This window comes from Lygodium microphyllum, chromosome 11 (assembly GCF_053477565.2).
Source record: "Lygodium microphyllum isolate KBCC chromosome 11, Lygodium_microphyllum_v1.1.10, whole genome shotgun sequence".
Taxonomy (NCBI): domain Eukaryota; kingdom Viridiplantae; phylum Streptophyta; class Polypodiopsida; order Schizaeales; family Lygodiaceae; genus Lygodium; species Lygodium microphyllum.
The window spans coordinates 104,598,206-104,670,294 of record NC_141145.1 but is presented as its reverse complement, the minus strand read 5'-3'; positions in this window follow the sequence as shown (position 1 = coordinate 104,670,294).

The window sequence follows — 72,089 nt, the reverse complement described above, 5'->3', positions numbered from 1 at the left end:
AGCGGTGGCTGAGTTGGAAGCGGAAAAGGAGGTAGTGACAGCCTTCCAGCTCAAAAAGACAAGGCAAATGGCTATGCAACAAAAGGAAATCTTTGACCTGAAATGGGAACTAAAAGCCAAAGAAGAAAAGGAGCAAAGCTGGTGGCAATAGCTCGTTGATGAAAATAAAGAGCTAGAGAAAATGTAGAGAGAGTATAAGCTTCTAATCATGCAACATGAGGATCTGGCAGCAAAAATAGGTTAGATCGAAGAGGGCATGAAAGAGTTTTCCATAGGGGAAGAAGGAAGGAAGCGAGAAGAGGAATAACACCATAGAGAAATGGAAACCATGATCGAAAGGCTGAGCCTTAAAAGAGAGGAGTAGGAGAGAATGAGTAGGGAATTGGAAGTCCAGAGCAGAGGCTCATGGCCCTGGTGCAAATACAAGGAGATGGCAACTAGTAGACGCGCTTGCACAAAGAAAAACCACTCTGAGGGAGAAGAGAAGGAAAATGGTGGAAGAAGCTAGACAAAGATTGAGGGCTAACCCTATGGCACAGCCATCTGTACCCCTCCCACCATGCCCAAATAACCTGCCAGCCAGTTTCCATGTGGAGCTCATAATCTGGGAGAGATAAGAAAAAGAGAAGCAACCCTTCAACTTCAGCTTCCTCATCCCCAATGCCTACACAGAGTCCCTCCCCCTAAAATAGTGGACCAGTGATCAATGTTAGAAGTCGGCTAAACCAACAATGGTTGAAGCAAAGAGTGAAGAATCCCACCCTGCAGGGCACCGAGGATGCAGAATACTAGAAAAATAAAGCTTCTAAAGTGCATCGGTCCTTGCCCGAATATGAGTGCTAGCCACTGTGGCGAAGATACATCTGCGACGACAATGTGTTCACATGGATGGCTTTTTGTAATACCCTCCCTTCTGAGAGAAACAACCCCACCTACATGGTGTACCATCATAGAGTAGGAGTAGACTTTGATGCAAACACACATGGCCATTATGACTTCCCCATCATATATAACTCTTGTACTGCCGCCTTAGCCGAAGCCCTCACCTTCACCTCCGACAGCCTAGATGCCACCATGACCTGCTTTATTGCTGACTTCTCCTCCTTTCCAGATCCCGCCTTCATTACCACTTGCAACTATCTTAGACTATTAAAAATCCTCTTAGGCAGGACCCCACCCTGGCAAAATGTAACCTCCTCCCACTCTTTTTTTACCCTAATGACAGTGATAGCTGCGCGACGACCTGCCTGATGATGCGAGCCAGCCTCCTACCTTAATTTTGTCTCTTCGTTCTTGAAGATATGATTGATAGCCAGTTCATCCGCTATAGCCATCCATTCCTCTCCACCACCCCTCTCTAGGTCTGATTCAACCTTAAAAATATCATGCAGAGTTGGAAAATTTTAAGTCACTCCATTAAATCCCCTTTATCACCACCTTCTAAGGACAAAGACTAACAATTACCTATTGTTGGAACCCTATACCTCAGCAAGGCCCAAAAAAAGAAGAAGCAAGGAGCCTGCGATATGTCCACATGCAAGTCACGGCACATAATTCACAATGACTACACCTAGGGGTTCTCAACTTAGGCATGTCTAGTGACCTCGATCAGCCTATAACATTCCTAACCCCCTAGCCCTTTTTGCCTCCCCACTTCATGCTTAGGACACCCCAAGGGCAGGACACACCTAAAGCAATAACACTCAGCTATGGTTAGACATGTCACCCTAAGCTACACAGACCGTACCTCCCTATACACGAACAAGGTCCTCAAGTGTGGGACATCACCCAGGCTTACCTAGGATTAGACCCAACTCCTTGTTCCACCACCATGAGCACCGAGCACCACACAACGAGATAGAAACTCCCCTTAGGTCGAGCACTTTCTCCTTCCAGGTACAACAAGATACTGCAAACCACCAACTTTGAAGGCCCCCATCATCCACTTGACACACCTCTAATTCTCCATCCAAATCATTATCCAAGCTTCCCAATCAAACGAGTCCCCTAGCCTTGGCCGAGAATCCACCCTTCCACAACAGAGACCTCGAAGTGCCATGGGATTGGCACCAGTCTTGGAGGGGGTAATGTTAACCTCTAACCTCAGTTCAAGTTGGCAGAAAAATGAAGCAAAAAGCGGAAAAATAATAGAAAAAGATTAAAGGCGCAAAGGCGACCCCTAAAAGCTAAGCTGAGGCAAAAGCGCAATTTTAAATAGAAGCTACCTCAAAAAACTCTAAAAACTCTTGTAAAAGAGCACCAAGCTCCCTCTTGTGCCATTTGTAAAGGAATAGACGAGTGTAGGCTTAAGGCATGAGGCAAGAAAAGGAAAATAGGAAAAAGGAACTTGCCACAAAGGCTGGTCATGTAAAAAGAGATGGGCACCCATGGAATTTTAGGGCTTGTATATAAAGTTCAAAAAGTGAATGGAAGCTCATTCTTTTTGGTGTGTGGCTAACAAGAGACCTCTCTTCTTCCCTTCTCTTCTTCTTACTTGTGTGTAAGCTCTTGAGAGAGGGAGTGTGAGAGTGTGAGGGAGTGAGTGTGTGGGAGTGAGGGATCAAGAGGGTGAAGCTCTTCACCATCTCCTCTTCTCTTCTTCTCTTCTTCTCTTCTCTTCTCTTTTCTTGTGTGTGCACGACTATGGTGGATGGAGTTTGATGGAGGAGGCTTGAGGATGCTTGAGCTAGCATATATGATCATGGAGCTACCAGTGTGTGTGAAGGAGGAGGCAACTCATTTTGGCATCGAGGTAAGCTCACTACATTCATAGGTTTGAAGGCGTGTTGGCTATGTAAGAGGTATCTATTAGAAGCTCACTTGGAATGCTTGAAACAATAAGTGGTCCGTGGGTCTTGGCGGTTGAGGAGACTCCCCACACCAAGGACTCACTGTAGATGACACATCGTGTGCATGCCACTCATAGATATACTAACTGCAGGGATATTTTCAACATTACTTATGCTAGATGATCCATCAATAGTAGCCACTGCAACTAGATTCCCATACCAAGAGGCCATCTCGTCAAAGATAACATCTCTTTTATCAATGTCTCATGAGTAGATGTCACATAGCATTTATAAACCTTCCTATCCTATGCATAATCCAAAAACACGCTCTTGACAGCTTTGGGATCCAATTTCTTCCTCTTTTCATTAGGAATATGCACGTATATAATGTAGCCAAAGACCTTTAAGTGCCTAATGTCAGGCTTATGACCATACAACCTCTCATAAGGTTTTACATCATGAATCCCTACTGTGATAGTTTTGTGCAATTAATTTTCTATTATAATTAGGTTATTTTAGCCCATTAACATCTCAAAACCATCCACCAACATGTGGCATAACCTATAGATACATCGGTCAACACATAGACCATGTAGTTGCTGAAACTCTGTATCATGCAACCTTACTATAGTCAATCAAACATGTAGTCTAAAATCTGCAGACTGTCAATGACCAGCAACTCTTTCAAGGCCAAATCTAAGATGTATACATATCATACATGCTCCAAAAACTCTCAGACATCTGCTAGTACATTTAGGAGTCCATACATGATCATGCGGGGACAATTTAGTGCATATACATCAAGTACAAGTGTTAAATACCTTGCTTCCAGGTTGCAATCAGCCAATACTCTATCAAATCAGATTTATCCAACTCCAAAATGTCCTCAAAGTACTTCATACATATGTATCAAGTGTAGGGGTCAATACATGACCATACAGACAACCATAGACACTCTGTCTCCAACAAACAATGGTCAATACATGACCATATAGACAACCATAGACACTCTGTCTTCAACAAACAATATTGTCATAGAATGCATTCCTTGTTTGTAACTAGCCAAGATAACATCAATGCATTTGTTTTCAACTTCAAACTTTAGCTTTATGAGCATTCAATGCTCATCTCAGTCCTCAACAGACATATGCCATTTCATACATTTGACAAAAGCTAATCAATAATATATAATGGTTCAAGACCAATGGGTGCTTGCTATCCACAATTTTATGTGACAATTTTTAGCATGTCATATACTTTCAGATTTGAGTATTTTATTCAAGAAATTGCAACTCAAATCATAATCCACAATAAACACCATATTGGGGAATATGGAAATTTCCCATAAGTTTGGGACATGTGGTCAAATCTTTGAATTTATCATAACTTCAGCACTATAACTCCAAATCGAGCGCTCTATAGCTCAATAGATTCCATTTTTCAAGCGCTTTTAAATGATAGGTCACACCATATGGTTTTGAGAAACTTATGGACATGTTATTCGAGTGCCACCTTTTTAGTATTCAAAAAATGTGAATTGAGAGATTCCCAAACTCACTAATATTATGTTAATACATATGTCTTCCAGGATGTGTCTACACTTCAATAGAGCCAAGAATGCATGTCAGATAGCTTCAATGCTTCAAGCAACATCAAATGTATGATGTATGTTCACTGTTCACAATAGTTCATTCTCTGTTCCAGACATGTGTACCTATGCATAACCTTCAAACTGAGCTTCCATCAATGCATTGCCATGTCAGGACCTTCATGTGTCAAGATTGTGGGAGAGAAGGAAGGAGTCTCACTTGTAGCTTTCTTGCTTGCACAATGGGGAAATACACATATAGGTAGAGGCTGAAAACAGTTTTCCTCTTCTTAGTTGTGTAAGCCAAAAGAACTCTAGTACAAAGAAATAGAAGAACCCTATATATGGGTCTCAAACCAAACTCAACTAACTAAGGTGGCATACTAACTGAGCCACGAACTAGAGTAGATAAGGATAGTTGTCATCTAGCTATTATTCATGGGTGGTGTACTAACAGCATCTGCAACTAACAAGTCGGTGACATAAATGCACAATGGTCACCCTGTCATACCACTAGTGGAGCTCGATATCTCAACACTCCCCCTCGAGCTCAATCCCAATTCCTGTACACCAAGTAGGTCTCTGAACTTGCGCAGCTTCTCTACACCCAATGCCTTCGTAAATATATCAGCTACCTGATCCTCTGTGCTGACATAAACTAGATCAATAAGACCTAGTAAAACCCTCTCGCGCACATAGTGATAATGCACCTCAATGTGCTTTGTTCTAGCATGATAGAATGGGTTATTTGCCAAGTGTATACTACTCATGTTGTCACAATAAATGACAACTGGCCCATCTGTAGGTTGATGCATATCATAAAGTAGCTTATGCAACCAAGCTACCTCACATGCAGCCATTGCTGCGCCCATGTAATCAGCCTCTGTGCTCGACAAGGCAACTATAGGATATTTCTTGCTGCTCCAAGTGACTGCAGCACTTCCAAAAGAGAACACATATCCACTGGTAGATCGTCTATCAGAAATACTACCAGCCCAATCAGCATCAGTGTATCCATGCAACTGTAATTGAATCCTAGTCTCATAAAATAGTCCATACTGCAATGTGGACTTCACATACCTGAGTATGCGTCTAGCCGCATCCAAATGCGGTTTCCTTGGAGCCTGCATAAACAGACTTACCAATCCTATGCGCCTGTACATAGTAGGGTCTTCCAGAAGCTCACCTGCATCTGCGCTCAGCTTCACATTCTGCTCCAAAGGAATTGAAATAGGCTTACAGCCTATCATTCCATATTTGAACAGCATGTCCAATCCATACTGCCTCTGCAAGATCCATATCCCACTTGGTGATCTAATCACCTCAATGCCCAAGAAATAACGCAGCTCTCCCAAATCCTTCATCTCAAACTTCTGCTTCAATAGCATTTTCACATGAAGGATATCTTCATCACTATCACCTGTGATAATCAAATCATCAACATAAATGACAAGCACCATAATACCTTTCTCTGTTTTTCTCACATAAAGTGAGAAATCTGCCTTGGAAATCTGAAAGCCAATAGTGACAAGATATTGTCCTATCTTGTCAGACCATGCTCTAGGTGCTTGCTTCAAGCCATACAAGGCTTTCTTCAACCTGCAAACAAACTCAGGATGAACAGCATGCACATAACCTGGTGGCTGCTCCATATATACCTCTTCTTGCAAATCACAATGCAAGAAGGCATTCTTTACATCCATCTGATGTAAAGACCATTCCTTTGATGCAGCCGTAGCAATGACTGCTCTTACGGTTGCCATCCTTGCAACTGGACTGAATGTTTCTTCATAATCAATGCCATATGTTTGTGCATACCCCTTGACTACTAATCTTGCCTTGTATCTGTTCACAGAACCATCGGCATTGTGCTTCACCTTATAAACCCACTTACAACCAATTGCATTCTTATCTTTAGGCAAAGGTACCAATTCCCATGTAGCATTTGCTTCCAAAGCATCCATTTCTTGATCTATGGCTTTCTCCCATTTTTCTTTTCCCATGGCTTGCTCAAAAGAAGTGGGTTCTGGCTCCTGTATCACTTTGACTATATAGGCATAGAGAATGGCTGTAAATCCATCATATTTCAGCCTATCCACAGGATACCTAGCTCTGGTAGACCTGCGCAAAGTAGGCTCACTTCCAGATGCTCTCAAAACATCCCTGGTCTTCCTTACTCCAGGTGTAACACAACAGAAGGAATACCCAACTCATCATCAATGCTCTGTTCTGAGCCACTGGATTCACCATCCACATAAGAGTGACCTGCATTCACATCAAACATGGGCTGATCTACCTTCTCTTTTCCTTTTCGTGATACCTGCATACCACTATCTGCATTTCTTTGAGAAGATTCTCCTGATCTCAATCAGCCTGTCCATGGCAAAGAATCTGAACCACTGCTAGAGGACACTCCATGTCCACTAATATCTTGTGACTACTACTGTGAATTCTGTGCAGCATTACCATTTTGTGCATCTACATCATCAATCACATTTATTGGTTTATACCAGCTACTCATCTCATCAAAAATAACATCTCTGCTCACTGTAAACTTACGAGTAGAAGGGTTATAGCATCTATACCCTTTTTGCTGCTGCAGAGAGTAACCAATAAAGATGCACTTCTCAGCTTTTGGATCCAACTTGGATCTCAACTCATCTGGCACATGAACATAGGCAATGCAACCAAAAAATTTCAAATGAGAAATATCTGGTTTTCTACCAGTATACCTCTCCTCTGGAGTCATCCCATGTATTGATGCAGTGGGAGTCCTGTTCATTATGTAGACTGTTGTAGCAACTGCTTCAGCCCAATAAAAATCTGGCAAGTTTTTTTCGTTGAGCATGGCACGAGATACCTCTCCAATATGCCTATTTTTCATTTCTGCAATTTCATTTTGTTGTGGGGTATGACTACATGAATATTGTTGCTTTATGCCATGCTCCTGCAAGAACCTTGCAAACTCATTTGAGAGGTACTCTCCCCCTCCATCTGACCTTAGGCATTTTATTTGCAGGCCTATTTCTTTTTCAACCATAGCTCTAAGAGTTTTGAAATGCCCAAAAACTTCACTTTTCTTTTTCATAAAATACACCCAAACTTTTTTGCTATAGTCATCAATAAAAGTGACGAAATAATGACAGCCTCCAAGAGATGCAGCTTTAGTAGTCCACACATTAGAGTGGATTAATTCCAATGGCTTCTTACTCTCTTGAACATGTCTAGGAAATGGTTTCCTTGCCTGTTTTCCAAACTGACAGGCTTCACATACCTTATGCATTTCTGCAACCTTGAATTTAGGCAAACCTGCAACAATATTTTGGGCTTGCATTGATTTAAGTCACTGTACATTAACATGACCAATGCGTTTATGCCAGATATCAATATCTGCAACTACACCGGTCCCATGTGCAAACATTGTTGCACTCAATTCAAGCATGTCTGCATCCAACGTAAACATTCTGCCCTTCTTCTTTCCTTTTGCTATCAAGCGACCTTTATTTTTCATATCCTCAACAAAGCATCAATAAGGATTAAATCTGACCTGCAAGCCCTGCTCAACCATTTCACCAACAAAAACCAGATTCTTGGTGATATTCGGGACATGAAATACATCTGACAGGTATTTCTTTTTCCCATCCTGCATAGACAAAGAAATTTTTCCAATCTGCACAATAGGATGTGTAGTAGCATCACCAATCTCCACAAATCCTGGTTTTTCCATTTTCCTTGCATCCTGCATCCATTCTGCATGACCTGTCATGTGGTTTGATGCACCTGAGTCAACATACCACACTTCGTTGCTTTCTTCTGCACTTGTCACAGAATTGTTCATGTGCTACACCATAAACAAATGCTCATTTCTGTCATCACCCTGTCTACTAGAAGATGCATAATTCCCTTGTTGCAATTTTCCATTCATGATGTCATTCTGCTTTTTATAGCAGTCTTTAGCCATATGACCCATTTTACCACAGTAGTAGCATTCAACATTGGTGTTTGCATTTTGCCCTCTTTGCCATCCACCACGACCTCTTTGGCTCCCCCTGCCTCTAGAGTTACCACGTCCTCCTCCATAGGACTCGTTTTCTTGAGTTTGCTGCATATTCTGATTTCTACCATGGCCTCCAAATCCGCCTCCTCTACCTCTGCCTCTACCTCTTCCAGCATTTGAGTAGAAGACAGTTTCTTTTGAAGTTCCTCCTGAAGAAGATGCACCACCATTTCTCTGCTCCTCAGAAATTAGAAGAGCAATCAACTCCTCAAAATCAGGAAATCTTTCACGGACGGAAATGGATGTTCGGAACTGTGCATAATCCTTTCCTAGACCATTCAAGGTCACAAAAACTAAGTCATCATCTTCCACTGGCGACCCAATGGAAGCAAGTGCATCTGCAATCTTCTTCACCTTCATGTGGTAGTCATTGATACTCATACTTTCTCTTTGCACATTGTGCAACTCTTGCTTGAGCTGCTACATTTTCTTGGCTTGCATATTTGTGCTATACATTTTTGACAAAGTATCCCATGCCTCCTTTAGCGTACTTGCATCCTGAATATGCACAATCATAGAGTCTGAAATACTGATAGATAGCCAGTACATAACTTTTGTCGCTCTCTCATGCCATCCTTTAAATTCCTGTATTTGCTGTTGATTGGGAACATCATGAAGAACTGGTTCTTCTTCATTTCCTGCAACGAATTCCCAATATCCTTTTTCCATAAGGAAATTCGTCATTCTAAACTTCCATGCTTGGAAGTTGTTCTTCTCAAGCTTTTCAGTGACAATCTGTGAAAGAGAATTAGACTCCATTATAGAACACTGCAAAGAATTCTGTCATTGCAAAAAACACAGCTTCAGCCTCACAAGGGCAAATCTGCAAAACTGACGAAAGTGGTATTTGACCACACAATCACTTCCTAGTGACGATTTTTCATCAATAGGCAACAAGGATGATTCTGTACCTCCCAATGTCTCTACACACAGGCTTTCAATGCAATTTCTACGGTAACTTTTCACCGACCTGTAGAACAGTGGTCGCACATCAAAAAACAGGGCCTTTTCTTGAGTGCTTGCGGAAAACTTCCGCCTCCAAAACAAGCCCTGAAATGGCCTCAAATCAAAAAAACAGGGCAACCGAGGGCTAATGCCCTTGCCCATAGCATATACTGCCCTCTTGCTACATTGTGAAGGGCGTCTCAATCTGAGACAATGCACTCTTGCACTTTCCAGCTGTGCTACCTGCAGAGACTTGCTCCCAAAACAGAAAAATGAAAGCAACACTGGTCCTCTTACCAGAACACAGCGAACTTGGTTTGCTTTCTTGATCTCCTTACCACGAACAAGGCTCTGATACCATGTCAAGATTGTGGGAGAGAAGGAAGGAGTCTCACTTGTAGTTTTCTTGCTTGCACAATGGGGAAATACACATACAGGTGGAGGCTGAAAACAGTTTTCCTCTTCTTAGTTGTGTAAGCCAAAAGAACTCTAGTACAAAGAAATAGAAGAACCCTACATATGGGTCTCAAACCAAACTCAACTAACTAAGGTGGCATACTAACTGAGCTACGAACTAGAGTAGATAAGGATAGCTATCATCTAGCTATTATTCATGGGCAGTGTACCAACCGCATCTGCAACTAACAAGTCGGTGACATAAATGCACAACGGTCACCTTGTCATACCATGAGTGGAGCTCGATATCTCAACATCATGTACCTTCCAAAGTGTGTATGCAAGCTGTAGATCACTTAAGTAGTGATTATTTTATTGATTAGTAACCATGGGGAACTATTTGGATAGTAGGCGCAATCACCTAGTAGCCTGGAGGTTTATTCTAGCAAATCTTCAATACACTGATGATCAATGCTCCTTCTAATGTGGTCAATGAAGCCTCCGAATGCTTCAAACAGGGCCCAGACAACCTCTCCTTCAAGCAAGATGAAATACCTTTAGCACATACCTTGTAAAACAACAATGGTAGGCAGCTTGCTATTCACAAGAACCCTTGGCCTTTAGTCTTCAAGTCTTCTTCCAAAATGCTATCCACCACAGAGCCCATTTATGGCTTTGATGCCATGTTAAGAGAGAGAGATACAGAGAAGTGTTGGAGCAACAAACAGGAGCCGTACACACTCATCTCTTTTTCTTCATTATTCCATTACTCAATTTTAAGTCATATACAAGGTATTAACTAACCATGACTAACTCTAGTTAAGTCACACCAACAAACCCGAATTATTAACTGTTCCACACTTGTTGATACAACTGGACACAACTAAGATTCTATTTGTCACACACACGAGCTTGAAGTCTCAACAAAATGTTTTTGAGCATTGCTCTTAATCCAAGGAAAAGTTTCTTTGAAGTATTTATGGATTGTTGTTGGACAATGTGGTTAGCTCAGTTGGTATTTTGATCAATCTTGAAAAGATAAAGGTTATCATTGCTATGAATCTACCACGTACTCCTAAAGAAGTGCATAGTTTTTTGTTGTCAATCAATTATTATCGATGATTTATTACTACACTAGCTGAGAGGACATTGCCATTGACGAATCTATTGTCCTTTATCTGTTTGTTTGCTTGGATTAATCTATATCAAGTATCCCTCAAGGATATGAAGCAAGAATTGGAAAAAGTGCAAGTCCTAAAAGCACCTAAAAGGGGTGAGATATTTTATATATTTTTAGTGGCTATGAATTTGGGAGGAGAAGTAGTACCATGTGATTTGTGTTTACTAATCACAAATTGGGGGTGTCTGAGATTACTTATATTTACATGGAGAAACTATACCTTGGGATGATCTTTGCAATGAAAAATTTTAGATACTACATCCTATATGAAAATGTAGTATTTTATACAAAGGCAGAGAGATTGAGGCTATTGTTGAATAAGTTGCAGCCACCTAACCGCCTACTAGTGAAATGGCTCATCACTTTGTAGGAGTTTGACTATGAAATTAGGAGTAAGCTGCCAAAGTTGTAGGGCATTATTGAATGTATTGTGGATTTCAAGGAGCCAAAGGAAGTATTGGTTGAAGGTAGTGACCTCGAGGGTCTATTCATAATCCATATGTTCTCCATTCCATCCTCATATGTTCCTATAATGCACTAGTCTGGAGCAGCCTTGTTGAAGGCTAAAAAGAGAAAAATTAGGCAGCAAGCCTTGAAATTTGCCTTGATTTCAGAAACACTATATCGGCAAGAAGTTGATGATGTTTATCACCAATGTGCCATGCTTGATGAGATTCCATTTATCTTGGAAGAGTTCCATGACTCCAGTTGTGGAGGGCACTTTGATAGATAGTTGATTGCACAAAAAACTTTGAGAGCTGGATATTGGTGGCCATCCATTTGCCAAGATGCATTTGCATATATCAAGAGATATGATACATGTTAGAGGCATGAAAATAGGGAAAATAGAAAGCATCCACTGACTATTTCACAAAGTGGTCCAACTACACAAAAGTGTTATATCATTATGGTGATAGACTATTTCGTGAAGTGGTTTGAAGCATGTGCTACGATGAAGGATAATGCCAAGGAAACAACTAGTTTTATTTTGGAATAGATTGTTTGCTATTTTGGTCCACCTAAGGAGCTTGTGTTTGACCACGGGACACATTTTTTAAATAAAGTGAATGAGGCTTTGATGAAAACTCTAAAGATTAAATTTAATAAGACTATGTGCCTTTACAACCCCCAAGGTAATAGGCAAGTGGAGAGTACTAATAAGTAGCTTGTGGGGATTTTATCCAAGACTATGTCCAAAGGTAAGTATGATTGGGATAAGAAGTTGTATGTGGCTGTTTGGGATTATAATACAACATTTAAAAGAGCTACATGCCATATCTCTTTTAAATTAGTATATAGGAAAGAGTGTAATTTACCTTTGGAGATGGAGCTGGCTATAATAAGATTTGTTCTAAACAATTCTTTGGGTAAAGAGGAAGCATTGCAAGAAAGGTTATCTTCCCTTGTACATCTTGACAAGATTTGGTTGCAAGCCTTATTACATTAGGAAGTAGGGAAGAAGCAGGTGAAAATGCTTCATGACATTTGTGCTAAGAAGTATAAATTTTCCAAGGGTCAATTAGTTCTATATTACGATACACATTGTGAACTCTTCCTAGGTAAGCTAGTACCCAAATGGAATGGTCCTTATAAGATTATTCATATAGGAAAGAATGACTCTACACCCATTTTATGGATTTTCAAGGGTAGAGTTCAAAAATAAAGTAAATTCAATAGACTAAAGCCCTAGTATATATAGGGACTCACATTGGACTTAGTGCCTTTATAGGTCCTTCAGAATTCAGCTTAAACTTGTAGATGGTACCAAGACTATTAGATGGGGAAAATCATTCCTTATCTTGAGCATCCATATTTAGAGTAGTGTTACCACCAAGGCAAAGTGATCTGTGAAGTAAAGGTTATCACATTACTAAGTGGCAAGATGGATCGTTTACATTGGATATTTGGATCTTTTGCCACCACTATCATAGAGTTCTTACTAGTGTCCCTATTGAGTTTAATGATGAATAAGGAGGAATTGTACTTATCTTACACCCCCTCTCTTGATTAGACTTTGATTATCATAAGTATGAATAGGTTGATCGTTATGGTAGGTTATATCAATGAAGTCTTGGTTTATACATTATATTTTGATGGAGCTTCTTGAGGACCTAGTAAGCATGTGAGTATTGGGGTTGTCATAAAATATCCATGTCGTTGAGTGGTTTTAAAAATGCAAGTATATTTAGGCATTGCTTTTATGAATAACATGGAAAAATACAAGGCCATGCTCTTACAGGATTGAATCTACCTAGATGTGGTGGTATTCATCAATTATTAGTGAAAGGCGACTCGCGATTAGTAATCAACCAATTGAATGGGACCTAAAGTGTGAGAGATCCCATTCTAAGGATGCACCATCATGCAACCTTGGATGCCATTGAGATCTTTAAGGCAGTGACTTGCCAGCTGATTCCCTCGACAATGGAATTGTTTTGCAAACTCCCTGTCTAATTATACCTTTGTTTTGAAGATATCTTTCTTAACTTTAGATTTGAAGGGTTTTTACAATTGCCTCTTGATATTAGTCCAAGGGTAGTATGGGGACCCTTTGCTGACATGTACTATTTTGGCCACCGATAATTAGTATGGGTTATGAACCAAGTAGTGATTGATCATCTTCCTATTCTATCATGGATACATCGGATCATTCAATGGCATATTTGCAGGACACCCCTTGCCATTTATGCATGGGGATTAGCCTCAAGGGTCACTCATAAATATATGTATATATAACGCGAGTTCAAAATAAGGGGTTTTTAAAACACCATTTTTATGCATTTTTTACATACAAAAGGGTGTCATATAAAGGGGTTACTTGCAGATTGAATAGAAAAGGGTTGTGTTTTATTCAAGAAAAACTCACAGATTAGGATATTTATAAACAGGCCATGAACGCACATTATATAGAGGATATATATATATATATATATAGTGAACTCCCCGAGGCATTAGCCAATAATCTGATGCATTTAATGTAGAGTCTAAATGGCCATCCCCTTGGTGTATTTTTGTGCTTCAGTAGGATTTATATGGGGGTGAAGGATTTGTTTTTAGGAAATAGGTTGTTGAATGGTGTGCTTTATGGTCATATTTTGTTAGCCAAGAGGGCCATTTATTTTGTTAGGCCAAGAGGGCCATTTGTTTGTTTCATGTGGGTGTGGTTAATGGGCTTTTATTTTAGTGCTACACTAAATAGATTTGACCAAGCACCTAGAGAGAGCCTCTTGCTATGTAGAAGCTTCTTGTAGCTAAGTCCAAGTGATGTCCTTCCTTTAGGAGATCTTTCCCTCTATGTTGTGTGTGCATATGTACTTAAGGAATTTTTCTTTTGTTGGGGACTAATATTCAAGGTATAAATTCATAGGGTTAGGTTTGGTGTGTCTCGGGGGAGATTTGAGTAGTTATTTGCCTCCTGTAAAGACATTGTCAAACACTCTAAGGGCTGCTTTCAAGGGTAGTTATAGTGAACCTATTCTGTTAGCCTACTAGACAATTGTTTCTAGGAATCGTTGTTACTTGTGAGACAGCTAGGAAAGCCTCCCAAATAAAAGAGAAGAATCAATGAATATGTCTAAAATATATAAAATACATAGGTGTGTGAAAACGGGTTTTGATCCCAAAAATAAAGAAAAAAATTTCCAAGAGTAAATGTTCATTACCTTGCAAAGGCCTAGTAGGTTCTTGGGGATGAGTCAGACTGCCTTGTCTTCCTAAGAGTGATATTTAGCTGAAAAATAAGAATGGTTGGAGCAAAAATGAAAGTGAGCGAAAGAAGAAAATGATTTACTGTCACCTTGCAAGGGCTTTGTAGGTTCTTATATATCAAGACAAGACCTAAGCCCAATGCCTTGTTCTCCTTAGGTCACAGCTCTCTCCTTTTTATACCCCTGAGCATAAAGTACTAAGAAGAATGAATGTGGTAAAATGAGAAAATATATGATTTTAAGTAGACCAAACTATAGGATTCCTCGCCTAGTAAGAGTTTCTAGTCCAGTTGTCCTGGGTCAGGTAGAGAGGTGAGATTACCACATAAGATGACTTCTTTGATAGTTCTTTTTAGCTAGTTTATGTTGGAGCAGTCAGTTAGCGACTAATTGTGGATCTCGACCCCAGACTATACTGGGTCTATCCCTCATATACTTCATGCCTGGATTTTGTTTGGGGATAGGATGAGAGATGTGTTTATGCTCTCTTGTATATTCTTATTTGTAGCATCTTGATGCTCTTTATGATTTTTGGTTGTGCAAATCAGTTCATGGGTTCCATGGGTTGAGTCACCCTATCTTGTGGTCACCAAGGAGAGCATATTTTTAAGCCAAAATTCAAGTGCAAAGGTAGCCCGAGACTCTGATGGCCTAAAAACGGGCCGGCACTGGCTCATGCACTAGCCGGACCTCTATCTCACGCGCTCAACAACCCCACGGCCTCGCAGCCAGGAGCGTCTATCAAAGGCTCTGCCTTCCTAAACATTGCATTTGTAATACGTTGTAGTCCAACTGATCCTAACCCAACATTACTCCTCAGAGGGAGTCCCTTCCACATAGCCAAAAGGCTTGAATCACATACACATGGGGTTCCTCCTACGGCTGAATGCCGTCAACCCTCTGCGACTCTCCTACACCTTGGGGATTGGCCCCTCGATGCGTCGCTCAACATATAGACATTTCGCACAAAGTCCACTCAAGGTACCATTTAATCGTATACAGGAATGTACCATTGTCCTTACTTCTCTTTCCCCTAGACCCCACAACTAGCCTATGGCTTAGGGTGTCCTGTCTCTCACTCAACGTGGGTCAAGATCCTAATGAAAACAATTGCTGTGCATCCAGGATTTCTCATACCTTTAAATATTTCCATGATTTATGCATATTGTGGATGCTAAGTGCTCAAACAATTATGAAATCAATATTGTGCACATGTGGAAAACATCCTTTCAATGATTTTCAACTACCGTTCTTATGCGGCGTTGCACGAACCTAGCACCAAGGGAACCCTCGTGCTACTAGGCTCTTATTTGATAATTATTTTCCATCCTAAATGCTATGCATAGAAATCAGCAACTTTTCCATCATCTCACATGGCATTTAGATATATTTCAACTACCCTACCCTCCCCCGTTTAAATATTGTATCGTTGCGTAGATTTATAAGGCATTTTGCCATCATTTTATGTGGAAAAAACGGAAAGAGACACACTAGAACAAGAAGGTGGGGTTGAACTGAGGCAAATCCTCATGCTTCAGTCCCCACAAACATTCACAAACATTGTTCTTAATTTTCACTAATTTTCTGCATCCAAAATGCATTTTTCCCCTATTTTTAGTGATTTTTCTCTATTTTCCTTGTATTTTCTCTTATTTCTGCATTATTTAATTACTAAAAATTCAAGATAGGTTATGGGCTGTGGCCCTTAGTTCCTTCTTGCAGCAAAAATGAAAGTTTAGTTGGTGTTCCTATTCACTTTCCCATTTTTATGCCCAAAACCATCATTTTCCCTTGATTTTCCATATTTTACGTGTTTTAGTGTATTATTTTGAACCACAAGATGCATATTTTTCTGATTTTCTGATTATAACCAGCAAGTACTCATGGAAAACAGCAACATAAACAATTTTTAGCCCACATGAACAACATTCTATCAATCAAAAGCCATGAAATCTCAATTTTCCTTTGAAAAATTTGAATTACCGCTTATTTGCGTGTTTCGGGTTTCATGTCCATGGCTGCAAATCTGAAGATCAGTAGCACTTCATGCTCAGCACAATCACAAATCACCATTTCCAGCCCGTGGAGCAATCCGATCCATGCCGGACAAGCCTCCATCATTCTTTCTTCTTTCTTCTTCTTCCCACATGAACTTGCCTTTAGAAGAGAGAGAGGGAGGAGAGAGAAAGACTGAAATCAGAGATCTTCAAAGAGAGCATCATTGCGTGAGCGAAGGGCGGCGAAATGATTGGCATCCAGGAGGGAGTGAGGGGCAGTGATCAGTTGGCATGGTTGTTCACAGGCAGGAGGGAGCATCATCATCCTCATGGCGAAAAAATCGGCACTGTATGGCGTTGATGTCCTCCTCTCTCTCTCCACGATTCTCTCCCAAACATTTCATGTGACTTTTAATCTTGGGCTCCCAAGAGTCACTTACTCATTTGGGCCAAATTTTGTCCACCCCTTCGCATCTTGACCGTTTCCTTGGCCATTTCCCCGTCCGGACTCGGAATTGAGCTCTGAAAAATCCTGGGCGTCCGGCTTGGCATCCCGCATTGGCCAGTAACTCTTGCCAACCCGCACGACTGTTTGAAAAATTATGAAAAATCAACAAGTGTCGCTCAGGCACCTTTAAAGTACTTTGACGCTTAAAATCGTCCTAGATCGAGCCGCCGCCTTTGACGGTGAATATTTTTCCCTTGGTATTCATAATTTTTAGCTATTTTTAAGCACTTCCCGGCACCAAAATTCCGCTCTCAGACTCATAAAAAATAGGGATTTTGGTAAAAATGGAATGATCACAGATCAAGGAGCTAGAGTTTTCATACATGCATTTCGACACTAGGAATCCAACGCAAGTACCTGTTTGTCAATCAGAGTCCATTTGACCCCCCATTTAATGACCACAAGGTTTGGCTTTATGAAGCAACTACTAGATCTGGAAGCCAAAAATCACATGACAGAGGCCAAGATGATAGATTTTGATACCAAAAAGTTGATGATCAAGTTGAATCGCGATTCTGAGGCCATGTGCCCCTCCATCCAGGCCCAAATCTGGTGCGAGCAAGTGTGAACCTCTGTCCTCCATCCATGCCAAAATCACTTGAGGGCAAGTGTGAACATGCAATTTATGTGAACTAGATAATTTAAAAGTTAAATCTTAACCATGATTAAAAGAGAGATAAAAACTCAAAAATCACATGAGAGAGGGGAGGGCACACTTTTTTTGTGCCCCTTTCTTCTCATTAAAAAAATATTTCTAGTGGCTATTGCAATCTTTTTCCATCTCTGGGCCATGGAATGCTGATTTTCTTTGCTCTTTAATGCTTAAGATTGCATGAGATATGATGCAGTGAATGAAAAGATCCCATTTTATTCTTTCTCTCTCCTATTTCTCTCTCCTCTTTGTTCTTTGTTCATATGGTTGCATATGAGAGAGAGGAAGGGTTGATTTTATGAATTAGGGATGGATGATGGTTCAAAAGTGTAATGGCATGTAGGTCAAGTAATTTGGATACATTAGCATGGCCAACTGAAAAATACCAGTGGCTCCACTTTCTTGAAATAAAAGGCATATGTATGCAAAATTTAGAGTAAGCGACTTTTATTTAATTTTTATGATGAACCTTTTGTGTGTATGATGGAAAAATGATTGTAATATGTTGAAATATATTTTTTGATGTCTACAATTCAAAAAATGCATTCATTTTTCTTTATGCATATTAAACATAATAAAATCACAAAATTTAAAACACAAAATTCAATGAAAAATGGTATTGTTTTTTGGTTTTGGGGATCAAATAATGTTCACATGACATGAAAAGGACTATGCTAATGGATCACACTTCACATAAGTCATAAAAATTAAAAAAGTCAATAATTTATGTTGAAATAAAGGAAAAATTTCATGAAAATAATCAAATAAAGAAAAAATTTAAGAAGAATAGTTTGCATTAGAACTTACAAAAATTAATATTTATGATTATGTAATGAAGATAAATCATGAGAGTTTGTCTGAGTTTACCCTCCATTTATGTATTAAAGTGCATGTTTAGGGCTTATTTTTATGAAAAATTGTCACGAAAATTCCCTGTATTTGTGCAAGCAAGTAAACCATAAATGGTAGGAGATGTGGGATTGAAATGGAAATATATTTGATTATGTTGCTAATTTCTTTGCATATCTTAGAATATAGGCTGTGTTTTATATAAGTTTTAAGGGGTTTAGTAGCAGGGGTTAGCCCGGTGTTGTTCCTTAGTAATGTAACATGACATTAGTAGAAAGAAATCATGAAAAGATTGTTTGTGCACTTCACATTGGCTAGTTTTTAGTTAAGTTATTTGAGCATAAAGTGTCATACACTTTGCATGTGCAATCCAACTATGGCATCAAAAGATAAATTCTTAGATGCATTACAATTGTATGTCTAGATGATGGCCAATGTTGAGAGTGTAAGATTCCCTTTGCTGTAGGACAATGTGATATCTTGGGAAACTAATTAATTGAGGAATATATATAGTCTCTTGGATATTCATTATGTTTATATTATGAGAGGACTTTGTTACACTTGTGTTTTATGTTGGAGACGATGTATTTTGGAGCCAATCTCCAAGGTGTAGGAGAGCTATAGAAGCCACAACACTTTGATGGGGGAGGAGCTCTTTGTGTATGTGAATCAAGGTATTCATTACCTATATGTTTAGATACTCCCTTTGTTGAAGTTGGGAAGGGGGCAAAACTGTTGGACTGTAAATAGGGACTATAAACAGATACAAACATGTAATTTTGTAAAGAATGAAATTAGGGGCATATAAAAGGGAAAAGGACACATGTACAAGGTATCCAAAATTTTATGCAAGAATACAACTTTTTCCTTCTTCTCTCTCTAGCTCCTCCTCTCCTTTCATGGCTTCTAGCCATCTCTCTTCTTCTTCCTTGTCTTTCTCTCTCCATTTCTAGTATTTCCCTCTCCTCATCTAGGCTTTCTCTCTTCTCTATACTCTTCCTCTCTCTTTTCTATAATCTTCTCTCTCATCTCAGGTCCCTTCATGACAAGTGGTATCGGGGCATTGGTCTTTGATCCATTTTTCTCCTCTTTTTCTTCTCATCCATTCCTAATTTTCATCATAAAAACCAATTTCAGGCAAGTATTATAGGTACAAGACATCAACATTGACTAGCAGTGATTTACAGGACATCAATAGTTGGAAGTAGATAAATTTGGAGATCTTTGAATATCAAAGGGATAGATATGGTGGTGGACGGACAAAATAGTAGGCCATCATCAAATTTTCATGCGATTTTTGGAGGTACTTAGTAAAGTAGGGTTGTAAGCTTTAGTGAAGACTAAAGGCCTAGTTACTTTTTCAAACAATAGGGTTTCTTCATTTCTTCTCAAGCTTTTCTTCAAGTTTTCATGGAGTGCTTATTAGAAATCCCTTCATTCCTCTTTTACTTGTGAAGATCTTTCATCTAAGGTTCCACATGGGAGCTTATGCATCAAGAGCTTAAAGATGAACACCATATTGGAGGGAACAATGACCATGTGAGCTATTGGATAATTATCACAAAATATGTTAAACCTTCAAGCATAAATTTCTCCATCACAATGAAATCTCAAGAAAGCAACACCAGCCTTTGCTTCGGGACCTAAGCTATCTGGCCTTCAGGATACAGTCTAGATGCATGTGTCCCTTCCATCCCTCTTAGTGCGGTACTATGTAGAATTTTCCAATCAAACTAACCCATCATGCACATGGTGTGTTTAATATATTAGTACATCCTAAGCGACCTTTAACTCTCTTCAGCCAGTGCTATAATGAACTGATGCACAGGATCACGTACCAATCCTAGAAAACATAGCGGCCCAGACCCTGCACGAAGTCGACTGGAACAGCTACGTGCGCAAGATATCGATTAGGTAGCCCGAGCTCTAGAATTAGGAAGCCTACCAGCAGGAGGAGAATCACCAATGGTTAAGGCTGCAGAAAGAAAAAGGGCTTCTTCCAAAGCCTCATTCATTGCATGTGGGGGCATTTTAACGGCGCTTATCCAGGAGGCCGTAAAGGAAGCAGAAGAGGGGGAGGGAGAAACACCCGACCGATCGCCATCCCATCAACACCAAGACAGGTCTAGCGATAGGAAGGAGACTGAGGAAGAAGGGAAAGAACAAAAGAGCAAAAAGTAGGTTAAGGAGACTAAGAAGAGGGTAGGGCAGAAGAAGAAGAAACAAGATGAAGGCCGTAGAAAGGAGAGGGAGGACTTGGAGAAAGCGAAACAACAATCCCTCAAGGAAGCTGAGGAGAGAGAAAGGAAGAAGAAGCAGGAAGAAGAAGAGACAACAGAACAAGTAAGGCAGGCTAAAAAGGTGTCTTAGCGGGAAGCCAAAAGGAAAAGAAAAGAAGAGCACGAGGAAAAAGAAAAACTAGAGGAAGAATGCAAAAAGGCCGAGGAGGAAAGAAAAAGAAGAGACGAGGAGAGGACGAGGAGTTACAAAGAAAGGAGGAGGAGGGCCTGGTAGAAACTACCGCCAGTCAATCGAGCAACAATGCAGGGCAGATGACCCTGAAGCCTCGAATCAGCCCACGGAAGAGAGGCCTAGCTCCAACATGCATGCCCCAGAACCCGTGCCCCCTGCAACTCTAGAAGGCAAAGGCAAAGCACCCCTACATCCCATCCCCACCCTCATGGTGCCCCCCTGAAACCACTACGCCCACCCCTAGCATCCCCACCAGCTTGGAAGTGTCCAACCTGGTGGCCTGGATGCAATACTTCATCAGCAAGGAAATGGCCCAAGGTAAAAGCACGGAGATGATGACCACGGGACCAAAAAGGCTAGCTGTAGATGCTGAATCAAGGCAGGATCAAAAGCGCCCGCGCATGAAGGCCTCAACCACCCCCACCCACACAACAATGACGCCACGAGCCGGTTATGACGAATACGTCACTGAGCTACTCTCCCAACTAGAGAGGGCCAAGGAGGAGAAAAGGACGGCTGTGGGCTGAGTTGATGGCGGAAAAAGAGTCAGTGGCGGATTTCCAATTGGAAAAAACCTACATCATCGCCATGCAATAACGCCAAATCTTTGAACTCAAACAAGAGCTGAAGGCCAATGAAAATAAGGAAGAGAGTTACAAGCAGCAGCTAGGATGAGAACCGGGAACTCATGCAGATGTAGCGGGAGTAAAAACTCCTCCTGATGCAATATAAGGAATTGGAGTCGAAACATAAGGAACTGGAGTCAAAAACCGCTACCATTGAGCAGATGATGGGGGAGCTGAATGCCAAGGAAGAGGAGAGGAGCCAAGAGAGGGAGCAGCAACAACAAAAGATCGAGTCTATCTCCGATCAGCTATGTCTCGGGAAGACAACACAAGACAACATGAGCAGAGAGCTCAAGGCCCAGGAGCAGAAGCTCGTAGCCCTAGCATAGAAGCAGGGGGAGAGCATGGAAGGCATGAGCAAAAGGGCCGAGGAATGGGCTATGCAGAATGAGGCGTGGGTGAAGGCTCTGGCGCGGTGCCTCGCCTTGGTGGAGAAGGAAAAAATCTTGGCAGAAAGCAAAGTGGATGCCATCCAGACAGCCTTCATCGCCCAACAACAAGCCTTCCTCAATACGCTGCTGGATACAACTCAACCAGAGGGAGCGGAGCCGTTGGAGGTGGTAAAGAAGAATTTAAGCATCACATGCAGAGCTCTGCACGTGGGGCTGCAGATGCCACCCCAACCTGTGGAGGTAAGGCTAGGCCTAGAGGAGCAGTGGAAGTATCTACTACTGGCCGGCCTAACCCCCCAGGAGGCAGACGCCCTCGGCTTTAAGGAAAGAACACTACCAAAAAACTGGTAGGGAGAGGAAGTCGAATTCAGAATTGACATGAATAGGTTCAGAGAAGATGTAATCCCGCAGCCCCCCTCGCCGCATGAACAAGATTAGCAACAACTTGACCCGCCCTTGGACAGATAGGCCATCCTTAAAGAGCGGTGGAAAAAGCTGGTGGAAGAGGCTAGAAAACGACTAAAGGCCAAGCCCGTCATGCAGCCATTCGCTCCACTCCCAGCATGCCCCGAGGACCTACCTATGCAATTCCACGCCAAACTGGTGGTCTGGGAACGGCAAGAACTGGAAAATGACCCTTTCTCCTTTAGTTTTCTTATGCCTGATAGTCTAAGAAGGGTCCTGCCAATCAAGGCGATGGAGGAGGTGATAGCGCTGGCAGCCGATTGTAAAATATTACACGGCGCAGCGAACAGAATCTGAGAAAGAGATAGAGAGTACACAACAGATAAGAGGAGAATCAGTAAATTCTTTAACTCCAAACAACTGATACAAAGATGGCTCTGTCCACCCGTGCGCTTCCACTGTGTGAAGCTTAGATGGCGATCTAGACAGAAGATAGGTGAAGAGCTTAAGGCTGGCTGGAACAACAACTCTGACTGGGTGAAAGATGAGTGAGAGATGGCTGCGAAGGGGTTTAGCTTTTATAGCCCGCGAAGGTCGTTAGGTCGGCCTGCTGACCTCCGACCTACCATATGAGCCTCCACTAGTCGGCCAAGGAATATTCCAAGGAATATTCCCTTTACCATCAGGCCAGGGGCGCTGCCCCCGGACCCCCGCCAGGGGGGCCGCTGGCCCCCCTTGGACCCCCCAGCCATGGGCCGCTTCTGCGGCCCCCGGACCCCACAATAGGGGGCCCTTTTAACTCCCTTACACCGCAACTCGATGCAATGTGCCTCGAGTTGCTACCAGCTTAACCACTCCATCTAACCCAAAGATTAGACCCACAACAGTCACCTTTTTGCCATCCAATCACATAGACCTCATCTGATATACAAGTCAGGACTCAACCAATGTCCGGGCTCACATTTGGCTTCTCCTCATAATGGGGGCCTTACAACTTTGAGCACCATGGATCATTGGTAGCACCTAATGAGGGTGGGGCATTGATCATATCTAATACCCCTCCTCAATGTCCACCCATAGGTGAACTATCTCCTCGGCCCAATGCCGAGTCTCTGAAGATGAACTTGAAGCAGATCCTTCGTAAGTGCTTTGGTGAAGATATCTGCTCCATTCTCCTCTGTTGGACAGTAGACCAGTTTCACTATCCCATCCTCCATCAAATCATGCACATAGTGATACTGGATCTCTATATGTTTGGTGGGTGCATGAAACACTGTATTTTTGGCAATGGCGATGCAACTCTGATTGTCACATCTCAGCATAGTTGGTTCTTCATCCTGCACTCCCATATGCCATAGAATCCTTCTCAACCATACGGCTTCACATGCAACAAAACAAGCTGCCTTGTACTCTGCTTCGGTAGAAGACAATGCCACTGTTGGCTGCTTCTTACTAATCCAAGAGAAAATTCCTGAACCCAAAGAGAAACAATAACCAGAAACTGACTTCCTGGAATCAATGTCTCCTGCCCAATCTGAGTCACAGTTCCCCACAAGAGAAGTTCCGAAACTGTATTTGATACCATAGTCAAGAGTTTTCTTCAAGTATCTGAGCACCCGCATCCCATCCTTCCAATGACTCTCATGAGGTTTGTTTGAGAATCTGCTCAAAACACCAACAACAAAACTGATATATGTTCTGGTGTTACACAAGTAGATCAGACTGCCGACCAACCTCCTATACCTCCCAATGTCTGCTAGTGCTGATGTATCCTCGACGGATAACTTTGCATTCACCTCCATAGGTGTAGCTATCTCCTTGCACTCGGTCATGCCAAATGCCTTCAAGATCTCCCATGCATACTTCTTCTGAGAGATGAAGATCTTTCCTGGCTCCTGCCAGACTTCAATCCCCAAACAATAGTGCAGCAAGCCCAAGTCTATCATTTCAAACTCAGGACTCAAAGCCTTTCGAGTTTGGTTGATCATATCTTCATAGTCACCTGTAATAAGAAGGTCGTCCACATATAGGACAATCACTACAGACTTTTTACCATCCCTGTAAACATACAAGCATCTGAGGCACATCTTTTGAAGTTTAGGTTTAAAAAGAACTTATCTATCCGCTGGTACCATGCTCTGGGGGCTTGTTTCAGCCCATATAATGCCTTCTTCAGCTTACACACTTTGTTCTCAGAATGGGGGGCCTCAAACCCTGGTGGCTGAGCCACGTACACCTCCTCCTTGAGGTCACCATTTAAGAACGCTGACTTAACATCCATTTGGTACACTAGCCACTTCTTGTGGGCAGCCACTGTAAGTACCGTGCGAATAGTGGTCATTCTGGCAGTTGGGGCAAATGACTCTTGAAAATCAAACCCTTCAACTTGTGAAAATCCTTGGGCAACTAGTCTAGCTTTGTACTTTTCTAAGGTACCATCAGCCTTATACTTTACCTTCCAAATCCACTTGGTGCCAATAACCTTCTGCTTTGCTGGTCGATCCACTAGCTCCCAAGTGTCATTCTTCATTATGTTGTCATACTCTCCCTGCATAGCAGCCTTCCATGATGGATCTGCAAGTGCTTCTTCTAAGTCAGTTGGCTCCTTTACTTCTCTCATAATCTCAACCATCAAGTCCATATTGACTATGTGAGCAGAAGCCCTCCTTTGCTCCTCTATTCTCTGAGACCTCCTTGGTCCGTCTGCCTTCTCCTCAACAGATGTAGGCATAGGATTATTGTGGTCATAGAGCTGCTTCACCCAGCGCGGCAATAATCCTATTTTCCGGTGGGGTGATGTCAAGTTGGTGAACTTTTTCCTCATCATCTGAAGATGATGCTTCCTCCTCCTTAAGGATAGGGATAGCTCTCGGGACAGGTTCATAGTGGACTACTTCTTCGCTTGATGATAAAGTGGAAGAACTTGCCTTCTCCTCCTCCACTGTATGCGGCTCCTCCTTGTTTGTGGCAACTCAAGAACAATGGTCATCGGAGCAACGCAGTGGATTGCATGGGTGAACGAGGGCCTCCAAAGTTGGTGGTTGGGCGGAAGTGGTGGACTTGAAGAAGAAGGTGGAGGGTGCTACCTAGGGAGGTGGCTGTTGTTAGTGTGTTGGTGCGGTGTGCTCGTGCTAGTGAAATGGGAAAGTGGGTCGGAACCGCAGGCGGACCCCGGTGATGTCCCACACTTGAGAACCCTATTTGTGCCTAGGGGGAGTAGTGCTAGTGGCTTAGGGTGACAGGTCAAACCATAGGGGAGTGCTACTTCCCTAGGTGTGTCCTACCATTGATGTGCCCTAAGCATGACATGGGGGGATCAAAAGGGCTAGGGGGTTAGGAGTGGAGCCAGCCGACCGAGGTGACTAGACTCGCCTAACTTAAGGACCCCTAGCTGCAGTTTTTTTTTTTTTGGCCACATTGCTGGATAGTATTACATGAGGAACAGAACAGCCAAGGCTAGCTTTCATCGTCAAAATGAGGAGGGGAGGGCGGGCGGATGGATTTGCATAAAAATTGATGGCTTTGCATGTACCCTTTCAGGTTCATGCGGACATGGAGAGAGGCAGTGGATAGGAAGGGGTGGCTGCACCTAGTGAATTGGCTGTCGCTCATATCCTCTAGGAGCGCTAGGCAAAATGAAGGTAGAAGGCTAGCCCACATCATTAAGCGGGTCATGGCGCAACTATCGATAGCTTTAGGATCAAAAAAGAGGGGAGGCAAGCCGCTTTCTTGTGGTGCCAGGTCTTGTTTAAGTAAGAGTTTAAAGGAGCCTAAGGTAATTACAAGTGGTTATGAATGCGGGATCTGGGCAGGAGGAGAACTCCCCAAGAAAACGTGTCATGGAGGCATGCAGGCTTCCTAGGTCAAAGAGTAGAGCGTTTTCAAAGGAAGTGGCGTTGGCATTGTAGATAACGGGAAAGTTGTGCCGCCATTGGAGGGTGGCGACAAAATCCACACCTACCCTACAGGGATACGCCATAAACGTGGGGTCGTTCCGCTCATGGGGTAGGGTGTTACAAAAAGCCATCTAGGCGAACATGTTGTTATTACATATTTGCCTCCTCCAGAGGGGTTGGCAGTCATAGCTCCTCACCGTGTGTGGTGCCTCGTAGATCTTATCTTGCCAGAATTCAATCTCTTCCGTGCCCCACAAGGAGGGGGTTTTTGCTCTGTCCTCCAACCATCTTTGGCCTAGTCGGTATTAGATATGATCAATGCCCCACCCTCATTAGGTGCTACCAATGATCCATGGTGCTCAAAGTTGTAAGGCCCCCATTATGAGGAGAAGCCAAATGTGAGCTCGGACATTAGTTGAGTCCTGAGTTGTATATCAGATGAGGTCTATGTGACCGAATGGCAAAAAGGTGACTGTTGTGGGTCTAATCTTTGGGTTAGATGGAGTGGCTAAGCTGGTAGAAACTCGAGGCGCATTGCATCGAGATGGTAAAGGGAATATTCTCTGGAATATTCCCTGGCCGACTAGTGGAGGCTCATATGGTAGGTCGGTCAGCAGGCCGACCTAACGACCTTCGCGGGCTATAAAAGCTAAACCCCTTCGCAGCCATCTCTCACTCATCTTTCACCCAGTCAGAGTTGTTGTTCCAGCCAGCCTTAAGCTCTTTACCTATCTTCTGTCTAGATCGCCATCTAAGCTTCACACAGTGGAAGCGCATGGGTGGACAAAGCCATCTTTGTATCAGTTGTTTGGAGTTAAAGAATTTACTGATTCTCCTCTTATCTGTTGTGTACTCTCTATCTCTTTCTCAGATTCTGTTCGCTGCACCGTGTAATATTTTACATGGTATCAGAGCCCAGGGGGCTCTAGAGATCGAAGAGTGTGCAAGAGACAAAGGCTTCAACAGCAAGGAGAAACTATGTCGACTTCTGAAAGCGATTCTGGTCATCAGGAAGCGGTGCAGGAGGTGGTGGTGCTGTACCGGCTATTCAAACACTGAGGATTCGTCCACCAACCTTCAGCGAAGGCAAGTTAGATGGTACAAACTACACCTTATGGAAGTTCAAAATTACAACTATCCTTGATTCTTATGAGCTTCTGGAGACTGTGTTGGGGACTGACGCAGAACCATAGCCTACCCCCGACCCATCAAATCCTAGTGTGATGATTCCTCCGAATGCAGATCTTCTACGAGCTTGGAAATAAAAGAATGCAGATGCATTGTGTGCCTTAGTTACAAGCTGTTCTGACAGTGTTCTGACTTTGATTCAGCATACAACCAAAGCATCTGAGGCTTGGAATGTACTAAGGAGTCAGTATGAAACACGAAACCAAACAAGGATTCAAAACTTGGAGAATCAACTAGCAGCGGAGAAGTTTGCTGAAGGAGAGACGGTTGAAGTATTCATCACTCGGATTAAAAATCTGTGCGACCAGATGGCTGGCGCTGGGATACAAAAGACTAGCGAAGAGCTAGCTCGGAGGTGCCTTCGGATTTTTCCACAAAAGTTTGATGGACTAGTAACTGCCATTAATACTCAGGTGAGACCTCAAGATTTGACTTTTGAGGAGTTTTGTACATTATTAATGGAGGAGGAGTTGAGGCTGAAAGCCCGAGAAGGAAGCAACAATGGAGATGTTGCATTCTCTGCCAATGCAAAAGGCAAAGGTGGTTCCTCCACCAAAAATGATGGTGACAAAAAGAAGAAGGGCGGAAAGAAGAAGTTTCAAGGAGAGTGCTTCTACTGCAAGAAGAAAGGACATGCAATTGCAGATTGTCGTGTCAAGAAGGCAGATGAAAAGAATGGTATCCTTAAAAGTAAAGGGAAAGAGATAGCCAATACAGCTGAAGCAGAGCTAGAATTATTCATGGCCACCATTGAGGAAGTGTGCTCCTCGGTGCAAGAAGAATCTACCATTGACTCATGGGTGTTGGATAGTGGGGCCTCCCATCACATGACCAACAAGAAAGGTCTATACAGTTCTATGTAGCCTCTACAAGAATCCATCACTATGACCGTTGGAAATGATGCTAAATGCTCTGCTGCGGGTACAGGTACTATTTCTTTTGTTGCTGCAAATGGTGAAGTCAAAAAGCTTTCAAATGTGTTGTATGTTCCCGAAATCAGAAGAAATCTGTTATCAGTTGCTACCATAACTGATCTTGGTCATGAAGTGAGGTTCAAGAAGACAGGTGCAGAAATTCTTGATAGTGCCGTCACAATTGTTGGTAAAGGAGAAAGAAGGAACAACTTGTATGAGCTAAGTGCTCTTATAGCCACCGCTGGAGTGGGCACAAGTAAGATTTGGCATGAAAGGTTTGGACACATCGGATTTGCAGTGTTGAAGGAGATGCAAAAGCAAGGTATGGTTTCTCACCTACCTACAATAACTGAATTGAAGGAACCATGTGAAGCTTGTATGATGGGCAAGCAACAGAGAAAGGTATTTCCACAAGAAAGCAAGAATAGAGCACAGGCTCCTCTAGAGTTGGTGCATGCTGACTTGTATGGTAAGATGCCTACACAGGCCTTCGGGGGATCTTCTTATTTTATGTTGATTGTTGATGACTACAGTAGGAAGATGTGGGTGTACTTCCTTCGTGATAAGGCTCAAGCTTTTGGTAAGTTTAAAGAATGGCTAATACTTGTTGAGAATGAAACATGGAAAAGTGTGAAGAAATTTAGAATAGATGGTGGTGGTGAGTTCAACTCAAAGGAGTTTGAAGGCTTTTGCAAGAGCAAAGGGATCAAGCATCAATTGACGACGCCTCACACACCTCAGCAGAACGGTGTTGTGGAACGCAGGAATCGTACCATTGTGGAGATGGCAAGATGCATACTAAAGGGAAAGGGATTGCCTAACCATTTTTGGGCTGAAGCTGTTAATATTGCAGTCTACATTCTAAATCGGAGCTATACAAAGGCTCTCAAGGGAAAAACATCTCATGAGGCTTACATTGGTAAGAAACCATCTGTCTCACATTTCAAAATTTTTGGATGTGAATGTTATGCACATGTTCCAGATGAGAAGAGAAACAAGTTACAACCAAAAAGCAGAAAATGTATCTTCTTGGGTTATAGTGATGAGCAGAAGGCTTACAAATTATATGACCAAGAGGCAAAGAAGATCATCGCGAGCCATGATGTGGTGTATCCATGCTACCCTTAACCTTACACCCACGCCAAAAGTGCCATGGGACTGGCACCCGTCTAGGAGGGAGGTAATGTAAACCCCAAGCCAAGATGGTGAAAAATGGATAAAAAGCAAAGGAAGATGAAGAAAAAGAGCGAAGACACGCAAGCGGCCCCTAAAGATGGACCGGGGCAAAAAGAGCAACCATAAAAGAAAAGGCGCCTCAAAAACTCAAAAAATCTTTGTAAAAGAGCAGCAGGCTCCCTCTTGTGCCCATTGTAAAATATTAGACGGGTGTAGGCTAGAGGCACAGGGCTAAAAGAGGAAAATGGAAAATGGACCTTGCCACAATGGCCAATCATGTAAAAAAGGGGTGGGCACCCATGGAATTTTAGGGTTTGTATATATAAAGTTCAAAAAGTGAATAAGAGATCATTCTTTTGGTGTGTGGCAAAAGGAGTCTTCTTCTTCTTCTCTCCTTCTCACCTTCTTGCTTGTGTGTGCTCTTGAGAGAGGGAGTGTGAGAGTGTGAGAGAGTGAGTGTGTGTGAGAGTGAGGGATCAAGAGGGTGAAGCTCTTCACCATCTCTTTTTCTTCTTCTTCTCTTCCCTTCTTTCTTCTTGCACGCAGCTATGGAGGATGGAGCTTGGAGGTGGAGGAGGCTTGAGGATGCTTGAGCTAGCATCTAGGATCGTGGAGCTACCGGTGTGTAGAAGAGAGGAGGCAACTCGTATCAGCACTAAGGTAATCTCACTACACTCATAGGATCGACAGCGCATCAGCTAGGTGAGAGATAGCCATTAGAGCTCACTTGGAACGCTTGAAACAATAAGCGGTCCATGGGTCTTGGCGGTTGAGCAAAAGCTCCCACACTTATTGATTTAATTTGATCGTCCATGTCTTCCAGCACCTTTCTTGAAGCTTCTACCCTCAAATTTGGGTCTGAGAAGCTCAAAGAGGTACGATAATCATGCCCAAACAATGCTTGGAAAGGGGTCACCTAAAAACTCTGTTGGTAAGAAGCATTGTAGGCAAACTCAACCAACAGTAAGTATTGAATCCACTTTTTGGGTTCGCGACAGCAGTATGCTCTAAGCATATCTTCAATGACTTGATAGACTCATTTTGTTTGACCCCATCAGTTTGGGGATGGTAAGCTGTACTGAAACAGAGTTAAGTTCCAATGGCCTCAAAGATAGCCCTCCAGAAGTGTGATGTGAAGAGAGAGTCAGGATCACTAATGATTCGTCTGGGTAACCCATGCAGTTTGAATATGTCCTTGATGAATAATCTTGCGATGTCTAAAGCTTTATAGTTTGTCTTGATAGGGATGAGATGTGCAACCTTGGTGAGCATATACACTACAACCATAATAGAGTTATATCCTCCCTGAACTTGGGGTAGGCCAACAATGAATTCCATAGTAATGAACTCCCATTTCATTTGTGGGATGTCAAGTGGTTGCAATTTCCTAGGCATTTTAACATATTCTGCCTTAATGCGTTGACAAGACAAACATTCGGTGACATATTTGAGTACGTTACACTTGAACCTTTCCCAATAATAGCTCTTTCTGACTGCATTAAAGGTCTTGGCATAACCAAGATGTCCTAAGAAAGGGGAGTCATGGGCTTCCCAAAGTATCTTCCGCTTGAGAGTTTGGCTTACAAGGATACATAATCTTGTCCTAAAGTAGACAAGTCCACTACTGATGGAGAATTCTTGATACTTTGCCTTTAGCTTCGAGTCTTGATCCTTGATGGGGATCTCCCTTAGCATTTTCTGATAGACGGGGTCATGATATGCCTCATCTTTTGCTAGCTCAAGAATCGGGTTGTTTGGTATTGATACCTTCTGGCTAGAGACCTTGCCGTTGATGGATCTTGCAAAATAAGAGAGTTTAGAAATGCCTTGGGACTGAGTGCATTGGGAACTACATTCTCTTTTCTAGGCCTATATTTGATTTCAAAATCATATTCTTCTAACACTTTGATCCATCGACGTTGCCTCATTTTGAGCTCATTCTAAGTGAAAATCCATTCAAGACTCTTATGGTCCATCACTAAGAAAAATTTGTTACCTAGAAAGTAATGTCTCCAAAGTTTGAGGGCATGGATGATAGCCAATAGTTCTAGATCATGGGTAGCATAATTCCTTTCATGGCTCTTCAATTTTCTTGAAGAATATGCTACAGGATGACCTTCTTGCATAAGTACACATCCTAAAGCAAGTGCGCTAGCATCAATTACCACTTCAAACTCCTTACTAAGATCAGGAAGTTTTAGGATGGGTGCTATGCTAAGCTTTGCTTTAGTTGTCAAAGCTAGTTTGTTCGGCAGGTGACCATACAATTGCTTCTTGCTTCTTTAGTAGATCAGTCAGAGGTGCTACAATCAAAGCATAATCTTTGATGAAAATCATGTACCATCCTATCAACCCAAGAAAACTATGTATTTCTTTGACAGAAGTTGGTGTTGGCCATTCTAGAACGTCTCTAACCTTAGCTATATCTACTAAAATTCCTTCTGCTGATACAATGAATCCCAAATATTCAATTTGTCACTTGAAAAATGTGCACTTCTTCTTCTTGGCATAAAGCTTGTGGGCTCTCATTGTTTCAAGAACAATGAGAAGCTGGGGTTCATGAACTTTTGCCTGTTTAGAGTAGACTAGGGTATCTTTAAAAAAGATGAGTATGAAATCGTCAAGATAGGGCCTAAAGATATCCTGCATTAATATGTTGAAGACAGCAGGAGCATTCGTCAGCTTGAATGACATCACTAGGAACTCAAAGTGTCCATACCTTGTACTAAATGCAGTCTTTGGGATATCTTCTTCTTTGATCCTTATCTGATAATATCCGAATCTGAGATCTATCTTAGAGAAGATCTTTGCTCCTTGAAGATGGGCAAGTAATTCATCTATTCTTGGAATGAGGTATTTATTTTTTATGGTTGATTGATTCAACCCTCTGTAGTCAATGCATAAACAAAGTGTTCCATCTTTCTTCTTTTGGAACAGCACTAGAGCTCCCCATGTGAACTGCTAGGACGGATGTAGCCTTGGTCTAACAGCTGCTTGAGTTGCTCTTTCAGTTTGATAGCTTCCGGAATGGACATCTTATACGGCCTCTTTGTGACTGGTGCAGCTCCTGGCACAAGTTTGATTTCGTGGTCGACTTCCCTTTGAGGGGGAAGCTCTATCAGATCTTCAGGAAATACGTTTGCATATTCCTTTAACCATGAAGGTTCTTTCCCAGATTTCTGATTCTGATCTAGCTTATTCAGTTTAATCAGATAGACAGGTAGGCCCTTTCTAACACCTTTTATTATCCATGTTGCTTTTGCCAACTGTATTTTTGGCTTACCAGCCTCTCCTTGAGTCGTGACTAGTTCCCCTTCAGAATTTTGGAAGGAGACTTGGCCCTTCCCACAGTGGATGTGGGCATCATTGGGTATTAGCCAATCCATTTCGAGTAAACATTCATGGACACCTAGGTTCATTACCATGAATCTCACAGAAGTTGGCTTCCCACCCAGTAGGAATTTCACCTTAGCAGTTTGCCTAGTACAAGTGACCTCACGACCATTTGTTAATTCCACAAGTAAAGTAGGTGCATCTATTGTGGCTATCCCTAATCTTTTTGCACAGATTGATGAAATGAAGGAATGTATACTACCACAGTCAATCAGGGTTTTGAAGACCTTGATAATCTGAAGGAGTTTGAATCACCGAGAATTGGCGATTCGGACCCTTCTTGTGAAGAGCGGCGTGAACCGTTTCCCTCTCAATGTCAGCATCCATGGATGGATCTTCTTCATCGTCTAGCTCCTTGTTGGAAACACTCGAGGTTCTCCCTCTGGCCATGACAGTGGTTCCTTGGCCATGAGCGGCTCTATTTTGACCTTGGAATTTCCCTTGGTGATGTCCTCTGCTAAGCTTGGGACACTCCCTCTTGAAGTGTTCAGACTCATTGCAATGGAAGCAACGTGGGTTGCGATCATTACTTTGTGTAGGAATAAAGTTATTGACAACATTGGCCCTAGCTTTCTTTCTTTGGCCTTGATTCTGACTCTGCGCTCTCTTGGTCTGAGCCTTAAACATACCCTTATTTTGATCTCTGTAAGGCCAAATCCAGTTGTTCCTTGGTTTGGTCTGCACCTCCTGTATTATTGGAGTAGCTCGAATGAGTGCGCCTTGTAGGTCCGTTGGGTGCATTGATTCCAATTGAGTGTTTATTGGTGGATTCAACTCAACACATACTTTTGACACCTGTTGTGTCATATCCATTGGGGGTGCATACTTTAGGAGTGAAACGAACTTTGAATAATATGCTTCCAGGGATAATCCTAGCTGCTTCAAGTCATAGAATTCATTCATCTTTTGTGTATGGTAGGCAGGTGGCAGATACCTCCCTCGCACAGCTTCCTTAAGCTTATCCCAAGTGATTGTCCCCTCCGAGATCGCTTGGTCTCTACACCACTATTTCCACCAAAAACTCGGTTCCCTGTAAGCTTAAGTTTGGCGAGCATGGCTTGGTTAGCAGGCGCAATTTCTACTGCCTAAAAATAGTCCTCCATGGACTCAATCCAGATCTCGACGTCGGCTTGAACATTCCTTCCCTTGCCATCAAACTCGGGTAGCTTAATTTGTTATCGAAGAAACTTCTTCTCTTGAACCACAGTTGTACTTAGTGCAGGAGTCAGACTTGGAACCTGCGCTTGGGGTTGCATCTGGACAATAAGATTCTTTATGTTAACATCTTATCAAACGTTCCCATATTACGTTAATACGACTAGCACAACTTTTAGCCAAGTGATTTAATCACTTAACAACTTAGCTAACATTTACTATCAAGATAAACAATTGTAAAAAGTCTTATTCATTCTTGAGGGCATAACCGTTTGAGTACATTTATTTTGGATAAGTAGGACAAGCTGATTGATACATCAGTTTGGGGAAAATAGGATTGTGTTACAATCAGCTACAGGGATGGAATAATAATATGGAGTGGGGTCATGGATTTTCAAGAAATGGTAAGTCATAGGCAGCTTGGGGTATCCCTTCCTTTGAAACCCATTCTTCTCATAGCACCCTAACACTTTGATTCTATCGGCAGAGATCACCCAGGTCACTTCTTCATAGACATGCTTGTTCTTCTTGACTTGCCGACCGCTAACGTGCAAAGTAGCATTTATGTGAGCTTCGACAAAGATAAACAGCTTCACAATCTTTAAATTCTCCATCCACTTGATTCTCTTCAAGTTGGTCTGAAGGTACGCGAGTAAGTGGGCTACTATGTAGTATATTCTTTAGTCTCCCATCCATCTCTGTTCCGCGTACAGGGATGAAGGATTATAGATGCGATCCAGAATATTCATCATGCCTAGCCTCTGACAATAATTCGAAGCACGCATTGCAGTCATGAACATGACCTGGAACACCAAGAACTTGCTCCATGCTTCGTGACTCTGCAACCCAGCATCCATAAGTGAGTAAAAAAATGTTTTCAACAGAAAACACTACTCTATTCTACTCACCTTCCCCTGACTATCCCCTTATTCCCTTTATTTTACTCCATTAAGTTCCCTTGTAATCTTTGGATCTCATTGGTTTGCTCTGATACCAACTGTAACATGTCCGCTCATCCGCTTGTGGGACACGTCTTAGCAGCCCATCGGGAAGAGGGTCTAGAAAGCTCTACCTGGCACTCGCAAGGAATGTCACAGGGTTTGCAATCTAGGACTTTCCGAGTCTGCCCTGAGCAGACGCGTCTGACCGTTCCCACTTAGGATCGACATGAAGTCAGGGTTCCTTTTCTATCAGCAAGGTCTCTAGGAAGTAGCTAGCGTCGACCTCCAGATGAACCACTTTGCGTAGGAACAATAGAGTCGAAGTGGATTCAGGCTGTACTTGGTTCATGGAGAATGGGAAATGAGAGGGATGCAAAGCTCAACCTCTCTGCCATAAGGCATAATCCCATTCCTTTCCCCTAAAATAGCATAAATCGGGATTCTAACTCTACTGATGCTAGAGAAAACTTCCCAGCTAACCAGGACCACCCTTCCGTAGGACCGACCCAAGTCACGTCCACTGCAATTTCCTCATTTTGCTTAGTTATCTAATTACCTACCACATTACATTTGACATGCAAAAGCAGCTTTCTTAATTAATCAATTTAATCACTGGTTTCTTCATGTAACTTAGGCACTGACACAAAAACAATGTCAAGAAAGTTCTTTTTTCTCAAATATATGTTCTTTATTTATCATAATCCCGAAGTACATCAAGTATTGGCTATCCCAGCAATCTACAGGAATGCTGCTCAAAGTTTTGCCCGTAGACTAGTAAACGGGCCTCAAGATCCATCTCCAGTCACCTCAGCCTCTTGTGTAGGATCCGGAGGCAAGGAATTTATAGCCAGAGCCTACCCTAGCACCCAAGCATCCTCCCGCTCCAAGAAGCACCCATGGAGAGACCTCTCATGGTGGGTTAGGTCCATATACCCGGTGCGGCTAACAACCCCCTTGGATAGGGCCAGGCAGACAGTCGAAGGTAATTGTTCTTGCCTCTCCCTCCAGGATTTTAACCTAAAGCATTAAGTGTTTTTCCTTGAATTAGTTCCTTAAGCAAAGGAGATCAAATAATGTTCTAAGTGTACAATCATGAGCATTTCGGAGGCCGTTTACACGACCAACTGCTAAGGTATGACTCCTTTTTCCCGGATGCTCCCAGCATCCGATCCTGGATTGTTCGTGACTTGGATAGATCCAAATAATCTGAAACAAGATCATGCAAGCAAATGTTCTTGGTAAGTTAACTTATTTTGACTTGCTCTGCCCCTTAGGTTTTACCTTATGGTATCTTAACCCTAACTCAAAGCATTAACTAGTCAACCAAGGCAACGGACATGCCTTATTCGCAACCCAACCAAGGGTCTTTTATTCTTCCAGTTCTTTACTGATCTCCCTCCAACCAAGTTCAGTTAACACACTTGGCAACGCAAGACTCTTCATCTAGGCCTTCAGGATACAGTCTAGATGCATGCATCCCTTCCATCCCTCTTAGTGCGGTACTATGGAGAATTTTCCAATCAAACTTACCCATCATGCACATGGTGGGTTTAATATATTAGTACATCCTAAGTGACCTTTAACTCTCTTCATACCTGGCAACGAATACTTAATCCTAATGCACCGGATCTCATGTGACTTGCGTATATGAAAGTCTAGGTTTCTATCCATTGGTGCAATTGCATCCTATGAACGAAAACTAACATTCCATGTGTTTTAATTTAATCACGATTGCGAAGCATGAATTCTAGATGACTATTCATGCATTGAACTGGTTTAAAACCTATTATTTTATGTGAAATAATGCAAAAACCTTATCATTCTATGTGTGTAAAAGCTATCATTCTATGCATATAAACTTATGCGAACTCCATGCTCTACCATTTCATGCATGCAACCTATCACTTGGAGTAAAAAATCCTAAGAATACCATATTGGGGGAAATGGAAATTTCCCATAAGTTTGGGACACGTGGTCAAATATTTGGATTTGACATAACTTGAACACTATAACTCCAAATCGAGCACTCTATAGCTCAATAGATTCCATTTTTCAAGCTCTTTCCAATGACAAGTCACATCATATGGTTTTGAGAAACTTATGGGCATGTTATCCGGGTGCCACCTTTTTGGTATTCAAAAATTGGGAATTGGGAGATTCCCAAACTCACTAATATTGTGTTTAAGGCTCGTTCTTGTTCCATGCATGTAACTACCCCTTTATTTCCTCTTCTTGAAATAATATAGAATATGCTTAACCAAAATTAATCATAAAGCCTAGGATATCAAAAGAACCTGGGTTTGATTCGTGATCATAGGGGCATTTGTTGCATTGGTTGCTCCGCTCGCCTCACCTGCATTATTGTTACCATTGGTAGCTCTAGCACTTACACTTCCTGTAACTCTCTTTTTGGGAGCCATTTACCACGTGGAATCTGGATAGTCCTATCCTTAACGGGCCTTCAAGATGACAGGCTTGGGAAAGGAAAGGTCGTGAGTAAGGTGACCTTCGCCGATGAGGGGGGCTTGAAAAGTGGCTTCTCGAACACGGCCCTCGACACCTTCTCTACTCACCAACTCTCTCTCTCTCTCTCTCTCTCTCTCTCTCTCTCTCTCTCTCTCTCTCTCTCTCTCTCTCTCTCTCTCCTTCTTCTCCTCTTCTCCTTCTCTCTCTCTCTCCCTCTTCTTCTTTGCTCTTTCTCCAGTTTGCTCTTTCTCCACCGCCGATGTACCACATCCTGCATCCAGGAGGGATCACCTGCTATTAGCGACTTCGACGACTGCTACTACATCCCAGGATAGTATATCTCCCTGCATCTGTTACATATACACATCGCACCACTTTATCACAGCCGACAGTTGTTCCCCTATCACAACCGACATTTGTTTCCCTTTTGTAGCCATTATTTGGAGTACCAGAGCTACATACGCACATACACATATATGACACTTATCACACTCACAGCACCGTATTTTCAGTTTCCAGTTTTTAGCTTTTCATTCAGCACTTTTATTTTGGATAGCTAGACCTCATCAGTTGTATCACAGTTTGTCTCATAGGCCAGTTTTGGTCTTTAGAAGACGTTAATATAACTTTCTTTCTTTCTTCTTTTTCTCTTCTTCTCCTTCCCTCTCTCCCTCTCCTTCTCTTCCTCTTCTTCTTCTTCTTCTCTTCTTCTCCTTCCCTCTCTCCCTCCTTCTTCCTCTTCTTCTTCTTCTTCTCTTCTCCTTCTCCTTCTCTCTCCCCCTCTCCTTCTCTTCTTCTCTCCCTCTCTTCTTCCTCTTCTTCTTCCTTTTCTCTTCTTCTCCTTCCCTCTCTCCCTCTCCTTCTCTTCTTCTCTCTCTCTCTTCTTCCTCTTCTTCTTTTCCTCTTCTTCTCCTTCCCTCTCTCCCTCTCATTCTCTTCTTCTCTCCCTCTCTTCTTCCTCTTCCTCTTCATTTTCTTCTTCTCTTTCTCTCCTTCCCTCTCTCCCTCCTTCTTCCTCTTCTTCTTCTTCTTCTCTTCTCTCATGGCCAGGGGCACTGTTCACGAGGCAGGGGAGGGTGTCGCTGCCTGCTGACTTTTTTATCAATGACTGTATTGGCTGTAAGTGTTGGTACAGAGTTAAGTGATTAGGTCACTTGGCTAAAAGCTAAACTGGGCATGTAATGTGATGTGAGAATCGTTTAGCAAGTTTTTAACGTAAAGGATCTTATTGCCCAGACACAACCTCAAGTGCAGATTCCTAGTTTGACCCCTACACCAAGTATAGCTATAATCCAAGAGAAGAAGTTCCTTCTCAAGTAGATCAAACCACCTGAATTTGATGGCAATCCAAATTGATGCCAAGATCTAGATCGAATCCATGGAGGCTGTCAATAATTTCGTTCCTACCCAAGGTAATGGCCGCAATCTCCTTTGCTTCCATTGCAATGAGCCTGGTCACTTTAAAAAGCAGTGTCCCAAGCTTAGTAGAGGACAACGACAAGGGCCATTCCAAGGAGCCGCCCATGGCCAAGGAGCCACCGTCATGGCCAGAGGGAGAACCTCTAGTGTTGGCAACAAGGAGCTGTGTGATGAAGAAGACCCATCCATGGAAGCAGACATTGAGAGGGCAACGGTTCATACCGCCCTTCACAAGAAAGGCCCGAATCTCCAATTCTCGATGACTCAAACGCCATCGGATTATCAAGGTAAAGGCTTCAGAACCTTGATTGATTGTGACTGTACACATTCCTTCATTTCACCAGTTTGTGCAAGAAGATTAGGAATAGCCACAAAATATGCACCTACCTTACTTGTGGAGCTAGCAAATGGTTGTGAGGTCACTTGTACCAGGCAAACTACTAAGGTGAAATTCCTACTGTTTAGAAAGTTGACTTCGGTTAGATTCAGGGTTATGAACCTAGGTGTCCACGAGTGTTTTCTCGAAGTGGATTGGCTTAAACCTAATGATGCCCACATTCACTGTGGAAAGAGCCAATTTTCCTTTCGAAATTCTAAAGAGGAATTGGTCACAACTCAAGGAGAGGCTAGGAAGCCAAAAATTCAACTAGCCAAAGCATCTCGGATAATAAAAGGAGTTAGAAAAGGGCTACTTGTCTATTTGATTAAGCTAAATAAGCTAGATCAGAATCAGGAGTATAGGGAAGAACCTTCATGGCTAAAGGAGTATGAAAACGTATGTCCTGAAGAGCTAACAGAGCTTCCTCCTCAAAGGGAAGTCGATCACAAAATCAAGCTAGCACCAAGAGCTGCACCAATTGCAAAGAGACCATATAGAATGTCCATCCCAGAAGCAATTGAGTTGAAGGAGCAACTCAATCAACTATTAGACCAAGGCTACATCCATCCTAGCAGTTCACCATGGGGAGCTCCAGTGCTATTCCAGAAGAAGAAAGATGAAACACTTTAGTTATGCATTGACTACAAAGGGTTGAATCAATTAACCATTAAGAACAAATATCCCATCCCAAGAATAGATGAACTTCTTGACCATCTTGAAGGTGCGAAGATCTTCTCCAAGATTGATCTCAGGTCTAGATATTATCAGATAAGAATCAAGGAAGAAGATATAGACATCATTTAGCACAAGGGATGGACACTTTGAGTTCCTGGTCATGTCATTCAGGTTAACAAATGCTACTGCTACCTTCAACAGGCTAATGCAGGATATCTTTAGGCCCTATCTTGATGACTTCGTACTCGTCTTCTTTGACGATACCCTAGTTTACTCCAAATAGGAAGAAGTCATGAACCCTAGCTTTGCATTGTTCTTGAAACAATGAGGGCACACAAGCTTTATGCCAAGAAGAAGAAGTGTGCATTTTTCAAGCAACAGATTGAATATCTGGGATCCATTGTATCAGCGGAAGGAATTTCAGTAGATCCAGAGACGTTCTAGAATGGCCAACACCAACAACTGTCAAAGAAATACGTAGTTTTCTTGGATTAAGAGGATGGTACAGGGTCTTTATCAAAAACTATGCTTTGATTGCAGCGCCGCTGAGACTGATCTACTAAAGAAGCAAGTGTATCAATTGTATGGTCACCTACTGAACAGACCAGCTTTGACAAACTAAAGCAAAGCTTGGTATCAACACCCATCCTGAAACTTTCAGACATTAGCAAGAAGTTTGAAGTGATAACTGATGCTAGCACACTTGCCTTAGGATGTGTACTTATGCAAGAAGGTAATCCTGTAGCATACTCTTCAAGGAAACTGAAGAGCCATGAAAGGAATTATGCTACCCATGATCTGGACAGCCTGTCATCCCATATTTGGACAGCATGTCCAATCCATACTGCCTCTACAAGAGCTGTATCCCACTTGGTGATCTAATCACCTCAATGCCCAAGAAATAATGCAGCTCTCCCAAATCCTTCATCTCAAACTTCTGCTTCAATAGCATTTTCACATGAAGGATATCTTCATCACTGTCACCTGTCATAATCAAATCATCAACATAAATGACAAGTAGCATAATACCTTTCTCTGTTTTTCTCACATAAAGTGAGAAATCTGCCTTGGAAATCTGAAAGCCAATAGTGACAAGATACTGTCCTATCTTGTCAGACCATGCTCTAGTGCTTGCTTCAAGCCATAAAGGCTTTCTTCAACCTGCAAACAAACTCAGGATGAACAGCATGCACATAACCTGGTGGCTGCTTCATATAGACCTCTTCTTGGAAATCACCATGCAAGAAGGCATTCTTTACATCCATCTGATGTAAAGACCATTCCTTTGATGCAGCCATAGCAATGACTGCTCTTACGGTTGCCATCCGTGCAACCGGACTGAATGTTTCTTCATAGTCAATGCCATATGTTTGTGCATACCCCTTGACTACTAATCTTGCCTTGTATCTGTTCACAGAACCATCTGCATTGTGTTTCACCTTATAAACCCACTTACAGCCAATTGCATCCTTACCTTTAGGCAAAGGTACCAATTCCCATGTAGCATTTGCTTCCAAGGCATCCATATCTTCATCCATGGCTTTCTCCCATTTTTCTTTTCCCATGGCTTGCTCAAAAGAAGTGGGCTCTGGTTCCTGTATCACTTTGACCATATATGCATAGTGGATGGCTGTAAATCCATCATATTTCAGCCTATCCATAGGATACCTAGATCTGGTAGACCTGCGCAAAGTAGGTTCACTCCCAGGTGCTCTCAAAACATCCCTGGTCTTCCTTACTCTAGGTGTAACAATAGAAGGAATACCCAACTCATCATCAATGCTCTGTTCTGAGCCACTGGATTCACCATCCACATAAGAGTGACCTGCATTCACATCAAACATGGGCTGATCTACCTTCTCTTTTCCTTTTCGTGAAACCTGCATACCACTATCTGCATTGTTTTGAGGGGATTCTCCTGATCTCAATCTGCCTGTCCATGGCGAAGAATATGAACTACTGCTAGAGGACACTCCAGGTCCACTAATATTTTGTGACTACTGCTGTGAATTCTGTGCAGCATTACCATTTTGTGCATCTACATCATCAATCACATTTACTGGTTTATACCAGCTACTCATCTCATCAAAAACAACGTCTCTGCTCATTGTAAACTTACGAGTAGAAGCGTTATAGCATCTATACCCTTTCTGCTGTGCAGAGAGTAACCAATAAAGATGCACTTCTCAGCTTTTGGATCCAACTTGGATCTCAACTCATCTGGCACATGAACATAGGCAATGCAACCAAAAATCTTCAAATGAGAAATATCTGGTTTTCTACCAGTATACCTCTCCTCTGGAGTCATCCCATGTATTGCTGCAGTAGGAGTCCTATTCATTATGTAGACTGTTGTAGCAACTGCTTCAGCCCAGTAAAAATCTGGCAAGTCTTTTTCATTGAGCATGGCACGAGATACCTCTCCAATATGCCTGTTTTTCCTTTCTGCAATTCCATTTTGTTGTGGGTTATGACTGCATGAATATTGCTGCTTTATGCCATGCTCCTGCAGGAACCTTGCAAACTCATTTGAGAGGTACTCTCCCCCTCCATCTGACCTTAGGCATTTTATTTGCAGGCCTGTTTCTTTTTCAACCATAGCTTTAAGAGATTTGAAATGCCCAAAAGCTTCACTTTTCTTTTTCATAAAATACACCCAAACTTTTCTGCTATAGTCATCAATAAAAGTGACAAAATAATGACAGCCTCCAAGTGCAACTTTAGTAGTCCACACATCAGAGTGGATTAATTCCAATGGCTTCTCACTCTCTTGAACATGTCTAAGAAATGGTTTCCTTGCCTGTTTTCCAAATTGGCAGGCTTCACATACCTTACGCATTTCTGCAACCTTGAATTTAGGCAATCCTGCAACAATATTTTGGGCCTATATTGATTTAAGTCGCTGTATATTAACATGACCAATGCGTTTATGCCAGATATCAATATCTGCAACTACATTGGTCCCATGTGCAAACATTGCTGCACTCGATTCAGACATGTCTGCATCCAACGTAAACATTCTGCCCTTCTTCTTTCCTTTTGCTATCAAGCGATCTTTATTTTTCATATCCTCAACAAAGCATCCATGAGGATTAAATCTGACCTGCAAGCCCTGCTCAACCATTTGACCAACAGAAACCAGATTCTTGGTGATATTCGGGACATGAAATACATCGGACAGGTATTTTTTTTCCCATCCTGCATAGACAAAGGAATTTTTCCAATCTGCACAATAGGATGTGCAGTATCATCACCAGTCTCCACAAATCCTGGTTTTTCCATTTTCCTTGCATCCTCCATCCATTCTGCATGACCTGTCATGTGGTTTGATGCACCTGAGTCAACATACCATACATCGTTGCTTTCTTCTGCACTTGTCACAGAAATATTCATGTGCTGCACCATAAACAAATGCTCATTTCTGTCATCACCCTGTCTACTAGAAGATGCATAATTCCCTTGTTGCAGTTTTCCATTCATGATATCATTCTGCTTTTTATAGCAGTTTTTAGCCATATGACCCATTTTACCACAGTAGTAGCATTCAACATTATTGTTTGCATTTTGGCCTCTTTGCCATCCACCATGACTTATTTGGCTCCCCTTGCCTCTAGAGTTACCACGTCCTCCTTCATAGGACTGGTTTTCTTGAGCTTGCTGCATATTCTGATTTCTACCACGGCCTCCTCTACCTCTGCCTCTACCTCTTCCAGCATTTGAGTAGAAGACAGCTTCTTTTGAAGTTTCTCCTGAAGAAGATGCACCACCATTTCTCTGCTCCTCAGAAATTAGAAGAGTAAACAACTCCTCAAAATCAGGAAATCTTTCACGGACGGAAATGGATGTTCGGAACTGTGCATAATCCTTTCCTAGACCATTCAAGGTCATAGAAACTAAATCATCATCTTCCACTGGCGACCCAATGGAAGCAAGTGCATCTGCAATCTTCTTCACCTTCATGTGGTAGTCATTGATGCTCATATTTTCTCTTTGCACATTGTGCAACTCTTGCTTGAGCTGCATTTTCCTCGCTTGCGTATTTGTGCTATACATTTTTGACAGAGTATCCCATGCCTCCTTTGGCGTACTTGCATCCTGAATATGCACAATCATAGAGTCTGAAATGCTGAAAGACAGCCAGTACATAACTTTCCTGGCTCTCTCATGCCATGCTTTAAATGCCTGCATTTGCTGTTGATTGGGAACATCAGGAAGAACTGGTTCTTCTTCATTTCTTGCAACAAATTCCCAATATCCTTTTCCCGTAAGGAAATTCGTCATTCTAAACTTCCATGCTTGGAAGTTGTTCTTGTCAAGCTTTTCAGTGACAATCTGTGAAAGAGAATCAGACGCCATTACAGAACACTACAAAAAATTCTGTCACTGCAAAGAACACAACTTCAGCCTCACAAGGGCAAATCTGCAAAACTGATGAAAGTGGTATTTGACCACACAGTCACTTCCTAGTGACGATTTTGCATCAACAGGCAACAGGGATGATTTTGTAACTCCCAACGTCTCTGCGCATAGGCATACGATGCAATTTCTACAGTAACTTTTCACCGACCTGTAGAACAGTGGTTACACAGCATAAAACTGGTCCTTTTCCTGAGTGCGTGCAGAAAACTTCCGCCTCCAAAACAGGCCCCGAAATGGCCTCAAATCAAAAAAACAGGGTCACCGAGGGCTAAAGCCCATTCCCGCAGCATATACTGCCCTCTTGCTTCACCGCAAAGGGCGTCTCAACTTGAGCCAATGCACTCTTACCAGAACCTGCAGAGATCTACTCCCAAAACAGAAAATGAAAGCAATACTGCTCCTCTTACCAGAACTCCGCGAGCTTGGCTTGCTTTCTTGAGCTCCTTACCACGAACAAGGCTCTGATACCATGTCAAGATTGTGGGAGAGAAGGAAGGAGTCTCACTTGTAGCTTTCTTGCTTGCACAATTGGGGAATACACACAGAGGTGGAGGCTGAAAACAGTTTTTCTCTTCTTAGTTGTGTAAGCCAAAAAAACTCTAGTACAAGGAAATAAAAGAACCCTATATATGGGTCTCAAACCAAACTCAACTAACTAAGGTGGCATACTAACTGAGCCACGAACTAGAGTAGATAAGGATAGCTATCATGTAGCTATTATTCATGGGCAGTGTACCAACCGCATCTGCAACTGACAAGTCGGTGACATAAATGCACAACGGTCACCCTAGCATATCACGAGTGGAGCTCGATATCTCAACAGAGACACCCCCCCATGACATGGCACACCTCTCCCCCTTCTAAAATCCCCACTCCACCCAAATCCCCCCTCCCCCAAACGTCCCCTCCCCACACGACATGGCACACCTCCTCCCCCCTTCTTAGAAAATCGTGCTCCACCCAGCCCCTGATGACGACATGGTAGTCTCCCCCCTTAAAAAACCATGCTCCACCCAAAATATCCCACCCTCGATGATGTGGTGCATCCCCCTTCCAAAAACCTCTCTCCACCCAAACCCCCCTCCCACGACACGACACATTCTCCCTTCAAAAAACCTCGCTCCACCCAATCCTCACCCCCACGACATGGTGCATACCCCTTGCTCCACCCAAACCGTGGCAACCCCCTCCCCCAAAAACCCCCACTCCACCCACCCCATACCTCCCCGCCAACAAACCTCGCTCCACTTGAACCCCCCATGACGTGGCACATCCCCCCATAAAAAAGCCCCTAAAAACACCTAACCCCCCCCCCCCACGATGTGGCACATCCCCCCCTAAAAAAACCCCACTCCACCCACTCCATCTCACTCCCCCCACAACATGTCACACCCTCCCCATGACAACACATCCCCCTCCTCAAAAACTGCTCCACCCACCCTACCTCACCCCCCACGACATAGAACACCCTCCTCCATGACACGAGACATCCCCTTCCCCTCAAAAAACCCCATTCCACCCACCCCGCCCCACCCCCCGTGACATGGCACACCCCCACCCCGCCCGCCCCCCCATGACATGGCACACCTCCCCTCAAAAAACCCCACTCCACCCAAACCCCCCTCCTCCCATGACATGACATACCCTCCCTCTTCAAAAAACCCTGTTCCACCCAAGGCCCCCCCAATGATAGGGCACATCCCCCACCCCCATCAAAAAACCCTGCTCCACCCAAAACGCCTCTCACCACAACATGGCATAGCCTCCCTCTCAAAAAATCCTGCTCCACCCCAAACCCCCCCAATGACATGGCACATCCCTTGCTCCACCCAAACTATGGCACCCCCTCCCCGAAAAACCTCACTCCACAACAACATGGCACACCCCTCACTCCAGCCAACCCCCTTCCCACGACATGGCACCACCAAACCCCCCCCCCTTGACTATATATCGACTTGGAAATTCTCCCAAGTCAAGCTCATCATTTTTTGGGTTGGCACTGGTTCCTAACATATTATTGGTTTCTTGGGCAACTAGGATGCCGATCAGATTGATTAAGTCAGGTAGAGTTGTGTCCCTAATCGTGCCTGTCGCTATTGCTCCCTAAGTGGCACAACAATTTGTCTCTTAGTATTCAGTGATTGATATCCTTGGTCATTATTCAATGCGTAGGGGACTTCTCCTACTAGTGGGTTTGTTCAGCTTATATTATATTGCGTAAATTCCTTGTCATTCAAAACAATCATCAATACTATGTGCACTCAGATGCTAGTGGAGTGCTTCTCAATGTGTGTTGTGAGAAATTGGGCTTTTAACTTTTCTGATACACTCCAAGTGTTTATGTGACAAAATGTGTGAATTTAATCACAACCAATGCAAATCACACTCCCTTTAATCAGTTTCATCTAGTGCTAGCTCTTTCTTGCAAGTGGCGGCCGCTCATAGTGGTCCATTCTAGGTCCTACTATACATTTGAAGCATGGTGGTATGAAGGGTAGCAGGTTCAAGTTGTCTGTCCATATCTCTATTGGAGTATGGTCAATGACCATGATTGCTCCTGGAGTGTTGAGTTTCAACTCTCGAGTCAATTAGCTCTATTGCCCCTTTCACTCACTTGGGGATCTACAGAGGTATCCTAGAGCTAGGGCTTGGCCTCTATAGGGTCTAATGAGGTTAGAGTATGATAGAATTTGATGTTTGGTTTTCCCATTCGATTTGTAGGTTTCTCGTTTGATTCCCAGAATCAGACATCCAATTTTAGGCTGTCCAATTCTGGATTATTCGAGTTGTTTGAGTTCGATCCATCCGAATCAGACAGTCAAATTGTCCAAATTTTGGCATCATCCAATTTTGGAATGGTTAGGGTTTGATTGGATGATCTGATTGTGTCCGATATTTTGAAAATCAGATGACTTTAGGACAGTCAAACAATCCGATTTTGAGAATCAAATAGTCCGAGTGTGGTGGTGAAAACTAATGCAGACATGTTGAAAATCCATCATGATGCTCCCAATGCCTCATCCTAGTCCCTAGAAAGCTCCAAGATCAAACAAAAAGAAGTTAGCTCTATCAAACCAACTTAGCAATAACCTGCAAATGTGTATGGTCACATGAATTAAAGCACTCCTTGCTTAATTGCTTCCCTACAAATAACTTTTCCAGCTCCCTCTCTCTCTCAAATCTAAATGCAAAAATGAGCTCCCTTTTGCTGTCTCTACCTCTTAAAACCCTTGTTCTTCAATCTTCCACTCCCCTTCTTCTCTTTTTCCTCTCTAATGCATTGAAAACCCTTTCTCTTCCTATTCTGCCCCATTTACAGTAGTAACCCTACTATTTATTTCTCTGTTTTTCTTGCTTTTTCCTTACCTAAATGCATCCAAATCACAAGCAACTTCCCCACCTACTTACCTAAATCCAAGAAACTAGAAAAACTTGCAAAGGAGATCGAATACCTCTTCAACTCCTTCACCTCCAACCTATCTTAAGTACTAGTTCGAGGCAACCCCTACTTCAATGCCCGATTTGAAGTGCACAAGTATGCAAAGCTTGAATCTGTTCCTCTCGGCAATGGAACCAAAATGTGGGAGCTTCTCACTTGACCGCTAAGGCCCACAGACCACTTATTGCTTCAAGCCAAGTGCAATGGCTACCTCTCACATAGCCATACGCACTCTCATACTTATGAGTGTAGTGAGCTTACCTCCATGCTCAATCAAGTGGCCTCCTCCCTCAAGCACTTAGGTAGCTCCATGATCCAAGGTGTAAGCTCAAGCAAGCTTCCTCCATCCTCAAGCTCCAAGCTCCATGATCCATTGCCACGTGCGATACAAGAGAAGAGAAGAGAGAAGAAGAAGAAGAGAGGAGAAGATGGAGAGCTTCTCTACCACGGTTCCTCACACTCACACACTCATGCCCTCCTTCCCCCACACTCCTTCTCTCAAGCACAAGCTCAATAAATCAAGAAGAAGAACACGAATAAGAATAAGAAGAAGAATAAGAAGAAGAGGAGAGATAGTTTTGGCCATACACAAGAATGATCCTCTTCATTTACTTTTTCCCCTTTTATACATACCTCCTCCTCTTTGGGTGCCATCCCTTTTAACATGAGTGGCCATTTTGGCCTAGACCCTCTATCCTTATTCCTTCCTATTTTCATGGCTCCTTTACCCATGTTTGTCTGCATTTACAAATTGCATAGGAGGGAGCTTGGCGCTCTTTTACAAAATGAATTACAATGTGCCCAATGATTTCCTTGCTAGAATATTTGATACACTTGTTATTATGTGCTTCCTTTTACATTGGAACTTTTCTTGCATTTTTATGAGCTTGCCTTTCTCTTCCATTTTTTTCTCGCCTTGGGCTGGCTTCCATTTTTTCCTTTTTGGGGCTTTTCCATTTCATCTTGGACTTTCAAAGGTGTAACCATTTTATTAATATTTGATGTGATATCCTTTTTAAATATTAGAATATTTTTACTAGCATAATTAACCAATCATAATTTATATAAAAGCTTAGTGTAAGAAAATGTGGTGAACATCTCCACATTAATCCTAAACTATATGAATATGGAGGCAAATTGAACTTGTCTCCCTAGATTTTTATTTTAGGTGAGTGGCAAAATGTAATGAAGAGGATTGGAAAGGGAGAAGAGATGAGAGACAAGGCTACATAGATGAAAGAGAAAGAGAGAGGATAGAAGAGAGAATGACTAGAGAAAGAGAGAGAAAGGAGAGGAAGCCATGAAAGCTAGAAAGAAAAGTGAAGAAACTTGATTATTCATAAATTGACATCCTAATTGAGTCTCTCAACACCTTATATACCTCGTTAGTGTGATTGGATATTTTTCTCATGCTAACTCATCTATCGCACTCTCTGTACATTCCATCTAAACCCCTAAGTTCTTTTTAAGATATGCTCAATGCCCCACCCTCGTAAGCTACCACCAATGATCCATGGTGCTCTATTGTGTAAGGCCCCTATTATGAGGAGAAGCCATGTTGTGTGAGCACAAACATTGGGTGGGTCTTGACTTGTATGTCAGATGATGTCTATGTGACCGAATGGCAAAAAGGTGACCTTTATGGATCTAGCTTTTGGGTTAGATAAAGTAGGCCAATGGCCCCCCTAAAGGGGGTTCGAGGATAGTGCCCCTCCCCCCCTCCATGCATGATAATAAAGGGAATATTCCCTAGATAGCTAGAAAAGGTTCATAATATGGTTGAACATGTTGACAAAACTACCTTCCTGGGCTATAAAAGGAATATCCCTCTAAAGCCATTGTCAATCTATCTTTCACCCAGTTAGAGTTCTTTTAGCTACCCTTAAGCTCTTTGCATATCATATGTTTGAATCACCATCTAAGCTTTGCAATGGAAGCACACTAGTGGACAAATCCATCTTTGTATTACTTTGTTTAAAATTAATGTAGTCTTTGTTCTCCTCATATTTGGTGTGTTTTCTCTACTCCTTGCTCAGATTTTTTTTGTTATGCTATGTAATTTCTATAGTTTTTTCTCTCAAAAACAAAAGAGGACTTATTGGTATGGCTCAATAGTGGGGTCATAGAGTATTACTCTTTTCAGCATTAAATGGTAATGTGTATATGGAGAAGCTCAAGCTCATGTGGAATTGGGCTGTATAGATATGTATATGGTACGTATATCATGTAAGAGTTGGTAACATATAAGTTTGGCCACCAATTCTTGAAACTAGGCCAAAATAAGCTAGTCTTCAATCAAGATTGCATCTTTGAGATAGGGGAACTCCTTCAAAATAGTTATTGGTCTCTAGGAAGCTTCTTCCAAGGGTAAGCCCTACCATTCAATCAAATATTCTTGGATTGAAAAAGTTTAAGCTTCTTTTCTCTTTGTCCAATGATTGCCTTGGGAGTGTATTGAATGATACCCTCTTTATTTATGGGTCGCAGCTTCTCCATCTAGTCCTCAGAGGATCTAATAAAAGGTTTCAACTAACTCATGTAAAAAAAATCATGAATCTTGGTGCAAGGAGGGAGTTGGAGATAATAAACCAAGTCACCCACTCTTTTGACTATCTTGTATGGCCTACAATAGCAGTGTGCCAACTTCTTACTAGAGCCACCCTTTATTGTGGAGTATTAGGACTTGGGTACCATTAGGAGGACTAACTTACCTTCATGAAACTCAAGAGAGTGCCTTTTTTCATCGACACAGAGCTTCAGGTGCTCTTGGGCTTTCCTAAGATTCCTTACATTGCTAAAAATTAGTGTGCATGTGCTCCAATTATTCTCCTCCATAAGGGTCCAACGATAAAAATGTCTCAAGAAGGTCTCGAGCCACTTGTTGACCCTCTTAGTTTGGCCATTAGTTTTGGGGTGGTATTGTATAGATGGAGCTAATTTAGTCCTCATAGAGCTAAAATATCTTTCGAAAGCGGCTCATAAATTTAGTATCTTGATCATGAACAATGACATGTAATGAGCCCATGCAACTTAGAAACATGATCCATAAATTGACTAGCTACTTGAGATGTTGTATATTGTGTCTTGGGGGATAAAGTGGGCTTCTTTGGTGAATCCATCTACTACCATATAGATGCTAATCCAAACCTTCTTGGTCATGGTGGGTAGGGTAATGATCATTGTAATATGTGTCCATTTTCCCTCAAGGATAGGCAATTTGGCTACAACAAACCCCTTGGCTTAAGAGCATTTTCATTGTTTAATTGGATGCCATAGAAATAGTGGTGCCACTTCTTGATAGCATGAAGGATGTCTAGTATTTCTTCATCATAAACGTGCATTTTACTTTCTTTTTCATTCAATTTGTGGCTTTCAAATGCAATGATACTATATTCTTGCAACAAGACAACACCTATATCCCTTTAACTAGCATCACACTTAATGGAGAATTCTTTTGAGAAGTCTAGGCAAAGTAGTAGTATAGAGGTTGGAGTAAGCAATTCCTTTAGTTCTATGTTGAGCTAGAGCATCCCAAATGAAGCCCTCCTTCTTTAGTCCATTGATCAAGGCTGCTACAATTGTTGCATAATGGTGCATAAATCTCTAATAGAATGAAAAAAACCAAGAAACCCATGTAAAGAAGTAGTATTACATGGTGTTGGCCAATCCTTAACCTCTCCTTGACACATTGCACCTTTTTGGGGTAATCTTGTATGATATTCTCACTCACACAATGTGTCTACATGAATACACATTTTCTCTCCTTTGCAAACATTATGTACTCCCATAGTATGTCAGACACCGTGTTGATTTGTAGTAAGTGCTCTTTTAATATCTATTGTAAATGAGAATGTTGTCAAAGAATACAGACACAAACTAAAAAGAAAGAGATGTAATATTTTATTCATGAGGCTTTGAAAAGTGATAGGACTATTTTAGACCCAATGGCATACTTCATGGTTTAACTGAGAAAGGAAATGGTAGTAATATTTGAGATACGTAGCTTAGGATGTGATGGTTTGTGATCTTAGTCAGCAAGCAAGAGATTTGGGGTTATGCCATATAACACATGGTTGAGGGAACATGGTTGTATATGTGAGCCCCACACAAGCCCCCTAGCTTCTTATAGTTAGTAGCCATGGCAGCTTGCAGGAGAAGAGAGAGAAGGAGGCATCCCAAAAAGTAACTGAGATTTTTATCCTCTTCTAACTTCTAAGTCTCCAAATTTGGTCCTAGAACCCATAAAATTTGTATGAAAAGGAGTGATAACCTACTAAGTTAAATATTTTACCTCCAGATATGTCTAAGTCCCTAGCCATAGCTCCTGCTTGCTCCAAAAAGCTATAACTAACTATGATCTTTTATGCTATACATGTACTTTTGACCTGAGTACCAAAGTTTGATGCTTTGATGCTACTTGTAATGAATGAAGCTAAGAGGAGAGAGGAGAATGAGCTGAAGAGAGAGAAAGAGAGAAGAAAGAAGAAGAATAAAGACTAGAAGAGGAAAGATAAAAAGATGAAAGAGGGGAGAAGGAGGAAGCCATGGAAGGTAGAGATGAAGGTAAATAAAATTTTCTTGATAATATATGGATATACTAAATTGGGTCTCTTACACCTTATATACCTTGGTCAATAAGACTAGGTGTCTAACCCCTAGTTCCTACGTATCCCCCTCATTACACGAAAAGGGTATCGTTATTATAACCCTATCACATGTGAGTTTAGATTGAGCAAGGATGTTTTTTTTATGAGATGAGTAGTTGGTATGCATCTAGTGGTGATGATGATGATCATGATAGCTATGTGCAAAAAGAATATCAAGAATCACAGAGCCCTAGTGGACTAGAAACATCATTTGGTACTACATCTATAGTTAGCCCTTAGTCCAGGAGACAAGAGTAGTCCTAGATCATCAGATGCATCTATAAGTGTTGCATGTAAAGACAAGGGGAAGAAGAAAGTGTCGGATGGTGATAATACATCTATTAGTCATTTGGGATTTGATGGAGATTTTGATGGTTCAGAGAGTTTGGATGATGAGCTTAGTATTCCTTTAGTTATGTAATGAAAGCAATCAACCATGGAATGAAATCTAACTGAAATTGAAAATTAACTAAGCTACAACAAAGAATTAACAAATCTATTGCACCAAGACATCCTCATCATGTATTAATGGTTGGGGATTCAAGAATACATGACGGCCATGGCTGAGTGCTTCATAGGCTAAGAAGAAGCTAACTCCAAGAAATGGTAAAGCCAAGATTATTGAATGATCAAAAGATGTCTTGCCTTTGGCCTCTAGTCCCTTTTATTCTAACCCTCTTCCAAACTTAAGGGCTGTTCACACATGTACACATAAGCTAGGGCTAAATTTACAAAGGCTGGAATTAATCCAAGGTGCAAATATTAATGTTGTATTTTCCTTCATGACAAACCATCCCGTCCTGAAGATGGTTTTGTCCTCAAAACCAAGAAGTAATGGCCTAAATCCAAGTCAAGGATGATAATAATTGTGCCCATTCATCTTCCAAATGATAAGAAAGCACTGTCCATGAAAAGAAGACCTTTTGCATGCCAAACTGTGAGAAAACTGGCTGCTGTCCAAACAGGGCTGATTCATTAAAACTGCCATAACTTTTGATATATTGGTCCAAATAAGGCGTATGAGGTGTAGAAACGAAGTATACACTCCAAAGCATCACCCCATAACATCAGAATCAAATTATGATGAAGTCAGGACAGTTTTATTGTCTGCAGAAATTTCATACAGCAAGCTGTCTCTGCACAGTCACTGCATACTGCATCATATATCATCCTGTAATAACCCAGGAAAGTTACTGACATAAGTGGATGGTTGCCAAGAAGACTCTTCAATGGGCAAATTCTTCCACTTAATGAGATACTCAATGAGAGTACGATTTCGGAGAACTTTCTCTCTCTTTCCAATAATGCTTTCAGGTTCATATATGATCAGTCCTACCTCATCCAATGGTGGTAACTCTTCCAATACTTGTACATCAGGCCCAACATACTTCTTCAGCTGTGAAATATGGAATACATCATGTATTCTAGTGGAAGATGGTAGCTGAAGTTTATAAGCAAGCTCTCCAATTTTGTCCAAAATCAAGTATGGCCCATAAAACCTATGAGCAAGCTTGTTGTTCCCACCCTTTAATGAAGCATAATGCGTCTTGGGCACTTTGAGAAATACCCAATCTCCAACCTTGAAGTCTAAATGTCTTCTTTTCTCATCAGCATAGACCTTCATTACGTCTTGTGCTTTCCTTATGCTGTCCTTGCATTGCCTCATGAGCAACTCCATTCTTTCCAACTCTTCCTTTGCTTGTGGGTTGATGTCTTCATGGAATAAAACTGATGGAAGTTGGACTTTATACCCATAAAGAGCTTCAAACGGAGACATCCCAATGCTCATGTGATCCGTGTTATTATAGCAAAATTCAGCAAGGTGGATCCAACGATCCCATGAAGCTTGTGTGTCATGACAATAATGCCTAAGGTACACTTCCACCCAATGATTAACTCTCTCCGTTTGCCCATCAGTCTGAGGGTGATAGGCCGTGCTAGGAGTGAGGAAAGTACCCATAGAGGAGAATAGACTTTTCCATAAGTTGCCCATAAACTTCGAATCACGGTCTGATACTATTCTCATAGGCATACCATGTAGTTTGAACACACCTTCCATAAATTGCTCGGCGACTTGCCTTGCTGAATATTGGACTTTAGTTGGGATAAAGTGGGCTGATTTGGTCAATCTATCAACTACCACATAGATACTATTCCATCCATGACTGGTAGTAGGCAATCCCGTTATGAAATCCATGGAAATATCTGTCCATTTGCCCGTAGGTATGGGTAAAGGCTGAAGTAAGCCAGCTGGTAATAGAGTGGAATCCTTATTTTGCTGACACTCCAAGCACTGAGATACATACTCTTTAACATCTTTCCATAGACCTTTCCAATAGAAGCTTTGATGAACTCTATCAAACATCTTGAAAAGGCCCAAGTGACCAGCCATTGGCGATGAATGCATCTCTTGAAGCACTTTCAACTTGAATTTACTGCTGGGAATCAAGTACACTTTACCCTTAAACCATAAGAGGCCATTATGCACTTTAAAATTAGGAAATTCAGCATCACATCCTTGCTGTAATTTCTGTAAAATATGGGCAGCATGCTCATCAAGCACATATTCCTCTTGAATGTCTTCAATCCAATCCTTATAGATGGTAGACACAGTAGATAGACTGCATGCCCACATTCTTGATAATGCATCAGCCACCACATTATCCTTGCCAGCCATGTATGTTATTTCAAAATCATATGATTGCAAAGTGGCCAACCATCTCTTTTTCTTGGGAGAAAGATTGGGCTGCGAGAGAAAATATCTCAAGACCCTATGATCGCTTTTGACTTTGAAGTGTGTCCCATAGAGGTAGTGGTGCCATTTCTTGATTGCATGTAAAATAGCAAGCATCTCCTGCTCATAAACATGCATCTCTCTCTCTTTGTCATCAAATTTTCTGCTCTCAAATGCAATGACACCATGCTCCTGTACCAAAACTGCTCCCAAACCTCTACCACTGGCATCTGCATAAATGGTAAAAGTCTTGGAGAAGTCAGGGCAAACTAGTATGGGTGCTGAAACAAGCAATTGCTTCAGCTCATTAAAGCTCTTGTCAATGATCTCATCCCAAAAGAAGGCCTCCTTTTTCAGCCGATCGGTAAGAGGAGCTGCAACATGAGCATAGTTCTTCATAAACCGTCGGTAAAAGGATGACAAACCAAGGAAACCTCTTAATGAAGTGGCATTGGTTGGTGTAGGCCATTCTTTGACGCACTAAACCTTCTTAGGATCCACTTTGATTCCATCTTCTCCCACTATATGACCCAAGTACTCCACTTCCTTTGTCATAAAAGAGCATTTAGTGGCCTTGGCAAACAGTTTGTGTATCCTCAATATGTCAAAGACCTCTTTTACATGCTGCAAATGGTCTTCTTTATTCTTGCTATAGATCAAAATGTCATCAAAGAATACCAAAACTGTTTTAAAGAGCAATGGCTGAAGTATCTTATTCATGAGAGACTGGAATGTGGCTGGAGCATTTGATAACCCAAAAGGCATAACCATAAACTGATAAAGACCCCTCTCCGTCCTGAAGGCTGTTTTGAATTCATCCCCTTCCTTCATGCGTATTTGATGATATCCTGATCTCAAGTCAATTTTGGAGAACACCTTGGCATCCTTCAATTCATCTAAGAGATCATCTATTCTAGGTATTGGATACCTATTCTTGATAGTGACCTTGTTGAGATCGCGGTAATCAATGCACATTCGAAAGTAGCCATCTTTCTTCTTCACAAGAAGGACTGGAGAAGCAAAAGGTGATTGGCTTGCCTTAATGAGACCCATTTCCAAAAGCTCTTTGACTTGGCGTTCTACCTCTTCTCTTTCCACTTTGGAGAGGTGATATGGTGGTTTGTTGATGGGCTTTGTATTGGGCAGCAAGTCAATGGGATGATCTACTTCTCTTTTGGGAGGAAGAGAGGTAGATGGCTGAAAAATATCATCATATTCTTTCAGCAAATTACAAAGACATGGGTCCATATTGTTGGTAGGAGAAGGGGGCTGATCCTCTTCAATCTTGGAAAGAAGAATGGTGAACATACATGCCTTTGCATTTATCTCTTTCTTAACTTTCTTGGGGCTGATCATCTCCATTCTTTTCTTTTCAGCTCCATGTAGTGTTACTTGTTGTCCACACCATTTAAACTCCATTTCCATGTTGTTGAGATCCATGGTAAATCTGCCCAAAGATTTCAGCCAGTTGCAGCCAAGTATTATATCAATGGGACCCATTTCTAATGCAATTAGGCTCACTGATGTAGTGCACAATGGGCAAAGGGTGATAGGTACATTTGGACAGCATTGATTGCTCATCTCAAAATTTCCATTTGCCACTTGGATTTTGAGTGATGTAGGCATTTCATGCGTATTCAATTTCAGCCCATTGAGTGACTTAGCATTAATGAAGCTATGTGTACTTCCCGTATCTATGAGTATATGAGCGGTCCTTCCCTTGATTTGACCTTTAAGGCGTAGGGTATTATCCCCTCTTGAACCACTCCATGCATCACTTGATATGGCACATAGCGATGGATGTAAATCAGTCCATGAATCATCCAAATAATGACCACCCGGGTCGAAAGGAAACCCATCCATCGGATCATAGAACTCATCATGGCCATTCTCTTCATTTTCATGTGCCTCTTCTTGAGTTGTTGTGACATCAAGCTGAGCCAAGCTTCCTTCAATAGATTCAACATCGGAATCATCCTTGATGATCATGCTAATCTTCATATTTTTGGCCTTGCATTTGGACTTATGATCGGGTGACCATTTCTCTCCACATTTGTAGCATAGACCTTTAGCATACATATCTTTGAGCTTGTCATTCGATACATGTTTGCCTTGAGTAGGGGCTGAAGTTTTGGCATTTATATCAGTCCTCTTTCCATCAAATCTATTTTCAGCATTAGGTCTGAAATTACTGCTTTGTTTTGACCCAAACACAGTAGGAAAAGCGGGTATCTTGCTGTAGGTATTGCTGAAAGTATTTGATGGCTTCCCAATATGCTGAAAATCAGTTTTAGCATGCCCATAATGGCCTGATGTCCTTGGGAACTGCGTAGGCTGAAAAGAATGCCTTGTTTTTGGCTGAAAACCCTTGTATTTCTGCCCATAACGTTCAGCCAATTGAATGGCAGCTTGTAGGGATGTAGGATTCATGGCTCCAACTTCAGAAGAAAGAATAGGTTCCAAACCAAATATGTATTTATTCAACTTGGCACTATCGGAAACCCCATGAACATACATCGAGAGGTTCAAAAACTGATTTGAGTACTCTCTAACCGAGAGACCACGTTGCTCAAGTGCATACCACTTTTTCTCTAACCGCTCTTTTTCAATAGGAGAAACAAAGACTTCAATCATAGCATTTTTCAATGCATCCCAAGACAAGAAGTCATGTCCCATCCTCGCCATATATCTCCACCAAGTGTGAGCATAGCCTTCTAGATGAAGAGCTGCAAATTTTACTTTGGCATTCTCGGGCCTTGGGTAAAGGGAAAAATACATCTCTAACTTGTCAAACCACTCCTCCAACTCCGTGGGTGAAGGGTTCTCTCCCTTGAAGTTTGAGATAATTATTTTCTCCTTGTACTCTCTCTCGTATTGAGGAGGTTGTCCATTAGGGTGCTGCTGCCCACTATGGTGTTGTGGCCCAAAAGAATTGCCAAAAGGTCCTTGCCTAGGATATTCATTATTTCCATGCACTTGCGCATAAGGAGTTTGCTGTCCATAATGCATACCATGACTTTGTGGCTAGAAACAATGTCCTTGAGGCTGAAAGTATGTGTTGCTCACATTGGGAGGTTGTCCATGCATAGGTGAGTTGAAAGGTGGTTGCTGCCCATTATTTTGCTGATTCCAACCATGATTTAACATGGGACTTGGCCTATTGGGCTGCACTTGAGTAGAGAAATTATGTTTGGCTGTCCAAAAGCATTTGGGGCAGAATTCACATGTCCATGTGGATGCCCATAAGAGTTTGGGGCTGAATTAACATGCCCTTGCTCATAGCCACCAACATTTTCTTGAGGGTAAAATTGCTTGTAGAAAGAGTTGCACCCATGGATGTCTTCATCATGCTTTGAGTTTGTTTGCACTCTTTCTTGAAGATCCTGCCCATGTGGCTGAAAGTGACCCTTTTGTTGATGGAATTGTGGCTGAAGTGAAGTGGGATGAACAAATTCGTTAGCTTTAGATGACTCTCCAACTTCAAATTGACCTACCACCTTAGGAGTAGGTGGTTTAGGTGGTTCTTCAGCCCTATGAGGATGTGGGATATTAAGACCAGCTGTAGGCAACATTTTCTCACCAAGAAGTGCTACAAGCTTGTTAATACCCAACCTCATACCCTCGAAACCTGATTTCATATCCTTTATGTCATTTGACAATTGTTGAAAACTGTTTGAATTCATTGAGATATGAGACGTCTCTATGGGTTGATTGGTAGGGGAGTGGGTGGAACTTGCATCGACCTCATCGTTCTCATAATGCATTCAGTAAATGGCATCTTGAGAAGTGTCATGTTCACCCCTTTCCTGTTGATGTTCATCCCTTTCCTGTTGATATTCCTTCAATTCTTCATTGATAGTATCCAAAACAGGGTCTCTCTTCTTATTTCTAGCCATGGGTTGATTCTTGTCCTGAATTTCCTGCAGTAGAAAAACTTGATTATCTTCACTTCTAGAGCTCCAAATTACGAGGTCTTTGGCTCTGTTCAAAGCTTGAAGAGCCCTCTATCCAACGATCTATCAAGTGCAGAAAATGGATGAGTACAGAAATTTCTGTAAGGGATTTTCTGTTGCTGTCTGAAAATTCCTGCAGGCAGTGAATACCCTGTTCTAGTCAATTAATGGCTTATACCATCAATACCAAGCATGTACCAACTTCATAACCCTATAGGAGAGTCTCATACGTCTGCCCATACTGAAAATGACCTCTGTAACCAGTAAAATGGCTGTCTAACTCAATGTAGACTGCAATCTTTAATGAGGGTATGTATACATACTCTGTTCCAAACTTTAATGCTGAACCATAGTGTCTTTACCATAGGATGCATACATTTTACTGTAGCCATATGTCTTCATACATTTGCCATACCATACATTTGCCAATATCTCAAGAACTCACTGCCCATAACTCATGCTGTAGGCTGATTTCAAGTGCCTTTGAGATTTGTACCTGCACCTAAACTTGAAAATACGTGGGATCCGAGACTCGAGGGGTTTGCAAAGTTCCCTCTCAGGCCGGGTTGCGCTCCCCTTCAGGGTCCTCGTCGGTAGGGGAGGGTCACCTCTCTTTTGTCCTACCGACTCGCCCCGACATCCACTTTTCTTCGTGGGCAAGTACATGGCAAGTGAATTCTAGCTCTAAAAATCAGTATGATATGCATGGAATAGGAAGGAAATACAATTGCCTTTCATTTGCCCTTTTCATGATATGCAAGATTGGAATTGAAAAGGCTGAAATGTAAATGAGAAATGGAGAGGTATTTACCTCAGCAGTGACTCACTGCTTACAAAGCTTTTCTCACTTACCAATTGGGTAATGATTTTCTTATGATCAAGAGGCAAAATAGGCAATCAATTTCATGTCAGGGTTAGGCAATAAAGATTGAGTAATGAAGCTGAAGAAATTACTGATTTCAGTGAATGAAGCATGGTTACTTTATTGAAGAGTTTGGTAATGGATGCAAGTTGATAGCTCGTGGCCACAGGAATGGCAGAAAGTTTACTCTTGATGCTACTTTTCTAGAGCTGAATTCAACCATGTTTGCCCATGGTTCTGGCACTATCAGAGACTTGGAAGTTTGGCACACGAGAGTGGGGCATGTAAATTTGCAAAGGCTGCAAATTATGCAGAAAAAACATATTGTTACAGGTTTACCCAAGTTTCAATATTGAGATATTGGTCATGTATGTGATGCTTGCCAGTTTGGTAAGCAATTGAGATTGCCATTTTTCAGGCATGTAAGGCAAAGTACACGTCCGCTGCAATTAGTGCACTCTGATGTTTGGGGGCCAACCCATAATGCATCCATGGGAGGCTCAATGTATTACGTGACATTCATTGATGATTACATTCGCTATACTTGGGTTACATTCTGAAGACAAAGGATGAGGTGTTTGCTATTTTTCAGCATTTTAAAAAGAAGGTTGAAAAGGAATTTGACTGTTATATCTCTTGCTTGAGGTCAGATAGCGGTGGGGAGTATGTGTCAAATGAGTTTGACAACTTTCTGGCTAAATATGGCATACGTAGGCAGCTTACCTGCAGCTACACTCCTCAGCAAAATGGGGTAATTGAAAGGAAGAACAGGGTCTTGATGGAAGCTGCTCATGCCATGATGAATGAGAAGAAGATGCCACTCTATTATTTTCCTGAGGCTGTTATGATAGCCATTTATATCTTGAATCGGACTCCCACTGTAGGTATTCATGAGATGACACCGTTTGAGAAGCTGTATGGCTGTAAGCCAGATGTAAGTCACATGAAGGTCTTTGGTTGTCTTGCTTATGTGCATATTCCAGATAGAAAAAGGAAGAAGTTGGATCCAAAAGTGCATTGGCTACAAATGGGTCCCGAATAGGGAGATTGAGGGGAAGATATGATGTCCCGTACAAAGGAAAAGAGAAAGTTACTGAGGATGTATCTGGGATGATGACACCTGGTAGGATGACTTCTGGATATGAGTCTACTGACACTTTAGATAGTGAACTTGGTATTCTGACTCTCTATACGCCTGGTCCAAGGCAGAGCAGGTACATTCCGCCTCATGAGAGAGGGGAATCGAGCAGTGCACCACAACTTAGATTCTCACAGAGGGTCAAATACCCTGTTGATAGGTTGACATATAGTGGCTACACTACAAAGCATTATGCTTACATGACAAAAGTGATGGAGATCAAAGAACTAGGTACATATGCTAAAGCACTGGAAAATGAGAACTGGTGTGCAGCCATGGATGAAGAAATGAATGCCTTAGCTGAAAATAAGACATGGGATCTTGTGCCACTTCCTGAAGGAAAAAAGACCATTGGCTGCAAATGGGTCTACAAAATTAAATGTAAGTCGGATGGCAGTGTGGAAAGGTACAAAGCCAGGCTAGTTGCTAAGGGCTATGCACAATAGTATGGACTTGATTATGAGGAAACATTCAGCCCTGTTGCCAAGATGGCAACCATATGCACTGCGATTGCCTTGGCTGCTGCTAGCGGCTGGAAATTATAGCAAATGGATGTTAAGAATGCATTTCTTAACGATGACTTAGCAGAGGATGTCTATATGGTTTTGCCAGAAGGCTATGTTCACCCTGATTTTCTGCATTATGTATGCAAGGTGAAAAAGGCATTGTATGGGTTGAAGTAGGCTCTGAGAGCTTGGCATGCTAGGATCAGTAACTACTTACAGAGGTTGAGATTTATTGTTGGTAGGGCTGATCATAGCTTATTTACAAAGAAGACTGATAGTGACTTGGTAGTGCTGGTCATATATGTTGATGATTTGATAATCATTGGTGATGATGACTTGGGCATACAGCATGTAATGAAGATGCTGAAATCTGAATTTGACATGAAAGATCTAGGTGAATTGAAGTACTTTTTGGATATTGAGGTAATCAAGGCTGAAAATGGTTTATGGTTGATGTAAAAACATTATGCCATGGAAATGCTGAAGAAGTATGGCATGGTTGAATGCAAACCATTGGATACACCCCTTGATCAGAATGTCAAGTTGGACATTAGTACTGGAGCTGAAATTCAGGATGTGAGTATGTACAGACAGATGGTTGGAAGTCTGATCTACTTGACCATCACTAGGCCAGATTTGAGTTATATAGTTGGGCTCATAAGTCAGTTTATGCAGAATCCCATGAAGCCACATTTGGATGCTATTAGGCGGATTATGAGATATGTTAAGTCCACTGTAGATTATGGGTTGTTCTATATGAGAGATAAGCCCTTGAAACTAGTTGGATACAGAGATGTGGATTGGGGCAGGATGCTCATATGATCCCAGATCTATGAGTAGTTATGCTTTTGGTCTTGGAAGTGGCATGATTAGCTGGAGCAGCAAGAAGCAACCAACGGTTGCATTGTCTAGTACTGAGGCAAAGTACAGGGGTGCTGCATTGGCAGCATGTAAGATTTCATGGCTGCTCAAGCTTATGGCTGATTTGTATATTCAGGTGGATGGTCCAGTGACCTTATTATGTGACAATCTCAGTAGTGTACTCCTGGCAACGAATCTAGTATACCATGCCAGGACAAAACACATAGAGGTACACTAACATTTTATCAGAGAGATGGTTCTTGGAGGGAGAGTAGATCTTATGCATGTGAAGACTGATGAACATGTTGCCGATATCTTTACCAAGTCTTTGGGTAAAGATAAGTTTAGTAGTTTTAGACAGCTCCTTGGAGTTCATCAGATGATTTGAGCTTGAGGGGGAGTGTTAGAATATCAAGCTCATATTATTCTCCTATTAGTATGGATGACCAACTTTAGTCTTGTCCAGCTATATCAGCAAGTGTGGGACATTAAATAAGTCGGTGGTCTTAGACCTAGTGTGAATGGTCCTATGGACCTTAGTACTATTGTATACACTTACTCTTTGTGTGTGGTTAAGAAATAATGAATGAATAAAGAAGATGAGAGCATGCTTGCTCCTCACTGAGTCTCTGCCTCTCTGAATCTCCGCACATAGGTCTAGTAGGGTCAAATACCCTATTAAAAGATTTGGTTTTAAAGGTTATGCATCTCATAATTATGCTTATACAATAAAGGTGATTGAGGATGTTGAGAACACTTGCTTTTGATGATGCTATTAATCATACTCATTATTAGGATGCAACAATGGATGAGGAGATGGTTGCACTAGAAGCCATTAAGACTTGGAATCTAGTACCATTGCCTAAGGGCAAGAAATCTACTGGCTATAAGTGGGTTTATAAAATCAAGCACAATGTAGATAGTTTTGTTAGAATGTATAAAGCTAGGTTGGTTGCAAAAGGGTGTGCTCAAACATATGGCATAATTTATGAAGAGACATTCAATCCAAGTACTAGAATAGCAACTCTTAGATGTGTGATTGCTTTGATAGTAGAATACTATATTAATGAATTTGGGAATTTTCCAAGTCCCAATTTCAAAATAAGTGATAAATTGTAACATGTCCACCTATCCGCTTGTAGGACACGTCTTAGCAGCCCATTGGGAAGAGAGTCTAGAAAGCGCCGCCCGACACTCCCACGGAATGTCACAGGGTTTGCGATCTAGGTCTTTCCAAGTCTGCCATGAAGCGGAAGCATTCCGGCCGTTCCCACTTAGGATCAACCTGAATCAGGGTTTCCCTAATGGTCAAGTTCCTTGGAGATAATTAGCGTCGAGCCCCAAACGAACTACTTTACACAGAAACATCAGGGTCAAAGCGGATTTATACTGCACTTGGTTCAAGGAGAATGGAAAATGAGAGCGATGCAAAGCTCGACCTCTCTGCCCATAAGGCATAGTCCCATTCCGTTCCCCTAAAACAATATAAATCGGGACTCTAGCTTTCTAGATTCTAGGTCATCGTTACCTGGCTATCAATTCCGTTGAGAAAAGTCCCCGGCTAACCAGGAACACCCTTCTGTAGGATGGACCCATGGTCACATCTACCGTACTTTCCTCAAGTTGCTTTAGTTGTCTAATTACCTACCACGTTTAGTTTGACAAGCAAAAACAGCTTCCTTAATTAGCCAGTTAATCACTGGTTCCTTCACGTAACTTAAGCACTGACATAGAAAAACAATGTCAAATAAGTTCTTTTTCAACATTTTATCTTTATTTATCAGTCTTTGGAATACATCATATAATCTAGACCGAAGGCTAATCCATAATCTGCCCGAAAGATAATCCATAATTCGTAGGAAGGCAATTCTAGCAATCCTCAGGGATCACTATTCCAAGTTTTTGCCTGTTGACTAGTATGCGGGCCTCGAGATTCAATCTCTAGTCACGTCGGCCTCTTCTACAGGGTCCGGAGACAAGGGATTTATGGCTAGAGCCCCCTAACACCCAAGTGTCCTCCTGCTCCAAGTAGCACCCACGGAGAGACCTCTCGCAGCGGGTTCAGTCCAGGTACCTAGCGCGGCTAACAACCCCCTTGGATAGGGTCCAGGCAGACAGTCGGGGGTAATTAATGCTGCCTCTCCCTCCAGGCTTTCAACCTGAAGCATTAGTTATTTTCCAGCATTAGTTCCTTGAGCAAAGAAGTACAAAAAGTGCTCCTAAGTGTACAAACACAAGCATTCCAGTGGTCATTTGTACAACCAACTGCTAAGGTGTGAATCCTTCTCTCCGAATGCATTCAGCATTCGACCCGGGATCAATTGCGACTTGGCAAGATCCCAAGGGTTTTGTAAGCTGAGTTGCTTGTTTACCCTCTTTCCTTGGGTTAGGGTTTATACCTAGTTAACCCAAATTAACAAATACCTTAGGTTTCCTTACATTAAGATCAATAAATCATGGACACCCTGTTGTCCTCACTTGATTGGTCAATTGCTTGCTAGGGAATTCATAATTTCCCTAACTTGGCAATTCAGCCCAAGGAAGGGTGATGTAGCAGGATGTCTAATCATCCTCTAGAAAATTAGACTTGTACTTAGAACTTGCCAACCTTGTTCTAAGGAGTGGCAATACTATTTTGTGATTTAGTCACAAAATCATGCGACATTGCAACTTGTTGCACGAGATAAGTATCGCACCTAACTTGTGGGATTATTTCTCCCATCAAATGGTGTTCCTTGGTCAATAATACCTTTGGTCAAGATGTAGAGTTTGGGATATCCTCTTGACCCAATCCAATCCTAACCCTACTAGGCTGATGGCGCTTTGGCCCTAGGGTTCCTAGATCCATATGGAGGTCTAGTATTTGGCTAATTGATCCTTAGGGTAAGAACCCTAGATCGTTCTTGCATAGGCGTTCAACTAACCCTAACATTCTGTGAATGTGGGTTTGAGATCAGAAATATTAAGTCGGTTTCCCAAGTGTGATACTAGGCATAATTTTACCGTAACTTAACCCTACCTAGCACTTGAGGTGATCGTCATGTGCAATCTAATCGCACCTTTATGAATTTTCATGTGGGCAACTCAACTATACACGAATTACTTAGTTGATTTAACTAATCCACGATTAGAGATGATCATCCTTTTTAAAGACACAAATCTTCCTTCTAATTAGCAAGCACTTTTCCCTAAAAGATGCAAGGAAATGCAAGATGTATGCGAAGTATCATTTCATGCAACTTGCGATTTCAAGACTATAAACCTTTGTCTTCAATGCAACTATCAGATTTACAATAATCATTTCTTTCCCTCGCCGTAAACTATAATGATGCAATGGAATCAAAGCTTTAATATTTTCAATGAAGATGCATTCAAACTTAGATAGAAGGACCCCATGGATGAGCGAATACCATGAGTCCAACATTAAATTAATCCTTTCTTTAGCACTTAACCCGACCTAAAATGCAACCATCTTTGCATGCAATTTGCAAAGTTCGTAACTCCTTTCCATGCATTGCGACGATTTGGACATCATTCAATGGGCGTCTAAGATTATCCTCTATATGAATCACGACCATGAATTTACTTCACAAGTGCATCATGCGACATAAGCTCTATCCTTCTTAGCACTCCCTCTCCCCCGCCATGCAACGGCTGAAGGGGAGGGGTTAATAGTAAAAAAATTTGCAAAATTTTATCCATTATCCAATTGACTTTTCCCGTGAAGGGTGTTCCCGCGTGGAACTATGGGTTTTAAGCCTTGGATCTTGTGCTCCATGCGGGCTAGAGTTCATTGATGCACGCGGAGTAAGTACTTAGCCAAGGGTCTTCTTGTTGTGGGGAGGTCACTTGAAATTGCTCTTGCATGGGTGTGCAGGGTCTAAAATCATTAATATTTTGTGTAGAAACATTACATTCTCTCCCCCTTAGAGGAATCGAGATGTCCTCATCTCAAGAAGAACTGGGGGTATTATTGGTTGAGAGTGCTTTCATCTATCCAAGTGGCATCCTCTTTGGGATAATCTTTCCACTGGACGAGGTATTCTCTCAAGGTTTTGGATCTCAAATGCCTCTCTCTAATATCTAAGATCCTGTCAAGCCGTAGCTCAAGGACTCCTTGGCTAGGCATTACAACTTGTTGATCATCAAGCATGTGACTAGGGTTAGGCACATACTTCTTCAATAGACTGATATGGAATAGATTATGAACTTTTAGGTTCTCAGGGAGTTGCAATCGGTAAGCATTAGGCCCTAGGCACTTGAGGATCTTGTAGGGTCCACAATACCGCTCCACTCGTGATATGCCAGGGTGACCGTTGTGCATTTATGTCACTGACTTGTCAGCTGCAGATGCGATTGGTACACCGCCCATGAATAATAGCTAGATGACAGCTATCCTTATCTACTCTAGTTTGAGGCTCAGTTAGTATGCCACCTTAGTTAGTTGAGTTTGGTTTGAGACCCATATATAGGGTTCTTCTATTTCTATGTACTTGAGTTCTTTTGACTTACACAACTAAGAAGAGGAAAACTGTTTTCAGCCTCCACCTTTGTGTGTATTCCCCCATTGTGCAAGCAAGAAAGCTACAAGTGAGACTCCTTCCTTCTCTCCCACAATCTTGACATGGTATCAGAGCCTTGTTCATGGTAAGGAGCTCAAGAAAGCAAACCAAGCTCGTAGTGTTCTGGTAAGAGGACCAGTGTTGCTTTCATTTTTCTGTTTTGGGAGTAAGTCTCTGCAGGTAGCACAGCCGAAAAGTGCAAGAGTGCATTGTCTCAGATTGAGACACCCTTCACAGTGTAGCAAGAGGGCAGTATATGCTATGGGAGAGGACTTTAGCCCTTGGTTGCTCTGTTTTTTTTATTTGAGGCCATTTCGGGGCCTGTTTTGGAGGCAGAAGTTTTCTGCACTCACTCAAGAAAAGGCCCTATTTTATGCTGTGCGACCACTGTTCTATAAGTCGATGAAAAGTTGCTGTAGAAATTGCATCGTATGCCTGTGCGCAGAGACATTGGGAGTTACAGAATCATCCTTGTTTCCTGTTGATGCAAAATCATCACTAGGAAGTGACTGTGTGGTCAAATACCACTTTCGTCAATTTTGCAGATTTGCCCTTGTGAGGCTGAAGCTGTGTTCTTTGCAGTGATAGAATTTTTTGCAGTGTTTTGTAATGGCATCTGATTCTCTTTCACAGATTGTCACTGAAAAGCTTGACAAGAACAACTTCCAAGCATGGAAGTTTAGAATGATGAATTTTCTTATGGGAAAAGGATATTGGGAATTCGTTGTAGGAAATGAAGAAGAACCAGTTCTTCCTGATATTCCCAATCAACAGTAAATGCAGACATTTAAAGCATGGCATGAGAGAGCAAGGAAAGTTATGTACCGGCTGTCTATCAACATTTCACACTCTATGATTGTGCATATTCAAGATGCAAGTACGCCAAAGGAGGCATGGGATACTTTGTCAAAAATATATAACACAAATACGCAAGCCAGGAAAATGCAGCTCAAGCAAGAGTTGCACAATGTGCAAAGAGAAAGTATGAGCATCAATGACTACCACATGAAGGTGAAGAAGATTGCAGATGCACTTGCTTCCATTGGGTCACCAGTGGAAGATGATGATTTAGTTTTTGTGACCTTGAATGGTCTAGGAAAGGATTATGCACAATTCCGAACATCCACTTCTGTCCGTGAAAGATTTCCTGATTTTGAGGAGTTGATTGCTCTTCTAATTTCTAAGGAGCAGAGAAATGGTGGTGCATCTTCTTCAGGAGGAACTTCAAAAGAAGTTGTCTTCTACTCAAATCCTGGAAGAGGTAGAGGCAGAGGTAGAGGAGGCCGATTTGGAGGCCGTGGTAGAAATCAGAATATGCAGCAAACTAAAGAAAACCAGTCCTATGGAGGAGGACGTGGTAACTCTAGAGGCAGGGGGAGCCAAAGAGGTCATGGTGGATGGGAAAGAGGCCAAAATGCAAACATCAATGTTGAATACTACTATTGTGGTAAAATGGATCATATGGCTAAAGACTGCTATAAAAAGTAGAATGACATCATGAATGGAAAATTGCAACAAGGGAATTATGCATCTTCTAGTAGACAGGGTGATGACAGAAATGAGCATTTGTTTATGGTGCAGCACATGACCAATTCTATGACAAGTACAGAAAAAAGAAACGATGTGTGGTATGTTGACTCAGGTGTATCAAACCACATGACAGGTTATGCAGAATGGATGCAGGATGCAAGGAAAATGAAAAAACTAGGATTTATGGAGACTAGTGATGATACTACACATCCTATTGTGCAGATTGGAAAAATTCCTTTGTCTATGCAGGATGGGAAAAAGAAATACATGTCGGATGTATTTCATGTCCTGAATATCACCTAGAACCTGGTTTCTGTTCGTCAAATGGTTGAGCAAGGCTTACAGGTCAGATTTAATTCTCATGGATGCTTTGTTGAGGATATGAAAAATAAAGGTCGCTTGATAGCAAAAGGAAAGAAGAAGGGCAGAATGTTTACGTTGGGTGCAGACATGCCTGAATTGAGTGCAGCAATGTTTGCACATGGGACCGGTGTAGTTGCAAATATTGATATCTGGCATAAACGCATTGGTCATGTTAATGTACAGCGACTTAAATCAATGCAAGCCCAAAATATTGTTGCAGGATTGCCTAAATTCAAGGTTGCAGAAATGCATGAGGTATGTGAAGCCTGTCAATTTGGAAAACAGGCAAGGAAACCATTTCCTAGACATGTTCAAGAGAGTAAGAAGCCATTGGAATTAATCCACTCTGATGTGTGGACTACTAAAGCTGCATCTCTTGGAGGCTATCATTATTTTGTCACTTTTATTGATGACTATAGCAGAAAAGTTTGGGTGTATTTTATGAAAAAGAAAAGTGAAGTTTTTGGGCATTTCAAAACTCTTAAAGCTATGGTTGAAAAAGAAATAGGCCTGCAAATAAAATGCCTAAGGTCAGATGGAGGGGGAGAGTACCTCTCAAATGAGTTTGCAAGGTTCCTACAGGAGCATGGCATAAAGCAGCAATATTCATGCTGTCATACCCCATAACAAAATGGAATTGCAGAAAGAAAAAAGAGGCATATTGAAGAGGTATCTCGTGCCATGCTCAACGAAAAAGACTTGCAAGATTTTTACTGGGCTGAAGCAATTGCTACAACAGTCTACATAATGAACAGGACTCGCACTGCTGCAATACATGGGATGACTCCAGAGGAGAGGTATACTGGTAGGAAACCATATATTTCTCATTTGAAGATTTTTGGTTGCATTGCCTATGTTCATGTGCCAGATGAGTTGAGATCCAAGTTGGATCCAAAAGCTGAGAAGTGCATCTTTATTGGTTACTCTCTGCAACAGAAAGGGTATAGATGCTATAACCCTTCTGCTCGTAAGTTTACAGTGAGCAGAGATGTTGTTTTTGATGAGATGAGTAGCTGGTATAAACCAATAAATGTGATTGATGATGTAGATGCACAAAATGGTAATGCTGCACAGAATTCACAGCAGCAGTCACAAAATATTAGTGGACCTGGAGTGTCCTCTAGCAGTGGTTCACATTCTTCGCCATGGACAGGAAGATTGAGATCAAGAGAATTTCCTCAAAACAATGCAGATAGTGGTATGCAGGTTTCACGAAAAGAAAAAGAGAAGGTAGATCAGCCCATGTTTGATGTGAATGCAGGTCACTCTTATGTGGATGGTGAATCCAGTGGCTCAGAACAGAGCATTGATGATGAGTTGGGTATTCCTTCTATTGTTACACTTGGAGTAAGGAAGACCAGGGATGTTTTGAGAGCACCAGGGCTAGGTATCCTGCTATTTCAGTTCCTTTGGAGCAGAATGTGAAGCTGAGCGCAGATGCAGGTGAGCTTCTGGAAGACCCTACTATGTACAGACGCATAGTAGGAAGCTTGATTAATATGACTATTACCAAGCCAGATTTGAGCTATGCTATTGGATTGGTAAGTCACTTTATGCAGGCTCCAAGGAAACTGCATTTGGATGCGGCTAGACGCATACTCAGGTATGTGAAGTCCACATTGCAGTATGGACTATTTTATGAGACTGGGGTTCAGATACAGTTGCATGGATACACTAATGTTGATTGGGCTGGTAGTATTTCTGATAGACGATCTACCAATGGATATGTGTTCTCTTTTGGGAGTGCTGCAGTCACTTGGAGCAGCAAGAAACAGCCTACAGTTGCCTTGTCCAGCACAGAGGTTGAGTACAGGGGTGCAGCAATGGCTGCATGTGAGGTAGCTTGGTTGCATAAGCTACTTTATGATATGCATCAGCCTCCTACAGATGGGCCAGTTGTCATTTATTGTGACAACATGAGTAGTATACACTTGGCAAATAACCTAGTCTATCATGCTAGAACAAAGCACATTGAGGTGCATTATCACTATGTGTGGGAGAGGGTTTTACTAGGTCTTATTGATCTAGTTTATGTCAGGACAGAGGATCAGGTAGCTGACATATTTATGAAGGCATTGAGTGCAGAAATTGGGATTGAGCTCGAGGGGGAGTGTTGAGATATCGAGCTCCACTCATGATATGCAAGGGTGACCGTTGTGCATTTATGTCACCGACTTGTCAGTTGCAGATGCGGTTGGTACACCGCCCATGAATAATAGCTACATGATAGCTATCCTTATCTACTCTCTCGTGGCTCAGTTAGTATGCCACCTTAGTTAGTTGAGTTTGGTTTGAGACCCATATATAGGGTTCTTCTATTTCCTTGTACTAGAGTTTTTTTGGCTTACACAACTAAGAAGAGGAAAACTGTTTTCAGCCTCCACCTCTGTGTGTATTTCCCCATTGTGCAAGCAAGAAAGCTACAAGTGAGACTCCTTCCTTCTCTCCCACAATCTTGACAGTCTCTTCCCTGCCAAACACAACATGATGCGATGTGACGTGCTCCCCTCCCTCTTCAAAAAACCCACTCCACCCAAGGCCCCTCCGCCCATGTCATGGCACGTCCCCTCCTTAAAAAAACCCACTCCACCCAAAACCCTCGTCCCCATGACAAGGCACAACCTCCCTCTTTCAAAAAACCCTGCTCCACCTAAACCCCCCTCTCCACCTGAACCGTGGCACCCCCTCCCTGAAAAACCCCGATCCACAACAACATGGCACAACCTCCGCTCCACCCAACCCCCCTCCCATGACATGGCACCACCAAATCCCCCCCCCCCCCCGACGACATGGCACATCCTCCCTCCTCAAAAAACCCTGCTCCACCCAACCCCCCCATGACATGGCATGCCCCCGTGCTCCACCTAGACTGTGGCACCCTCGTCCCCAAAAAATCCCACTCCACCCATCC